This window comes from Cibotium barometz, chromosome 18 (assembly GCF_041138505.1).
Source record: "Cibotium barometz isolate CiBa-2024 chromosome 18, ASM4113850v1, whole genome shotgun sequence".
NCBI lineage: Eukaryota > Viridiplantae > Streptophyta > Polypodiopsida > Cyatheales > Cibotiaceae > Cibotium > Cibotium barometz.
This window is the reverse complement of record NC_141063.1, coordinates 14,349,963-14,422,051: the sequence shown is the minus strand read 5'-3', so window position 1 is coordinate 14,422,051 and position 72,089 is coordinate 14,349,963. Positions and strand designations below refer to the sequence as shown.

Sequence of the window (72,089 nt, the reverse complement as noted above, 5' to 3'; positions counted from 1 at the left end):
TATGGCCTTCACCATACCTTTTTCCATTGCTTTTCCCTTTCCCTTAAACACAAAATCTTCTTTCTTGGGAGTCACCAAGAGATGGATAATCTCTTTCTTACTATCCACATAAACTCATATTAGCTACATGAAAAGGAGGTTTACATGGAATGTAAGTACCTTATTTAAATGGGCATACCTCTCAATCGGCACTATTTGGAGATTATCCTTTGATATAGGTGTTTTAATCTTTGCATTCCAATCAAATGAGTATAGGATCTCAAAGAATCCATTCCCATTTGATGGATTGGCAATGGGTGTCATCTTGTATGCCCAATCCCTAAACTACATCTCCACTTTTCTTAGTGCTTTGGAGCATGCACGCACGTAATCGTCTTATGGCATATGGGATGTCTTACTCTATAGTGCCTCACTGAACTCCTCCTACATGTAACCCACGCACGTAATCGTCTTATGGCATATGGGATGTCTTACTCAGAGTGCCTCACTGAACTCCTCCTACATGTAACCCACAATGTCTAAAATATGTAATACAAAGGAAAATAAACACACGCACCCACAAAAAAGATAAGCATAGACCTTGAGTACCTACCATATTGGTTGTGTTAGAATAATAGTTGCAGTTGTTGCAGTGTACCATGTGTCATTACTTTTATTCTCCAAGGCCATTTCAATCTCCACCCACTTTCTTTCTTATTTGCTCTCTCAATGCCTGGCCAAACTTTTGGAAAAGAAGAACATCATGGGTGGCTGAAGAAGGCCTCAATGTGTGCCCTTGTGAGCCTACAAAGCAAATACAATGTAAATAGCATTAAACGATAAAACATATAAACGGCATTAAACGATAGAACCTATAACATGTATGAAACATAGACCAATTAGTGCCCTTGTGAACCTACAAACCAAATACAATGTAAATGACATTAAATGATAAAAGATATAAATGATAGGTCATTTAAAGAACTTATAACATGTATGAAACATAGACCAATTAGAGCCCTTGTGAACCTACAAACCAAATACAATGTAAACGACATTACATGATGGGTGAAAGCAAGGGATGGTGGTACAAAATTGGTTGTCCTTGACACCACCTAGGCTTGGTAGAACAAGAGTAAAGAAAAAGAGGGCAAAAAGGAAATAAAGGAGAAATATTAAGCTGTGAAAATTCCCTGAGGTGTTATACTTTAGTCTTTTTTTGAAACGTCCCATAACAGATAGACGTGGGTGGAGACGTGGGTGCAGACGCGGGTGGAATGCAAGGAAGCAGATTTCTCTCTCTCTCCCTCTCTCTCTCTCTCTCAGACCTCCCCTCTCTCTCTCTCTCTCTCTCTCTCTCTCTCTCTCTCTCTCTCTCTCTCTCTCTCTCTCCTGCACATCCTCTATTCCCTGCGGAACACCATAGCCCTCTCTCTCTATAAACATGGCAGCTCAGGCCGTCACCATATTTACAGAGACCATGCTGGAGGTTGAGTGTGATCCCTTCACTAACCTTGAGTCAGGGATACCTGCATTTATAGAGGATACTATCAATGAAACCCAAGCTGCTCACGAACCTGTCGGCAACCAAGAATTTCTCCAGGGCTATTGGGCGCAAAAGAAGCGTGAGCAACGATGCAAGGTGCGCAACCCTGCTAGGGAAGGTAGCCTTTCAAGAACCAGGTCAAGGAACAATATATGCAAAGCCATGGCTAGATGTTGGCGTCGATAGACCCAAGGACTAACAACAGTAGAACAACAGGAAATTCTAGAGCAGCTCATGCATCATCAGCCGTTTTCCAAGTTGAGGAGTTCGGATGTGCAATCGAGTCTTCTTTCCAACGTTCGCAACACATTGACTCAATTGAAAGTACCTCACTCTGCAAGTGAGCTGTTTGTAAAGAGAGCCTCTTTGATGATGATACTGGAACAATGGTGATCAGAGAACAATAAAGCATCAAAACTTGCACCTTTAACGGCTAAACACACGAGTTATACCAACACATCAAGGACTGCATAGAACAGGACTCTAAGGATTCGCAAGTTTCCAAACAGACCTCACTTAAAATTGTCAAAGGACCGAGTGTGCCATTGTACAGATTGGGTACTATTGAAAAATCTGAAAGCCAAGAAGAGGATGAAAGTGAATGGGAATATGAAACTGAAATGAGATAGCTAAAACGAAAACTAAAACATCCCTGGTTCCTCTTGAAGATTTTATCATGGTATGGTTAGTATTTCCTATGGGAAATGATGTTAAGCACAAACACACATTGATTAGCCCTCGAGTTAGTGATAACATCATGACAATAGACACTTGGGTGTCATTGTTGTTGGGACAACCAAAAATCATCCCTTAAAATTGTCAAAGGACCGAGTGTGCCATTATACACATTGGGTACTATATTGAAAAAATTGAAAGCTAAAAAGAGGATGAAAGTGAATGGGAATATGAAACCGAAATGGGATCTGAAGAAGCTAAAACAAAAACTACAACATCAATGGATCCTCTTGAAGATTTTATAATGTTATGGTTGGATTTTCCTACGGGCAATGATGTTAAGCACAAACACGCATTGATTAGCCCTCGAGTTAGTCATAACATCATTGCAATAGACACTTAGGTATCATTGGGACAACCAAAAATCATCCCTAAAGACAATGGTCTTGCAAGGGATGCTAATGGACAAAACATTGAAGTTCTAGGTTTCTTTAATTATGCTCCTCAAACAATCGATGGAAGTGTGGAATTTTGATTCCATGTTACCCCAGATTCCCTTGAGTATGATGTCATTTTTGGTGGAACTTGGGTATGTAACGTGTTGTATTCAATTGATGAATCCATGCAAACAGTCAGCTTGAACACTCCTGCAAGCATTGTGCAATTGCTATTACAAGAGGGAGAGACCTTGGAGGAGCTGGAACTTCCAACATATCTTACTGAATATCCCAAGAATTATGGTTGGATTAGAACTTTCCAATAAAATCACTACAATCCAAGCACAACTTTATCCAACAAGAGCACAATCTCATGACCCTCGAGTTATGGGATTTGTTAGGTCAACCCCAACACTCATAACTCATCCTGATAGAATTCCATTCACACAAGACTTGTGCATGCCAACTTTGGGGTACTTTGAACATACAATGTATATTGAAACTAACCCCCTTTATTACAAGTATTTTGTGGTTGAGTATGTGTTGGTGGAAGAAGATTTGATCTTGGGGAATAAATGGACTATTGCTGCCCAAGCACCAATATGCTTTGCTAGTGATAGGATCATCATGATGGTCACAACACAAAGTTGACAATACCATACTACACAGACGAGGACCAACCCTAATGGATTTCTATGATGTTGAACGCAAAAAGCTACAAGCCTCTTCCTCGAACGCCCCTCTACATGAAGATCTCCCACATGCGTCACTGACCAACTTGAACAATGCATCTACCCCTTTACCTCCATACTCACCAACGAAGTCAAATGCCACAACCTCGCAATCAATAGCTATTCTTAAAGAAGTCCCCCAAGTGCAACCACCTATCTCTAAAAAGGACCTCAAGGGAAAAGCTCCAGAGCCAACACCTCTTCATCGACCGACCTCACCAAAGGAGACAGATGCATGCTCAAAAGCCTCATCATCAATAACCATTCCACAAGAGACTCATGCCTCATCGTCAACAACACCCATGAGTCTCAAACCCGTAACCTCAGCACCAAACCAATGTGAAGGAGTGCCTAAACCTTCCACTTCATCCAAAAAGAATAACTCCACCATGACAACCAAAATCCAGGTATCTTAATGGTATCAGAATGTGGGTGGAGAAGCAACTACTTGTAGCTCAAGGCTACTATGAAGGTGCTAATCCAACTTGGGTGCCTCAACAATCAAAGCCTCTTTCTCAACGCAAAACTCAAATGCCAAGGAAGAATAACAGTACTCCACAACATCGTCCACAAAAACCTATGCGAGTTCCTCAAAGAACTCCGGAAACTCAAAAAGTGTGGTTACCAAAAGGATTACTGCAAGCACAAGGGTACTACTAAGGTAATACCAAAGCTTGGATTCCCAAGTGCATCAAAAAGTCCCCTAAGCCTGCACAAAGAAAGACACCTCAGCACCAAAAGGATCAACCATGCCAATTCATAATCTTAATCAAAGATGGGTGCATGTGCATGTGCTTCAGGAACAAGGGTATTATGATGGTAATCCCATCATATGGTTGCCAAGATCAAACAAAGGGAGGAATGCTTCACCAACACCTTCAACCCCTACAGTTTCACTTGAAGTTCAACAAGCATGGAGGCCCATGCAAAACCAAGCAAGCCACTCAATCCCTCGCTGTGCATATAACATATACACAAGAGCTTGCTTATTCTCCCCAATGGTGGTAACCAACCAGAAGGTAACCAACCAGAAGCTGTACCTACTGCCTTGATAACACTTGAACCACAAATTCAAGAATCAATTCCCACGTCTACAAATGGAGATTTATGAGCACATCAAGGATAAACTCGCTTTAAGCTTTCATGCATTAAGCCTTCACGAATTAACACTCCACACCTTAAGCCTTCACGCCTTAACCCTTCACGCTTTAAGCTTTCACGCCCTAACACTTTATGCTTTAAGATTTCATGCTTTAAGCCTTCACACCCTAACACTTTAAGCTTTAAGCTTTCACGCTTTAAGCCTTCACGCCCTAACACTTCACACTCTAAGCTTTCACGCTTTAAGCCTTCACGCCCTAACACTTCACGCTTTGAGCTTTCACGCTTTATGCCTTCACACCTTAACCCTTCATGCTTTAAGCTTTCACACTTTATGCCTTCACGTCTTAACCCTTAACACTTTAAGCTTTCACACTTTAAGCCTTCACGTCTTAACCCTTCACACTTTAAGCTTTCACACTTTAAGCCTTCACGTCTTAACACTTCATGCCTTAACACTTAACGCTTTAAGCTTTCACGTGTTAAGCTTTCATGTCGTGACCTATAGTCTGCTGCTTCATGACACAACTATTACTCTACTAATTCCCCACATCACTCTAGTGTTGTTATTGCTCACTTTACAAACACTCTTTCCATCACCAAAGAAAAAAAAACAAAAACAAAAACACAAGGAAGTTACACAAATGGCCTACCTAAAAAAGGTAGAATATCACAAGAAACTCCCCACGATCTTCAATATAGCCAATACATTTTTGTAAAGCTTATAGCTTACTATTCTTTTGGCTAAGCTAATGTAGCTACTCCAAGAGTACATATCCATACTCATGCAATGGAGAACATTTGCACCAAAGCCTCACCATCGACAATATTCTAGGTACATCTCTAGATGGGGAGGCCATGGTCACCTGGAGTCTTCCTTCAAATTGCAAACCTCTTCAAAAGAAAACATAAATCTTCACAACACATTGATATCTAATCCTTGGTAAAGATATCTATATTAGCCTCGCAAGTTAAAGTAATTATTTCATGCCTCACCAACAAGTGGCTACTTCAACAAGTAGCAGCTCAATAAGAGTCTATTTGACTCAATTCTTGTCCTTCATGTATATCTGCTTTCATAGAGCACTTAAATATACATAAAAGCATAAAAAGCACATGGGAAGAAGCATGCAGGAACAAGTCCTACTCAAAAACATTTGACACAAATCCTACCACATATAGGACATCGTCGAAGGTCAAATTCTTCAAGTGATGAATGTCGCTTCAATGAATCACATGAGGAAATGAGAATCACAACCTCATTCTAATGATTTTGTTTACGTTCCTCCATATTCTTCCTTCTCTTCTCCCTCATAATTAACATCTCTTAGTTTCCCAACTAACACAAATCAAATGTAACTTATGATTGCCAAAAACAAGGTGAGCAAAAAATATAACCCTCTTTTAAAAAAACATACTCACAAAAATATAAAATTGCAATCACTCGAAAAAACCCCCACCCCGTTAGGAATTCTCACTAATCACTTACTAACCTTTTCATTTATTAACTAATCACTTACTAACCTTTTCATTTATTAACTAGCCTTTGTTATTTCTTCCAGTGGAACAAAGACCATTGAATGTCACTCAATATCAAAAGCCATCAACAAAGCTTGCCAATTCTCCCCACCACAAAAAGGTCTTCAATGCAATCTCACGAAGATGCAATCGGCATCAAGAAGGGGGGAATGCTAACCCATTCCTAGGGTTAACAAGAGCTACTACCATTATCTTATATCAAGGTGTCAAGGTAGATACAATAAAAGGTCATACATTCAAGATATAAAGCAATGGTGTCCAAATCTACAACTTGGATGGGCACCTGTAATGGTCCTATAGAATACTTATGATAATTTTTGTTTTAAGAACATGTGGTAGTAAGTTAGGATGAAGTCCCAAGTGATTTACTTCATGGATATATTATGAGAGTAGTCATAATATGTTATGAGAGTAGTCATTGTAATAGCATTAGGTCTCTTATGAGCCTAAAGTGCCCGTTCGGCCACAGTTTAAGTGAGTGTGAACATTTATGGCCATGTATATAAGTGAATTTCTCTCATAATACAAAAAACTCTCCCATTGTGCAATAGAGTCTTGCTCTTGCTAATATCTCTCTAATCCATGCTAGTGAGTGTGTGTGAGTGAAGTCAGATGAGAGGAGCGAAAAGTACACGTACTGCGATGCGGCGGTGTGACAACGCTTTTATGCTTGGTGCGGATGAATTGCTTCTCAAGGACTTGTAAAGCTTAGGGACCTCAAGGGTTACAAGCTCGGCCATTGGAAAGATCCTCACAACATTTGCGGTTCACTAGGTAATCTCTTGTTGGATGTGTTTCAAGGAGGGTTTGGTGAGCCATAACATGCTTAGATGTACTTTGCTTTCATAAGATAAAGATTGGGGGATCAAAGAATCCATAGGAATTAAGAAACCATTAGCAAAATTTGGAAAGGATGGAGAACAGAAAATAGGTGGTACAACTATGGCCATCTCTAATCAAGGGAGTATCAATGAATATCATTGATAGTCTTGTTGTAGATTCGAGGAGATGGATTTGGATCTGCATAGCCAATGATGGAGTGAATTGGTAAAATGCTAATGTTTATATTCCAGTTAGGAGGAAGATAGGAGACCTTTGTGGATGGAGATAACTAATATGGGGACAAGGGCAATCATATGTGGTGATTTCAACATGTGTAGTAATAAAACAAATAGATGTGGATGGAGCAATCATATCATCAAAGGCATATAGAGACTTGCTTGGAATTAGCTCCTTTTCTATATGTAGTTCCCTAAGTTAAATAATCATAATCCATGCTACTAGTGAATAAAATGGGAATGGACATCTCATGTAAGAGAGATACCATAATGGGGGGTTATTTGCCCCTGGAGATCAAATTTCTAAACAAAAATGCTAGGAATGGAGGATTTAATTTCATGTTAAACTCCTCATTACTAAAAAGCAAAATTCTAAATGAAGAATCCACTTGTATGTATCTCCAACTTACAATTTTCACCATTGATCGATGAAAATAGATCTAAGAACTTTTTTCTATTCTTCGAGGAAGTAGCTAGTCTTTAACAAAAAGAAGATGAGGGCTAGATTAATAAAACTAATTGGAAAAGATTCATCAAAAGCTCCAAAAAAGCCAAGATGCAACCGTCCAAATGGTGGAGAGAGAATGGAAACTTTAAAAGAAAAGGTTTTTTCAAATGCCTTAAAGCCAAACACACTAGAAAGGATATCTCTTCTATCATAAAGGTTGAGATTTTAGATCAAAAGTGTATCTTGGAGTCTTTCTATATGTTATATTCTTCTTTATTTCAAGAGACAAGAATACAAATAGAAAAATTAAGGAAAATTTTTTGGGAGAGATGATAGGAACATTATCATGGATGGAATAACTATGTGACTCGATAACCTAGTACTACAACATATTAGACCCTATGGATAAAAAGTGGAGATGAGGTAAGGGATGGCTAATTGACATGCCAAACACTCCTAACCTTGTTTTTCATGCGTGGATTAAAGAGAGAATAAACAAAAAATGGGGCCTATATTGGGGCACGAATAATGGATAGGTGTGTTTGAGATCAATTGGAGCTCTCCACTTCATCAAGCTCTTATGGGTAAGAGCAAGGGCAAGGGAATAGTAGGTGCCCTTCTAGAAATGTACAAAGAATACATATATCCTAGAGCTCACCACTAAGAGTTTATGATATGGGTGATTAGTAGCATTAAGATAGTCTATAAAATTGAATACAAACAGAGGGAGATTTTCAAAGACAATCCATGAGAGAGAGAGAGAGAGAGAGAGAGAGAGAGCTTAAGTTCCTTGCAAGCAAAACACACACCCAAAAGAGAGAGAGCTTAAGTTCCTTGCAAGCAAAACACACACCCAAAAGAGAGACAAATGGCTGAATTTTCTTCTATCTTCTTCTTTTCTCTACAGCCATAAACCAAAGACTCGATAAGAATACACACTATACAAGAAAGTACTCGCCTACTATAATTAACAGTCCATAGTGTGAACCTGACTACATGAATTGGCGATATAACTATGCCATAACTCTAATAAACCAAAGTGGTTGACACATAACTTGCAAACCACTAATGGCAATCACCTATGATCTCACCAATCATGTCAATGGCATAAGTGTGGAAGCTATCACACCCAGGCATGTCATCAAATGTCCATAGCACTGGTTGAGTCCCGATATCTCAACACTACCCTCGAGCTCAAATCCCTAGATTGTACTTCAAGAAAACTCCTAAACTTGTGGAGCTTTTTTTTACCCAATGCCTTTGTGAAGATGCCACTTGATCCTCTATGATGCTAACATATTCCAAATCCACATCACCTGCTAGAGCCTTCTCCCTCATAAAGTAATAATGCACCTTAATGTGCTTCATCCTAGCACGATTGATTGGGTTATTGGCTACTCATATCATCATAATAAATGACAATGACCCTATCGAGATGGGCTCACCCATATCATTGGGTAGCTTTCAAAATGAAGCTATCATAGCAACACCCCTGTACTTTACCTTTGAACTTGACAAGGTAACTATCGGTAGTTTCTTGATGCTCCAACTCACAACAACACGCCTAAAAGAAAATATAAAGCCACTACTAGTAGATCTCATGTTTACAACACTACTAGCCCAATCAATATCTGTGTACCCATATAGGTGTCTCTTTGTGCCAATCTCATAAAAAAGTCCACAATAAAATGTGGACTTTATGTACCTAAGAATTTGTCTAGCCACATCCAAGGTGGCTTCCTGGGGGCCTACATAAAGTGACTCACAATTCCAACAACATATCTAAAATATGGCCTAGCAATGGTTATATAATCAACAACCCTTATGTGCCTATGCATAGTGGGGTCCTCTAAATGCTCAGTTATATCTGTAGAAAGCTTAATGCTCTACTCTAATGACACTAAAATAGGCTTATAACTTGTCATACTACCTCTATAACCAAGAAATACCTTAGCTCACCCAAATCCTTCATCTCAAAATTTTGCTTCAAAAGCATCCTGACATCATGCATACCAGCATCACTATAATCAGTGGATACTCAAGTCATCCACATAAAAGACTAACAACATAAATGACATCATGCATGCCAGCATCACTATAACTAGTGATAATCAAGTCATCCACATAAATGACTAACAACAAGATCCCTCTATTTGTCTTTTTCACATAAAGTAAAAAATCTACGATGGATATATAAAATCCAATGGTAATAACAAGATACTCCCCGATCTTTTTCACATAAAGTAAAAAATCTACGATGATATATAAAATCCAATGGTAATAACAAGATACTCCCCGATCTTATTTGACCATGCTCTAGGTGCCTACTTCAAGCCATACAAGGCATTGTGTAACCGGCACATAAAATTTAGGATCACTCTCATAACTCGATGGCTACATCATGTATGCTTCTTCTTGTAAGTCATCATGCTAGAAAGCTTTCTTTACATCCATTTGATGTAAATACTAATCCTTCGATGTAGCCATAGCAATGACAGCTCTCATGGTTGCCATTCTTGCAATCGGGCGAAATGTCTCCTCATAGTCAATGCCATAGGTATGTGCATAACCCTTGGCAAACCAATCTTGCCTTATATCTGCTCACTAATCCATCCGAGTTATGCTTGACTTTATACACACACTTACATCCAATTGCCTTATATCTGTTCACTGATCCATCCGAGTTATACTTGACTTTATATACCCACTTACATCTAATTTCCTTATATCTGCTCACTCTTCCATGCTCATTTATCCATCCAAGTTATGCTTGACTTTATACACCCACTTATATCCAATTACCTTAGGCAAAGGCACTAACTCCCATGTTGTATCTGCATCCAATGCTGCCACCTCCTCATCCATGGTATCTTCACATTTTGTATTTTCAATTGTCTCCTTAAAACAAGTGGACCAACTCCTATATATGCTTTAACCATGTAAGCATAATGAAGAGCTATATATCCATTATATCTCAACTTGTCAACATGGTATCTAAACCCCTCATAGACATGCATACACCTGGATCACTACTAGGGGTCCTCAAAACAGCCTTGGTTCTCCTTGTACAAGGGGTAACCAACTAAAGAAATTCCATGCTCCTCATTAAGGCTGTGCTTGAAGCCACTAGATTAACTATCCACATATGAGTGACCTGCTAATAGATCACGTACAAAAGGTTAATCTACCTTTTTCTTCCCTTTTGTGTGATACATGTGTATCTACATCTGTCTTAACATACCTAGTCATGGACTAACACTAGATCCACTGTTAGAGGACTCTCTAGGTCCACTAAGCACCTACGATTACTACTTATTAGTTCTTACTTTTGCATCTTTCATTGCCTTCATTAGTGCATACTAGCTACTCATCTTATCAAAGACAACATCCCTACTTACTTACATCTCACGAGTGGTAGGGTTATAACATCTATAACCTTTTCGCTCCAAAGCATAACCAATAGATCCAACTTTGTTCTCACTTAATTAGGAACATGCACATTTGAATGCATCCAAACACTTTCAAGTGAGACACATTTGCATGTAAACTTATGTGCATGCATCATGCCACAAACAGTTACAGTGGTGGGGGTCTTGTTCATAATGTACACAGTAGCTGCTATGTTGCCTTAGTCCAAAAATAATCCGACATACTCTTTTCAGACATCAAGGCATGAGAAACTTCTATGATGTGCTTCTTTTTCCTTTCTACAATACCATTATGTTGGTGGAGTGTATCTGTATATGAATTGCCTCTTGATTCCCCGTTTCTCAAAAAATCACTAAACTCAGTAGAGAAATATTATCCCATACCATCCAATATTAGGCATTTGATCTACATACCTTTTTCCTTCTTGACTAAGTCTATAAATCTTTGAAGTGAGAAAACACCTCACTTTTCTCCTTCATAAATTAAACCCATACTTTCCTAGTGTTATTATCAATGAATATAACATAGTACCTGTAGCCTTTAACTGTTATAGTCTTGGTCAGTCCATACATTAGAATGTATAACATCCAATGGCCATGCACTGACTTGCTTTTCATATGGGAAAGCATGTTTGGCTTACTTACCAAGCTGGTATGCTTCACATACTTTGTGCATACCATCAACCTTAAACTTTGGCAAACCTGTAAAACAATATTTTGGGCCTACATAGACTTTAGCCTGCTATATATTCATATGACCAATGCATTTGTACCATATGTCAATATCTACAATGACACATATCCCCGTGCATAAACATGGATGCTTTTACCTCGGACATGTTAACATCTAAAGTAAACATCCTACCATTTCTACTATCCTTTGCAACCAAGTAGCACTGTTTTTTGAAGTCTTCCACGCAAAGCACCCTTAAGGATTTAACCTCACTTGGAGACCTTGCTCAACCATCTATCTAACAACAACTAGGTTCTTTGTAATATTTAGAGCATGAAGTACATCTATCAAGTACTTCATTTTTCCATCCTGCATAGACAATGGCACCTTACAAACATGTGTAATGGGGTGCACAATGTCATTACCTATTTCTATATAACCTGGTTTTCCATTTTCTACATATCTCTAAACCACTCACCATCATGTGGTTAGAAGTGCTAGAACCCACATACCAAATATCTCCCGATCCTAACACATCTCCTATCATGGAACTGAGCATGTGCTACATCACAAACAATTGCTTACTTCTGTCATCACCGTGTTTACTTAATGATGCATAGTTGCCTTGCTGCAGCTTACCATTTTTGATATCATTCTGCTTTTTATAATAGTCCTTTACAATGTGCCATGGTTTGCCATAGTAATAGCACTCCATTCTATTTACACTCTTATTTCTTTACCAACCACCTCGACCTCTCTAGCTCCCCCTATCTCTAGAGTGGCCTCTTCCACTTCTATGACATTGATTTTCTTGTTGTTGTTGTTGTTTTTTGCTATTGGTTTTTATTTCTAAATCGACACCACCTCATCCTCTAAAATGACGACCTGCTGATACCTCTACTTGTATCTGAGTAGAAGGCATGTTATGTGCATTTCGAGAAGATGAACCTTCCCCAATATTCATCTTCTCATGGATGAGGAGAGAAATCAATTCCTCAAAAGTAGGAAAGTTCTTTCGAAATCCAATGGAGATCTTAAACTGGCTATATTCTTTACCAAGGCCATTCAAGGTCACGGACACCACATTTGGTGTGATCCAATAGAAGTAAGGGCATTAGCAAGCTCTTTAACCTTCAACGAGCAATCATTTATACTCAGCTTCCCTTTGGTCACATTATGCAACTCCTGCTTTAGCTGCATCTTTTGAGCTTAGGTGTTTGTGTTATACCAAGATGTCCTAGGTCTCCTTACGCATTTGTGCATCCTATATATACACAATCATAGAGTCTGTCACATTGACAAATAGCTAATACATCACCTTTATGGCTCTTTCATGCTATACTTAATATGCTTGCACTTGTTGTGGGGTCGAAATTCTTTATCAATCTATGGCTCCTTTTCATCACCTATGATAAACTCCCAATGTCCTTTTTCCATAAAGAGATTGACCATCCTAAATTTCCATGCCTGTAAATTATTCTTGTCCAACTTCTCGGTCACAATTTGTAACAAGCTATCAAACATCTTTACTTGTAGAGCAACTAAGCACTTTTAATGACTTCTTCACTTATAGTAATCTACAAACTCTAACAATTCACTACCTGTGGTATTGTAAAACTTTTCTAAATCCACTGAATATGAACAAAGTCACGTGTACATACATTTGCCAACACCTGCTAATCTTATAACTTCTACATAGATTGTCATGTAACCAGATTTCTGATGTAATTTTGCACAAAACCATAAATTAGGCATATAGTCAAAATCAACACTTTCTCAGAGTGTCCATGTACTGCTTTACCTTGTTCTTGCCTCCTTAGCTCTCACATGAACCGGAGCTTAGATACCATAAAGAGAATGAAGGAGAGAGGGAGAGCTTGAGTTCCCTGTAAGCAAAACTATTAGATTACCGTAACACCACTACGGGCGTTACCACAGGAGGGGACGGGCCGCCCATGACTCCGCATGGGCGTCCTCTCCCACTGAACCCCGGATGGCCACGTCCTCGACATTCTCCGACCGAGGCGTTGACGCTAAAGCCCCATCTGGCCATCCAGTCTGCCCGTCGGTCACTACAGGCGTTACAGCCTACATGACATTACCCCCCCCTTAAGAAGAGTTTTTGTCCTCGAAAACAAACTGGGAAAACCTCTTGGAAATTGCACTACGGCGTTCCCAAGTAGCTGCCTCCTCATCCCTGTCTGTCCATTTAACAAGTACCTCCTAGTACACTTTATGTCGGGTTTGTCTGTCACGATACTCTAGAATCTTTTCAGGTTCATGTGGTATCTTTGGTGGCTCTATCAAGTCCACCAAAATCTCTGGAGAAACTGTGTTCTCTAACCCGTGAACTGATTTCTTCAGTTTACTGACATGGAAGACAGGATGGACTTGAGAACTCTTCGGTAACTCAAGTTTATATGCTACATCCCCAATCTTCTTAAGGATTTTAAAAGGACCACAATATCTTGGAGAAAGTTTATCACACTTTCCCATTTTCATGGTTTCTGACTGCGTAGGAACCTTAAGGAATACAAAGTCACCTTCTGCAAAGGTCACCTTTCTACGTCCTTTATCCGCATAAGTTTTAGCGCGATCTTGAGTGCTACGAATGCTCTCACGTGCGGCTCTGAGCATATCATTCATATCTTCAAGGAAATCCTTGACAGATTGAATCTTCTCCTTTTCAGGCCTACAGCCATCGGAGATCTCGGCTGGAATCCATACATTAACATGAATGGTGTAAATCCACGCTGAGTGTTTGGAGCTGTTATAGGCAAACTCCAATAAGGGCAAGTACTCTTCCCAATTAGATTGCTTCTTACTAACATAAGAACGCAACATATCCTCTAGAATTTGGTTAACTCTTTCAGTTTGACCATCAGACTCCGGATGATCTGCCGTACTCATACTCAGAGCAGTATCCAACTTTTTAAAGACTTCCCTCCAAAAATGACTATTGAACTTTCTATCTCTATCCGACACTATATCTGCGGGCAGGCCATATAGCTTGTAGAGATGTTCAATAAAGAGTTTTGCCAACTCTGGCATTTTAACAGTTTTCTTTGCGGCGATAAACTTTGCCATTTTAGTTAACCTGTCTACTACCACCCACACAGAGTCATTCTCTCGACTCGTCTTGGGTAAACCGGTAATAAAATCCATGGAAATGCTTTCCCATTTTCCTTGAGGAATCTCCAGTGGATGGAGTAGTCCTCCAACCTTAAGATGTTCGTGTTTATTGAACTGGCACTTATTGCATTTCAGCACATAAGTCTGGACGTCCTTAAACAAACTAGGCCAACTATCTTTTTACTAGTGCATAGGTCTTTTGAATCCTGGGATGACCCGCACTTGGACTATCATGACTTTCTTTAAGAATTTGGGCCCGAAAGTCACCAATAGTTGGTACACATACTCTACCCTTGTAGAGTAAGTACCCGTCGTCAATGGAGTAATTAGCATATTTCTCCCCCCGTCGAAGTTTATCACCCCCCTTTGAAGCCGTGGCAGTGAAAGGTGATGAAGGGCTTACGTCAGAGCTCTTCGGCTCCAAACTATACCCAGAAGACACGGCTAGTCTCTCCGGACTAACTCTCGCTTCCCTTCCCGTTGCACCTTCGGCCAGTCTCTCCGGACTAGCAATCCGTGCCAACGAGGGAGGTGGTCATGTCTGTGAAGAAGTGCATATGCGTACAGCGCGCCAGACCTCTGTAAAAGATGGATCGTTTCATTAAAGTATCTACGTACTTTTTCTTTAATGTCTCTTTCACCTTGGATTTTTTCTTGTTTGAATCGCATGCATGCCAAACAGGGTTTTCAAATAGTGGGTCTCGTCCAAGGCTATTTTGTTTTCCTTGTTTGTCTACGCAAACATCATTTACAGTTTCATCCACGAAAACAGAATTTAAAAGAGGGTAACAAGCATATACCTCTGCTATCTGGTCTCTGCGGACCGTTGTGCACAGCTCCATGGAGGAAATAAGTGGTGTGGTGGGGACAGTACGGTCGCCCTGTAGGGTAATGACTCTACCTCCATGCTCAAAACGTAGCATATTATGTAGGTAATTCCGAGCTAGACTAGGGCCCAGGGCCCAAGCCATACAGCCACTCCCTGCCTAGATATACGTTTACTCTGGCTAAGTGCATGACCTAAAAGTCAAGCGGAGCCTCGTAGTCCTGCATAGATCATGGGACCCCCAATACTACGGTATTCCATACCGTTTTGCCATACCCATTGGCTAGGCCAACAGTATACTCATGATCACTCCGGGTCTCAATCAACCCCAACTTCTTGACTAACGAGTAGTTCAAGAAGTTGTGGCTAGCTCCATCATCAATAAAAACTGTGACTCTACAACCACCTATGGTGCCATACATGCACACCATGTCATGTGGACCTACAGTAGGCTGCCACATCGTTGGTGTCACCGATCACTGTCACCTCTCTGAACTCTGCGGAACTGAGAGGGAGTCTCTGCACTGTATGCAACTGCCTAGAGGATTTACCATCTTTTTTGGGCTCGTTGCCACTCGTGCTGGCTTTAGGCTTTGGACACTCAGCCTTCGCGTGCCCTACATCGTTGCAATTAAAGCAGCGATTTTCCTTTCGCGCTTTAATATACTGCTCTTTCTTTTGGATTTCGCTGTCTCTTTTCTTCCTGGATGGTCGCGATTTTTTAGACTAATGACCACCCTGTCCTTCCTGGTCCATCCTATTCCCCCGCTTATCACTGCGGAACCCTTTTCTTTTAAGGCCTGACCTCCTCTTCTCACTACCCTCGGCCCTGCTCGAACCACCACGTGCACTACGGCGCTTGATGTCATCAAATATCTGCGCATACTTAATTGCCTCTGCTAAGTCTTTAGGCTGTAAGGGCTCTATGTACTCAAGGTAATCATCTTTGAGGCCTCTTTTAAAGCCTCGCAATGTCTGGAATGCATCGATCTCCTTTAGCTTGAGTACTATCTCCCTATAGTCTGAGATGTACTGAGTCAGGGATTTGTTCTCCATCGAGCACTTGTCCCATAACTCCCAGCTTCTCTCCGCCTCATTAGCAGGCAAAAACTCTTTTCGAAACATCATTTCAAACTTCGTCCAAGTGGCAGGACGAGTTGTCAAACTCATCCACCACTTGTACGCTTTGCCGGTTAATGAGAGGCTAGCCTCTACAGGCTGTATCCGACTAGGCTACTATCGCTCGCAGCGCGTGCAAGTCTGACCACTTTGCTAGAAACATGTTGACTGAGTCCTTGTTTCTCTCCTTCTCCTCGCCACCAAAACTAGGCGGCTTCAAGTCTTTCAATAACGACGAAGCTGTCTCTACGGACGGCCTCGCAGGCGCATCGACTTGCGTATCGGCCTGTACTCCTGCAACCACTAGTGAGGCTACTCTCACCCGTGCCACAGGAGCTCGTCTATCACGAGGAGTTAGAGTACTAGCCGAGGCGGCTGTTAGTGCGTCTAACCGTGTGGAGATGCTCTGTAGCATCGTGACTAAGTCAGTTTTACCCATATTGTTCAGTTTTGCATTAAGATATTTAAAAAGTCCACTAGAGAGCTCTGTCTCTGTTAGGACGTCGACAGGGTCCAATAGGTCATAATCGTTGTCGTCATTTTCCAAGAGGTCCTTCTCGGTTCCCTCGGTGACGTCGGTGTTCATGTCATTTGGCTCATCGGCCAGAAATTGGTCATCTGCTAATTGCGGCCGCTGCGGGCTCGTTGGGTCCTAAGGCGGGGTCAACAGACGAGGAGGCGCTGTGGGCTGATCACGCGTGATCGACAAGCGCACTCCGGACCGGACAACGGCCGGGCGTATACGACCTGATAATTCGATCGGGGTCAAACCCACGACCGAGGACAAGAGACCTGAAAACCCTAGAGAAGTAGAAGGCGATGGGGACACACTACGCCTAACAGACATCTTTAATTCTTGCACAAATAAAAATGTGAGAACTCGGAAATTACAAAAAAAACAGTAATAAAATGAGCAGTGGTGGAGAGAGAGTAGTGACCCCCCTTACGGTCGCCTACGACGACGACTGTCGTCAACTGCCGATTTGTGTTGCGCTGCGAGCCTCTACAAGCGTTGCTACTCCGGGATGCTCCGATCCGAGAGAAAGGTGCCTGCAACTCATTAAAAAAAATTATTCCATGCGGGAACTTGTGCCTGAAACACCCTGGATTATCCCTCGCCAACTGCCGGGAGAGAGGTGTTTGTTTGATTTATTTTATTTTATTTTTTAAAAAAAATAAAATAAGATAAATAAATATAAAAATTGGCTGGCCGTCGGGGGCTGCTGGCCTGGGTGGCCGCCTATGGGTTGGCCGCCGGCTGCGCTAGCCTAGCTGGTCGCCGCCGGCACTGCACTGGCTTGGCTGGCCTCTTGTGGGCTGGCCGCCGCCCGCTGCGCTGGCCTCGCTGGCCGCGTCTATGGGCTGGCCGCCCGCCAGTGCTGGCCTGGCTGGCCGCTTGTGGGTTGGCCGCTGGAAGCACCAGGCAGGCTCATTACTAGCGCCGGTTCCCTCCACACACCAGACAGCACCAGACATCCGTTCTCTCTCTTCGCACTCGACCTCTCTTTCTACATTAGACGAAAAGCTCCAGCCGCCCCTCTCTCTTCACAGCCGACTTTTCTCTCTACACCAGACGAAAAACTCTTCTTTCACAGACAAGCTCCAAAGCAAAAAAAACGAAATTGTTTACCTGCAATGGAGCGCTTGGGTGTGTTCAACGGAGAGAGAGAGAGAGAGAGAGAGAGAGAGAGAGAGAGAGAGAGAGAGAGAGAGAGAGAGAGAGAGAGAATCCTTCCTTCCAGCTATGGCCGCCTCCCTCCACACAATCAATTGTGCCCTGTAGAGAGATAAGGATAAGATTTTTTTTTGAATGGTTGAAATGTTGGAATTAGGGTTGCAGAAAAGCACACAAAATCTTGGAGAAGAAGAAGCAAGAATGCACACAACACAAAGTGTATTAGATTGTGTCAATGTACAAAAGATAAGTTAGCCCTAGAATGATGGGCATATATACAAGCCGGGGGAAAAAACCTCCTAAAGAGGGAAAAAGTGCCCCGGCGGTCCTAAGTGTGTTCACACACATCACTGCCTATATATATGGCAAACAAATCCCCCCTGGGAGTGATGGTGTGAACGAGAGCTGGCACTCATGTATAGGGGAGTGCCATGCCCGAAGTAGATCAATCCACAAAGGGGAGCAAGCCCAAAGCTTTGCGGAAAGCTTCGAACTTCTCATGAGGAAGCGCCTTTGTGAAAAGATCGGCGAGGTTGTCCTGTGTTGGCACATAGGCCAAGCTGATCTCTCCTGCTGAGAGTCTCTCCCTGACATAGTGATAATGCACTTCAATGTGCTTTGTGCGAGCATGAAAAACTGGGTTTCTCACAACTGCCAATGCGCTCTGACTGTTAGTGAAGATAGAGGTGGCAAACTCCTGTCCAACACCCAAGTCAGCCATAAGCAATCTGAGCCACACACACTCAACCGTAGCTGTGAAAGCTGCCCTGTACTCAGCTTCACAACTAGAAGTGGCCACAGTAGGTTGCTTCTTGCTCAACCAAGATATGCATGAGCTACCGAGCATGAAACAAAAACCACTTTGTGGACACTCTTGTGTCATAGCAACCAGCCCAATCTGAGTCCGAAAAAGCATGTAAATCTGGCGGCAACGATCTCCCCTTGGGATAAAACAACCCAAGATGTATGGTGCCACTCAAGTAGCGAAAGATGCGTTTAACTGCTTTCCAATGCTGAGACCTTGGGCTATGCATAAACCTGCTCACCTGTGAGACTGCAAACTAAATGTCCGGCCTCGTAATGCATACATAAATGAGGTAACCAACAGCTGTCTGATAGAGTGTGACATCAAAGTGATCTCCAGCATCATGAAGACTCAACTTCAAACCTGTCTCCATTGGAGTAGCAATAGGCTTGCAGTCTTCAAGGCCAAATCTCCGCAACAATGTCTCAATATACTTTGTCTGACACAAAGCAATACCTCCATCACACTGCTTAAATTGTATCCCCAAATAATGATGCAAATGCCCCAAATTTGACATCTCAAAAGAGGCATTCAAATCAGCCTTAAAATCAGCAATATGACTCTCATTTGGTCATGTGAGCAGCATGTCATCGACATAGAGAGCAATGATTAGATGTACATCATCCACACGTTTAACATACAAAGTGCTTTCTGTTGGACTATTCTGAAAACCATGTGCAGTCAAATATGCATGTATCTTTTCATACCAACCTCGTGGAGCTTGCTTTAAACCATATAAAGCCTTTTTCAACCTACACACTTTGTTTTCCTGCCCTCTTTGAACAAAACCACGAGGCTGCGATACATACACCTCCTCATGCAAATCTCCATTCAAGAACGCAGTCTTTATATCCAACTAATGTACATTCCAACCATTATGTGCTGCCAATGCACAAATGCTACGAATGGTAGTCATACGACAAGTGGGAGTAAAGGTCTCATCAAAATCAATGCCCTTTTCTTGAGCATAACCCTTTGCAACAAGCCTAGCCTTATAGCGATCAACACTGCCATCTGGCTTTCGTTTCAACTTAAAAACCCACTTACATCCAATGGCCTTTTTACCAATAGGCAAATCACACAAAGACCATGTACCATTCTTCATTATAGCATCATATTCACTTTGCATTGCAGCCAACCAATTTTCTGATTTTTGTGCCTCATCAAATGAAAGAGGTTGTTCCTCTTCACACATACTAGACACAGCCAAAGCATAACAATCTGATGCATAAGAGGCATGCTGAAAACCTGAACGAGTACGACTAGATATAGGTGCATCAATTTTACTATCACGCAAGGTTTGCACTAGCCATTTAGGCATACCTCTAGCCTGCTCATTTTCAGCCCTATCCTCATGAATTATATCCTATAAATCTGCATCAGAAATAGGCTGATCTATGATGTCGTTTGAAATCTGCATAGGCTGAATATTTGCCTCATTAGGACTTACATTTGAATTCCCACCTGTAAATAGAGGCAACAACGTATCAAATACATCCCGTGAGCTCACACCTGTCTCTTTCGTACATGATAACAAAGGCTGCACAGCATCTTCCACAAAAACAACATCTCGACTAATCAAGATACGCTTTGATTGCGGATGATACAATCTGTAACCTTTGCTCTCAGCACTGTAACCAACAAAAATGCATTTGACAGCCTTATCATCCAATTTTTTGCGTTGTTGCACAGGCACTAAAGCATAGGCCAAGCAACCAAAGACGCACAAGTGTGACCAATAGAAGGCTTCCTACCATGCCAAGCTTTGTATGGAGTAATAGACTGCAAGGCCTTAGTAGAACACCTGTTGAGTACATATGCAGCACACATGACAGCCTCAAGCCAAAACGCATGTGGCAAAGCTTGGCTCTTGACCATACATCGTGCCATCTCCATAAGTGACCTGTTTTTCCTCTCAGCAACACCATTTTGCTGAGGGGTATACGGCACTGTACATTGGTGTTTTATCCCACGACTAGCCAAAAATGCATCAAACTCTTTAGACATGTACTCTCCCCCTCGATCAGAACGAAGGGTGCCCACATTATAATTGGATACATTTTCATGGATACATTTTCAACCGTAAGCAGAAACTGTTTGAAGCACAAAAACACTTCGGACTTTGCCTTCAGTGGATATACCCATGCATGCCTTGAGTAATCATCAATGAAAGTCACGAAGTACAAGTGTTTACCAAATGACGGAGTTTGCATAGGCCCACATACATCACTATGTACAAGTTGCAATTTGCGAGTGGCCCGCACAGAACCATCCTTTGGAAATGCAGAACGCTGCATTTTGCGCAAAATACAACCTTCACAAACATGTTTCAATGGTGCCTCAAGAGGGAGCAATGAAGCAACCATATCAAATTTCTGCAAACACAGCAAACTAGCAAAGTTTAGATGACCAAAAAGAGCATGCCATAGTTTTGCATCTGAAAATGCCTTTTCATCAGAAACTGCATTTGCTGAATCTTCCACACACTTGTCATAAGAATTGAGTCTATACAGCCCACGAAACAAGGTGCCAGATACAATAATCGTATCACCAGAAGTCAAATCATGAACAGTACATCTGTCATCCACAAATTTGACTACAAGTCCAAGTCTAGCAAGCGCAGAGACAGACAATAGATTCTTCTTTATCCCTGGCACATACAAAGCATCTGAAAGTGTGAAAGCGCAGAGACAGACAATAGATTCTTCTTTATCCCTGGCACATACAAAGCATCTGAAAGTGTGAAAGCGCTGCCATTTACAGCAGTAAGCATAATTTTACCAATGCCCTTCACTGGGTAAGAAGCATTATTGACACATGTGACAGTATTCCCATTAGGGACAGCCTCAAGAGAAGTGAACATATCACGATGCGAGGTAATGTGCTTTGTAGCACCACTGTCAAAATACCAAACATGAGAGTCAACAGAAACTGCCAAACATGCATCATGTACAGATGGGTCATACTGGCAATACACGCTAAACGCCCATTCTGGATCCTGCACAACATTTGCAGAATCTGCATTTGTAGAAGCATCCGCTATTGTGGCTGCATTTGACTCTTTCTTCTTTGCCTCTTTAGCCTTTAGCTTAGGGCAATTCTTAATGACATGATCATTTGCCTTACAATAGTTGCACCTGGTCTTTTTCTTGCCTTTATCAAGGGCCTTCTCAGACTTATTGTTGCTACCTGTGGAAGGTGAAGAAGTTGCAGACCTACTAATAGGAGAAGAAACAGTGGAAGGGACTGCCTTACCACTTCTTCTCTGCTTCTGCTGGGCAGCCATAAATGCTTGAACTGCATGCTGCCTGGCCCTGTTTTGCCTGGACTGCGCTTCTTGCAAGAGCTTGTTGACTAAAGTATCATACTTGACAGCATCAGGTCTGTCCTCAGTAAGAAGTCTCCACGTGGAAGCAAAAGTGTGATATGTCTCAGGTAAAGCATCAAGAACAGTCTGCACAAGAGAATGATCAAGAATAATCTCACCTGCAGAAATCAACTGTTCTTTGGGATCTTTAATCTCAGCAAGAAAAACATTCATGTCATCATCTTCCTGCATAATCTTCAATTCTAGCTCTTTACGCAGGTAAGCGATTTTTGCCTCGTTACGACCTGCATACAAACCAGCTAGAATATCCCAAGCCTGTTTTGCTGTTTTAGCTGAACGAATATGTGGGGTGATATTACGTTTGACAGAAAGTGCAATCAAGGCATGAGCCTGCACATCTTTACCATCCCAACGAGCTTGTTCAGCAGTGGGTAAAACAGCAGCAACAGTAGAGCTGCTAGAACCTGCAACATCCTCAACAGATCCTACATCCACAGAACCTGGACGTACATCCATACCCTGCACAATGTTCCACACTCCTTTTGCAACCAAAACATGCTGCATCATGTATGCCCAAAGTGGGTAGTTGCTGTCTCCATCCAATTTGTCATCAGCAGATAACATGCGAAATACATCATTGCTGTTATCAGCCATGGCCACTGACTGAAACTGATGCAAAAGCTACCTGTAATGAAGCAAAGATTGAACAGAAAACAACTCGTGCTATGTAGCACGGTCCACAATAGAGTACGTATGCCTGTTTTGCAGAAAACTGCACTGTCAAAATTTTTGCAGAAAATGATGAAAACACCTGTGCAGAACTTAAAATGCAAAAACGGAGCCCGAAACGACCTCAGATGCGATTTCTGAGAACGCAAAGCCCTATGGGTTTATTTGCAGAGTATAGGGACCTGCAAGTGATCGTGAAAGCTCACCTCAATCGGAGAACGTTAGTCGGAGGGTGCTGGCGGCGTCCCTCGGAGCCGATGCCTACTCTGATACCAATTGTTGGAATTAGGGTTGCAGGAAAGCACACAAAGCTTGGAGAAGAAGAAGCAAGAATGCACACAACACAAAGTGTATTAGATTGTGTCAATGTACAAAAGATAAGTTAGCCCTAGAATGATGGGCGTATATACAAGCCGGGGAAAAAAACCTCCTAAAGAGGGAAAAAGTGCCCCGGCGGTCCTAAGTGTGTTCACACACATCAGTGCCTATATATATGGCAACATGAAAACCATTGAGTGGGCTCCGGTCCTCGGTCACGCACGGACCCTGACCAAATCGAAGCTGACGCTCTGATACCAATGTTAGATTACCGTAACACCACTACGGTCGTTACCATAGGAGGGGACGGCCTCTGGCTCACCACCCAGCCATAGAGAAAGAATGAGGATTGCCCCTCATCCCCCAGGCTATATAGTGTGTGACCTACCGTCCACACTAGCTTGGCCGCCCATGACTCCGCATGGGCGTCCTCTCCCACTGAACCCCGAATGGTCACGTCCTCGGCGCTCCGGCCGAGGCGTTGATACGCTAAAGCCCCATCTGGCCATCCGGTCTGCCGCCCGCCGTCGGTCACAGGCGTTACAGCCTACGTGACAAAAACGCACACACACACAAAAGAGAGATAGATGGTTGAATTTTCTTCTATCTTCTTCTCTTCTCTTCTCTATCTTCTTCTCTTCTCTACATTCTTGCACACAATGTCCTTGGCTATGAACTACAATCAACTCTACACATGGACAAGAGGAATATGCACATCAAGTGCATCAAAAATTAAGAATTTGCAAATTCATGGACAAGCTTCTATATGCTACTATTGCATGGGATTTAGAGGATGGATTAGGCTTACTTAAGACGAGGGCCTTTATCACCAAGTATCTACGTGGATTATAGCTTGTCTAAGAGTACAACGTGGTCTTGGATATGTGCTTCTATATGCTACTATTGCATGGGATTTAGAGGATGGATTAGGCTTACTTAAGACGAGGGCCTTTATCACGAAGTATCTACGTGGATTATAGCTTGTCTAAGCATGGTGGTCTTGGATATGTGCCCTTTTGTTGAAGCTAATCTAGGTTGGTTACACCAATGAAAACCTTTGTTTGTGTAGCGTGGGTGCCCTCCCCTTTACACATGCAAAAAAAAGTATATGGCTGAAGACATAACAATAGAAGAATCACTCTATAAGGGCATGGCTTTGGTGATATGGAGAAGAAGAAGAAAAAAAAAGAAGAAAGAGAAGACTAAGGTTCTCCTCCTATTTTTCAATAAGTGTTAATCTAAAAATACAAAGGCAAGATGGGTGGCTGGAATGGGCGCTCACGAAGTCAGCTAAGAATAGGGGAGGTGAATCGTGATGAAAACATGTGAGGGCCTATTGCATTCATTAATTAAACCATAGCGTCTTCAATGCAACAAAAACCTTAGATTGAGTGCGCCCTCTCGCATCTCTTTGCTACTGCAAACAGCTTCTTGAGCTATGGAGTGCTTGAGTTTCTCTTGTATCCCTGCAGCACTGAAAACCTTCTCTCACCTCTCTTCATTTTCTGCATTGCCCCGGCCGCCATCACCAAATTTCTGTACTCCATTTCATTGCCCACCTTCTGCCTTCTCTCTAATCCTCTCCGTTGACCTGATCAAAGGCACCCGTGACCTTCACTCTAGTGCTATCCCATGGTCCCTCTGGTCGCCCGTCCCCCGCCTTAGAGTCTCTGCATGCAGCGATGCTCAATCCACCATCTCAAATTCTGAAGTCTCTCAGGTTTTCCTTTGATCCCCCATTTGCAAGTTCATTCTTTGTGATTGTACGGATTATATCTGATTGTACGAACTTGGGCTTTGTGCACAATGCAGGATGTTCCCACTGGCACTGTTTCAGTAGTCCTCCTGGCCGGAGGCAGGGGCAAGCGTATGGGGGTGAGTCAACTATCACTTAGCAAAGAACACAGTTGTTTGCAAATAGCTTGGACAATCCGAACTAGCAGGATCATGCTTATGCTTAAGAGCAAATGGGGCCATTTGAGCTACCTTGAGTACCTTATACCAGTAACATCATGTACACATTATGTGCCACACCTTTGCTACATTGAAGTACCAGGCATACTAAGGCATTGCAATTCTGTGCCACTGCATGAATTAGATACACCCCCCATGCCACTGCATGAATTAGATACACCCCCCATGCAAACTTCTTGTTGGTTAGCATGCTTCTGCATGCCATCATATGATTTTACGTAGGCCAACCATCAGGCCTATTGCTTGCTGGTCGGCCTCCACCTGGCCAGAAATTACAAGAGTGCCCCATGTATGTGTGCCATCGCCTTTTGGTGATCACCTATGATGTCGTGTGAGGTCATCCACTTGCAACTTCTATGTATGTGTGCCATCATCTTGTGGTGACCACCTATGATTTTACGTGATGTCATCCACATACAATACTAGGACCATATACTTGCCGCCTCCATGTCAGACATAGATTAGTATCAAGAAAAAACCATCATCAAGAAAGTACCTCTGGATCTGCTTGTACCCTGGTGGTTGCCCAAACATTGGAAAGCTTCCCTTTCATGCATTGGTCACTTTACATGTGCTGTCATGGCCAAAACGTGTGGGGCTTTTCAAGAAAAGGCTCTATTTAGTGTAAAAGAAACAATACATGAGTCTAAGGGTCAACGTAAGACATAGACTGCTATGAGATTAGACCATCATCTGGATCTGCTTGTACCCTGGTGGTTGCCCAAACATTGGAAAGTTTCCCTTTGATGCATAGGGCACTTACGCTGTCATGGCCAAAATGTGTGGGGTCTCTATCTTTTCAAGAAAAGGACTTCTATTCACTGTAAAAGAAACTATTCATGAGTCAAAGTCTCAAGGTATCAATACACCATGCAGAGAATGAATAGTGGCTGGTTTTGCTGCCAAATTTGCTCCAAGATTAGTCAAATCTGTTTGCCTTGCTGCATATATCTCCAGACTTGCCTGATTTTCATGCTTCATTGCTCCATATGCTCCCTGGCCAGCACTTTCATAGGACATTTGCATATGGTCTTACGACACCTTTTACAAGTGTGCACCTAGTTCAATCCTTTCACATTCCCTAGTCTTACTTCTTGAAGTGGCATCTGTCCCTTTTTCTATATGTTATGTACTTGGACACCAATTTACGGATTAGGGATCTAATAAGCGGGGCTGTTACATGCACCCTGCACTGGAGTGCGATGTGACACATTGGCTCTACATCAGTGCAATGATTACCTTTTTAAGGAATATTTGTTGTATGCCATGACCCCATTGTGAGCCCCAATCCAGGACATGTTAGGCATGAGCTACGTAGGTTAGTCTCCACAGCCATAGAGAGTCTACATGTGTGAGATCTCTTACCCACTTGGAGAATTTATCAGATAGGTTCATGTAGAAGTCAACCTTAGCGTTAGGTACTGCATTGCATCGGAAGCATGTTTAGAAGCATGAAACCATGGGCCAGTCAGCCCATAAGGAAGCCCTTCATAGGGCATACCTTGGGGTTGATGCTTAGCATCATTGGCCTCAGTCTGCAGTATGGATGCTCTCTTATGCTGTCAGCTGGTTCTATTTTCTGTCCAGGGCTGTAAACAGCCCCCAAACAGGCTCCAGTCGTCCAGCATAAATGACATTCAGCAGCAGGTCGTGGAGGGATTGCAGTCGGCCAGCGTTGGCAAGGCAATGATGCTTGATGCACAGCATGAAATGCCGTTAATTAGCATTATTTGTCCAAACAAAACAGGATGACAGCTTCTCAGCCCACCGACCAGCAGCAAAACACCTTATAAATACAAGCGCTCAGTTCTGATCTGCTTGTCTTTATACACAACCACTCTTGTTATACACAACCAGTTCAAAGATTTCTCTCCCTCAAGTAGGTGCACCTCAAGTAGGTGCAGGCGACTGAACGTTAGAAGACAGAAAGGCTCTTTTCTTCTCAATATCCATGCTTCTTCCCTTGTTGTCAAATCCCCACGGATCCCCTCGTGATTGATCTTGGTTCGAAACTCGAATCCTGCAAACAAACAAACAACAAACAACAAAGGGGGTGCAGGCCTGACTCACCTCCCAACCATGACAGCCGTGGGCAAGCCCACAGTCTTGGTTGTCCCCACCGAGCCACGAGCTGAGCTAACTAGGTTGACGTACCGACCAATCTCCTCCTCGCGACGTCCCATACCGCCACGAAGCTGCCCTCGCGGGCCTCGAGTTTGCTGCCGGCCTCGGCTGCATAAAGCAGGTGCATGTCTGCACTAGATCCAGGCTCCAAGACCATAGAGCTCTCACAAACTCGCGAGACTCTCTATCCTGCAATAACTAACCTTGGCCACCCTTTTATAGGCTCTTGGCCAGTCATCGGGCGTCCACACTTGGGTGCCCGCCCGTCCATACTTGGGTGCCCGCCCGTTAGTATTTCCCTAACTCAGCTCGTTAATCAGCCTGCCTAGTTCCAAGCTTCCCCAAGCCTCGAAACTAGTCTTGCATGCGTATAGCACACGGTAGATACCCATTGTGCACATGACATACTCCCCTTCCTCTAAGAGCTCACCCCTGAGCTTACTAAAAAGTCAGGGAAATCTCTCTGAAGAGAAGTCAATGCCTCCCATGTAGCGTCCTCCTCAACATGATCCTTCCACTTGATCTTGTATTCCGTGATAAGCGTATGACGCAATCTTCGTTCACGAAAGCCAAGAATCTTTTCAGGTTCGTTCGGAACAAATGTCATGTCCTGGACATCTATGATTTCTTGAGGAGTAACTAACTAATCTGCTCCACCCAGTACTTCCTTAAGTCTACTGACATGAAATACAAGATAAACTTTCACATAAGAAGGCAAATCCAATTCATATGCAACTGAACCAATCCGTCGCGTAACACGAAATGGTCCACAGTATCTAGGGGATAATTTCGGAGATCGATCTGTCCGTAAAGTCTCAGAATCTTTCGGAACTCGCAAATACACCATCGTTCCTTAAGAGAACTCTCTAGGTGAACAATGTCTATTAGAATAAAACTTGTCTCGGTCTTGAGCACTTCTAATAGATTCCTTCGGAACTTGTAACATTTCCTGCATATCTTGCAAAAAATTACGTGCTGCATCATGCTGAAGTCCTGAGAATCCTACTGTAAACAGGTGATCTTGGTTGAAAACCATACATAAGCATGAAAGGACTAAACCCTGTACTCGTATGCTTAGTACTGTTATATGCAAATTCTAACATAGGAAGATAATCCTCCCATGAACTCTATCTTTTGGATACATATGCTCGAAGCATATCCTCCAAAATCTGATTCACTCTTTCAGTCTGGCCATCAGATTGAGGATGATCTGAGAAACTCAAATTCAAAGTTGTTTCCAACTTCTCAAAAACAAGTTTCCAAAAATCACTCGTAAACTTAGAGTCCCTGTCACTGACTATGTCCTGCGGTAACCCGTACAGTCTAAACAATTGCTCGATAAACTGCCGAGCTAATTGCATAGCTGTAATAGTCTTCCGGGTCGGTAAAAATCTAGCCATTTTTGTCAAGCGATCTACCACAACCCAAATAGAATCATGGCCTTGATGTGTTCTTGGCAATCCGGTAATAAAATCCATGGAAATACTTTCCCATTTATTACCTGGGATTTGCAAAGGATGTAACAACCCAGCGTGTCTAAAGCGTTCAGCTTTATTTGCCTGACAAATCTGACACTTGAGAACATAATCTTCTACATACCCTTTCATCTTCGGCCAATAAAAAGTGTGTTTCACTAATGATAGTGTCCTGTGTACCCCAGGGTGTCCAGTAGAAGGGGCGTCTTGACACTCCTTCAGAATCTTGGACCTAATGTCCGAGATCTGTGGTACACAAATTTTGCCATTACGGAACAGTAAACCATTCCGAATCATCCACTGGCCTCCTGCAGCCTGAATAGTAGACTGCTCAGTCATCGAGTCTTGGTCAATCAATGAGCTCCCGTCCTAGATCTTCTACCAAAATGGACCAAAATAACTATCAGTTCTGCAAAGCCCTCTCAATGACTGAAATAAGTCAGTAGAAATCTCGGTGAACGACAAAGTATTCACCTCTCTAATCCGACTAAGCGCATCTGCAATATTATTCATGGACCCTATCCGATAACGGATCTCAAAATCAAAATCTTGCATTAACTCTGCCCAACGAGCTTTCCTGCCTCTCAAATCAACAAAACCGAGAAAAGAACGAAGTTGTTTCACTGTTCGTGGTATAGGCCAGTCCAAAACCTTCTGAACTCGGTCATAGTCAATGCTCAATCCATCTCTAGTGATCTTGTGTCCCAAGTAAATGATGTCGGTCATAAAGAACTCACATTTACTCAACTTAGCATATAGTCGATTCTGTCTCAAAATAGATAAGACAATCGTGAGGTGTCTGACATGATCCTCAAGAGTACGACTATAAATCAAAATATCATCTAGGAACACCACCACAAATTTTTCCAAATATTCACGAAAAAGATCGTTCATCATTTGTTGGAAAGTGGCTAGAGCATTGGTTAACCCAAAAGGTAATACGAGAAACTCGTAATGGCCATACCTAGTCCGAAAGGCGGTTCTTTCGACATGCCTTTCATGAATACGTATCTGGTGATAGCCAGTACGTAAATCTATCTTCGTGAAATATTTCGCTCCTGCTAACCGGTCAATCAGGTCATCTGATCTAGGGAGAGGATAACGGTTCTTACTGGTCAGCTTGTTCAATCTCTTGTAATCTGTACACATTCTCCAAGTATTGTCCTTCTTTCTCCTAAGCAACACAGGTGCACCCCAAGGTGATTTACTTGGACGGATCCGGCCCATTCTCAAATAATCTTTGAGTTGTTTAGCCAACTCATCTTCCTCGGCTTGGCTCATCCTATAAGGTGGAATACTGATAGGATGAGCACCAGGGATCAAGTCAATACGATGATCTACTGCCCGTTCAGGTGGTAAACTCGATGGCAATTCCTTAGGAAATATATCATGAAACAAATCAAGTATCTTCTGTAATTCTTTGCTTTCAAACACACTTAATTCATTCACATCCAAGGAAGGGATGAGAAAAGAAGAAAGTGGAATCAATACACAATGGAAAGTGGTATACAAAGAAGAATTCATTATATTTCCAAAATCAATTGTATTTACAAGAGGTCCCTGAGAGGGATAGATACAATCACCTAAAATACTATACTTGGTGTCCCTATGCTGAAAAGAAAAAATATGACTAGACCAATCTATCTGGACGTCAAGAGTCTTAAACCACTCAATCCCTAATAACAAGTCTACATTTTCCAGATGCATAACATAACATTCCAGAGTATCTTTGTAGTCCTGAATCTGGATTGGAAGCAACTCCACCTTGCGATCCCAAACTTGTCTGCTGCCCGCCGCAGGTAGACGTACTTCATAGGTATGGTCTCTAAGTGTCGTATCAAGACTCAATTTCTGCACAAGTTTATAGTTAACAAAGTTATGCGAACTGCCAGGGTCTAAAAGAATGTGAATCTTATGGCCATTCACTTCTCCATAAACTCGGAGAAGATCATGCATGCCAAATACCTTAGAATTGAACAGACAATCAGAACAAGTACTAGGGCGAGAAAGTAGAGTAATTGACTTACCTGTCAAAGACAACTGGTTAGCTGCCTTTGGCTTGGGTCTTGCGTTTGACTTGGTACCCTTTTGCTTCGGGCACTCGTTACGCATGTGTTCTTTTTCTTCGCAGATAAAACAACGTCCTTCCTTCTTAAGCTTCAAAGCCCGAAGGAGTCGTTTCTTCTTCGCTGGTGTCGAACTGGAATTCTTCGAAGGTTGGTCCGAAGACTTGTCTTCATTCGTGTTAGCCATAGGTGTGGAGAACTTTCTTTTATGCTTGTTCCCCTGCTCGGTAACGGTTTTCGACTTGGAAGAGACCATCATATCATCATAGATACGAGCTGAATGGATGGCCTCGTCCAAAGTTTTACATTTGTTATTTTTAACCTGTAATCGGTACGAGTCTGGTAAACCAGCTACGAAAAACCCCAAAAGAGTAGTGGGATCCATCTTTGTAGCTTTTATCTGCAAGTCACGAAACTTCTGGAGGTAGACCTCATAAGTGAGGTGCTGCGAGGTCATGGTCAAAGCTGAAAACCGGGCAACAATATCATAGTCATCCTCTTTCTTGAGGAATTCTTTCTTGAAGATATCTTCAAATTGTGCCCAAGTCGTTGGCTTAGGGTTGAGTTCCTTCCACCAAAGCAAAGCTTTGCCAGACAGGAAACCTGTTGCTAACTGGATCCTTTTTCCATCATCATATGAATGAAACTGAAAGTAAACTTGCCACTTATGTAGCCACGTGTCCACGATCTACTTGGTTCGCTGCTTTTGCTCGCCCCCGAACGGTTCCGGAGTAATGTTGGGACCTAAAGCTGAAGCCAAGGTATCCATACCCGAGAAAGTAGAGAGGGTAGTGGTCAATAGAGCGATGGAGTTCTTGTCATGTGCACAGTGGGTATCTACCGTGTGCTATACGCATGCAAGACTAGTTTCGAGGCTTGGGGAAGCTTGGAACTAGGCAGGCTGATTGACGAGCTGAGTTAGGGATATACTAACGGGCGGGCACCCAAGTATGGACGGGCGGGCGGCCAAGTGTGGACGCCCGATGACCGGCCAAGAGCCTATAAAAGGGTGGCCAAGGTTAGTTATTGTATTATAGAGAGTCTCGCGAGTTTGTGAGAGCTCTATGGTCTTGGAGCCTGGATCTAGTGCAGACGTGCACCTGCTTTATGCAGCCGAGGCCGGCAGCGATCTCGAGGCCCGCGAGGGTAGCTTCGTGGCGGTATGGGACGTCACGAGGAGGAGATTGGTCGGTACGTCAACCTAGTTAGCTCAGCTCGTGGCTCGGTGGGGACAGCCAAGACTGTGGGCTCGCCCACGGCTGTCATGGTTGGGAGGTGAGTCAGGCCTGCACCCCCTTTGTTGTTTGTTGTTCGTTTGTTTGCAGGATTCGAGTTTCGAACCAAGATCGATCACGAGGGGATCCGTGGGGATTTGACAGTGGTATCAGAGCATACCTCGTGAACGAGCAAGTTGGTAGGTAGAGAAGAAGAGGTCGAAGTACGGTATGTGTTAAAAAAGCTTGCTGTTTTTTCTGTGCTTACTGCAGATTTCAGTTTGGTATGTGCTTTTTCTTCATCAAAGAAACCCATGTTGATGATGGGAGATGGTAGTTTAATAGGGTTGATTGCTTTGCAAAGAAGAGGCCTTGTGTGCAGTCGTTTAACGTGCAGGGAGAGAAACTGAAAAACGAAAAAGCAAGTTTGCTTTTCGTTGTTGAACGAGAGAGAGAGAGCAAGAGATGTGCTGTTCGTTTGGTGGGCTGGATTGCATGCAGGCGGCCAGGTTAGTACGCTGGCGGGAGACACTAGTATGCTGTTGGCGGTCCTGCAGGCGGGCGCATGGGCCTACGTGGCCAGTCAGCCAACCCATGTAAGCGCCTAGGCCAGGCGGGCAGGCACCCAGGCCAGCCCAGGTCTACGCAAGCGCTCCAGCCAGGCAGCGCAGCCAGCCAGGCAGCGCCCAGGCCGGGCCTGCGCATCCAACCCAGGTAGTGCCCAGGCGTACGTGGACGGGTGACCACACCTACGCAGGGTTGTTGCAGGCGATGGTTGGCGAAGGCACGCTGGCGAGAAGCGCAGGGCCGGCAGGAAACCATGCGCCGGCAGTGGGTGACGACAGCATGCGCCGGCGGGCTAATCCAGGCGCCAGCAGATTAGGAGGGAAGCGAAAAAAAAAACGCGTAAGGAAAGCATTCTTTAGTGCTTTCGTTTTGTTTTTTTTAAGGGGGAGTTTAAATATTTTTTTTAAAAAAAGGTTTAACAGTCCTCCCCTCTCCAAGGTTTCCAAAGGTGTTTAATTTTTTTTCAGAAACAGCGAATATATATATCCATATATATATATATATTAAAAAATATATATATATATTTATTTATTTATTCAAGAAAAAAAAAGAAAAAAAAACACAAAAGCTAAAGTAAAAGCTAAGCATAGCTTTTCGAGATTTTTTGGCTTTTGGGAAACCTTTATAAACCCCTCTAGTGGGCTTCTTGCCACACATCTCTCGAGTTCTCGAGTTCTCGAGTTCTCAAGTTCTCAAGTTTTCAAGCTCTCAAGCTCTCGAGTTCGCTCGCACTTTTGTTGTGCAAAGACCAAATTTTCTCTCCGCGTACCCTCTTCGCGATGTCGACCCAAGAATCAGAGTTGGAGCCCCTCGTGGAACGCGAAGGCTTGCCGGCTACGGAAGGCACTGACGCCGATCTTTTTGACGAGTTTGTGTCAAAATCAGATTTCCAAGAGTTCAAAGTAGCTCTCGAAGCTTCTTCGTCGGAACGTCAGGCACAAATCGCAGCCCAGATGCAGGCTTTGCAGAACTCCATCGCTCTATTGACCACTACCCTCTCTACTTTTTCGGGAATGGATACCTTGGCTTCTGCTTTAGGCCCCAATATTACTCCGGAACCGTTTGGGGGCGAGCAAAAGCAGCGAACCAAGGAGATCGTGGACACTTGGCTACACAAGTGGCAAGTTCACTTTCAATTTCATCCATATGATGATGGAAAGAAGATACAGTTAGCAGCAGGTTTCCTGTCCGGCAAAGCTTTGCTTTGGTGGAAGGAACTGAACCCAAAGCCAACGACTTGGGCACAATTCGAAGACAGTTTCAAGAAAGAATTCCTCAAAAAAGAGGATGATTATGATGTTGTTGCCCGGTTTTCAGCTTTGACCATGACCTCGCAGCACCTCACTTATGAGGTCTATCTCCAGAAATTTCGTGACTTGCAGATGAAGGCTACAAAGATGGATCCCACTACTCTGCTGGGGTTTTTCGTAGCTGGTTTACCCGACTCGTACCGATTACAGGTTAAAAATAACAAATGTAAAACTTTGGACGAGGCCATTCATTCAGCTCGTATCTATGATGATACGATGGTCTCTTCCAAGTCAAAACCCGTTACCGAGCAGGGGAACAAGCATAAAAGAAAGTTCTCCGCACCTATGGCTAACATGAATGAAGGCAAGTCTTCGGACCAACCTTCGAAGAATACAAGTTCGACTCCAGCGAAGAAAAAACGACTCCTTAGGGCTTTGAAGCTCAAGAAGGAAGGACGTTGTTTTATCTGTGAAGAAAAAGGACACATGCGTAATGAGTGCCCGAAGAAAAAGGGTACCAAGTCAAACGCAGGACCCAAGCCAAAGGCAGCTAACCAGTTGTCTTTGACAGGTACGTCAATTACTGTAATTTCTCACCCTAGTACTTGTTCTGATTGTCTGTTCAATTCTAAGGTATTTGGCATGCATGATCTTCTCCGAGTTTATGGAGAAGTGAATGGCCATAAAATTCACATTCTTTTAGACCCTGGCAGTTCGCATAACTTTGTTAACTACAAACTTGTGCAGAAATTGAGTCTTGACACGACACTCAGCGACCATACCTATGAAGTACGTCTACCTGCGGGCAGACAAGTTTGGGATCGCAAGGTCGAGATGCTTCCAATCCAGATTCAGGACTACAAAGATACTCTGGAATGCTATGTCATGCATCTGGAAAATGTAGACTTGTTATTAGGGATTGAGTGGTTTAAGACTCTTGATGTCCAGATAGATTGGTCTAGTCATATTTTTTCTTTTCAGCATAGGGACACCAAGTATAGTATTTTAGGTGATTGTATCCATCCCTCTCAGGGACCTCTTGTAAATACAATTGATTTTGGAAATATAATGAATTCTTCTTTGTACACCGCTTTCCATTGTGTATTGATTCCACTTTCTTCTTTTCTCATCCCTTCATTGGATGTGAATGAATTAAGTGTGTTTGAAAGCAAAGAATTACAGAAGATACTTGATTCGTTTCAAGATGTATTTCCTAAGGAACTGCCATCGGGTTTACCACCTGAGCGGGCAGTAGATCATCGTATTGACTTGATCCCTGGTGCTCATCCTGTGAGTATTCCACCTTATAGGATGAGCCAAGCTGAGGACGATGAGTTGGCTAAACAACTCGAAGATTACTTGAGGATGGGCCAGATCCGTCCAAGTAAATCACCTTGGGGTGCACCTGTGTTGCTTAGGAGAAAGAAGGACAATACTTGGAGAATGTGTATAGATTACAAAAGATTGAACAAGTTGACAATTAAGAACCGTTATCCTCTCCCTAGATCAGATGACCTAATTGACCGGTTAGCAGGAGCGAAATATTTCACGAAGATAGATTTACGTACTGGCTATCACCAGATACGTATTCATGAAAGGCATGTCGAAAGAACCGCCTTTCGGACTAGGTATGGCCATTACGAGTTTCTCGTTTTACCTTTTGGGTTAACCAATGCTCCAGCCACTTTCCAACAAATGATGAACGATCTTTTTCGTGAACATTTGGGGAAATTTGTGGTGGTGTTCCTGGATGATATTTTGATTTATAGTCGTACTCTTGAGGATCATGTCAGACACCTCACGATTGTCTTATCTATTTTAAGACAGAATCGACTATATGCTAAATTGAGTAAATGTGAGTTCTTTATGACCGACATCATTTACTTGGGACACAAGATCACTAGAGATGGATTGAGCATTGACTATGACCGAGTTCAGAAGGTTTTGGACTGGCCCATACCACGAACAGTGAAACAACTTCGTTCTTTTCTCGGTTTTGTTGTTTTTCTTAGGAAATCTGTACGGGAGTACTCTCAGCTCACACTACCGATGACCGACTTATTGAAAGGTCGTGGACGTAAGTCCAATCAGCCTATCACTTGGAATAACGATTTGGATATGGCCTTCAGACTTTTGAAAGATAAAGTCAAGGAAGCACCTATCTTAGCATTGCCTGATCCTAGTCGGCCTTATGTTCTTGAAACTGATGCCAGTGACTATGCTATCGGGGCTGCTTTATTTCAAGATGGTAGACCGGTTGCTTTTGAAAGTAAAAAGCTAGACGACACTCAATCTCGTTGGCCAACCCTTGAGAAGGAGCTTTATGCTGTGATTCATGCTCTCAAGGTTTGGAGACATTATTTATATGGCTCCAAGTTTGTGGTATTGACTGATCATCAGTCAATCAAGTATGTGTGTGATGCGGATGATTTGAGAGGCAGGAAAGCTCGTTGGGCAGAATTAATGCAAGATTTTGATTTTGAGATCCGTTATCGGAAAGGGTCCATGAATAATATTGCAGATGCGCTTAGTCGGATTAGAGAGGTGAATTCTTTGTCATTCACCGAGATTTCTACTGACTTATTTCAGTCATTGAGAGGGCTTTGCAGGACTGATAGTTATTTTGGTCCATTTTGGCAGAGGATCCAGGACGGGAGCTCATTGATTGACCAAGACTCGGTGACTGAGCAGTCTACCATTCAGGCTGCAGGAGGTCAGTGGATGATTCGGAATGGTTTACTATTCCGTAATGACAAAATTTGTGTACCACAGATCCCGGACATTAGGTCCAAGATTCTGAGGGAGTGTCACGACGCCCCTTCTGCTGGACACCCTGGGGTACACAGGACACTATCATTAGTGAAACACACTTTTTATTGGCCGAAGATGAAAGGGTATGTAGAAGATTATGTTCTCAAGTGTCAGATTTGTCAGGCAAATAAAGCTGAACGCTTTAGACAGGCTGGGTTGTTGCATCCTTTGCAAATCCCAGGTAATAAATGGGAAAGTATTTCCATGGATTTTATTACCGGATTGCCAAGAACACATCAAGGCCATGATTCTATTTGGGTTGTGGTAGATCGCTTGACAAAAATGGCTAGATTTTTACCGACCCGGAAGAATATTACAGCTACGCAATTAGCTCGGCAGTTTATCGAGCAATTGTTTAGACTGTACGGATTACCGCAGGACATAGTCAGTGATAGGGACTCTAAGTTTACGAGTGACTTTTGGAAACTTGTTTTCGAGAAGTTGGAAACAACTTTGAATTTGAGTTCCTCAGATCATCCTCAATCTGATGGCCAGACTGAAAGAGTGAATCAGATTTTGGAGGATATGCTTCGAGCATATGTATCCAAAAGACAAAGTTCATGGGAGGATTATCTTCCTATGTTAGAATTTGCCTACAACAGTACTAAGCATACGAGTACAGGGTTTAGTCCTTTCATGCTTATGTACGGTTTTCAACCAAGATCACCTGTTACAGTAGGATTCTCAGGACTTCAGCATGATGCAGCACGTAATTTTTTGCAAGATATGCTGGAAATGTTACAAGTTGCGAAGGAATCTATTAGAAGTGCTCAAGACCGAGACAGGTTTTATTCTAATAGACATCGTTCACCTAGAGAGTTCTCTGAAGGAACGATGGTGTATTTGCGAGTTCCGAAAGATTCCGAGACTTTACGGACAGGTAGATCTCCGAAATTATCCCCTAGATACTGTGGACCATTTCGTGTTACACGACGGATTGGTTCAGTTGCATATGAATTGGATTTACCTTCTCATGTGAAAGTTCATCCTGTATTTCATGTCAGTAGACTTAAGGAAGTACTGGGTGGAGCAGATCAGTTAGTTACTCCTCAAGAAAGATTATAGATGTCCAGGACATGACATTTGTTCCTCACGAACCTGAAAAGATTCTTGGATTTCGTGAACGAAGATTGCGTCATACGCTTATCACGGAATACAAGATCAAGTGGAAGGATCGTGTTGAGGAGGACGCTACATGGGAAACATTGGCTTCTCTTCAGAGAGATTACCCTGGCTTTTTAGTGAGCTCAGGAGTGAGCTCTTAGAGGAAGGGGAGTATGTCATGTGCACAGTGGGTATCTACCGTGTGCTATACGCATGCAAGACTAGTTTCGAGGCTTGGGGAAGCTTGGAACTAGGCAGGCTGATTGACGAGCTGAGTTAGGGATATACTAACGGGCGGGCACCCAAGTATGGACGGGCGGGCGGCCAAGTGTGGACGCCCGATGACCGGCCAAGAGCCTATAAAAGGGTGGCCAAGGTTAGTTATTGTATTATAGAGAGTCTCGCGAGTTTGTGAGAGCTCTATGGTCTTGGAGCCTGGATCTAGTGCAGACGTGCACCTGCTTTATGCAGCCGAGGCCGGCAGCGATCTCGAGGCCCGCGAGGGTAGCTTCGTGGCGGTATGGGACGTCACGAGGAGGAGATTGGTCGGTACGTCAACCTAGTTAGCTCAGCTCGTGGCTCGGTGGGGACAGCCAAGACTGTGGGCTCGCCCACGGCTGTCATGGTTGGGAGGTGAGTCAGGCCTGCACCCCCTTTGTTGTTTGTTGTTCGTTTGTTTGCAGGATTCGAGTTTCGAACCAAGATCGATCACGAGGGGATCCGTGGGGATTTGACAGTTCTGCAAAGCTTGCATCTGGGCTGTGATTTGTGCCTGACGTTCCGTCGAAGAAGCTTCGAGAGCTACTTTGATGGAAATCTGATTTTGACACAAAATCGTCAAAAAGATCGTTGGTACCTTCCGTAGCAGGCAAGCCTTCGCGTTCCACGAGGGGTTCCAACTCTGATTCTTGGGTCGACATCGTGAAGAGGGTATGTAGAGAGAAAATTCGATCTTTGCACAACAAAAGTGCGAGCGAACTTGAGAGCTTGAGAGCTTGAAAACTTGAGAACTTGAGAGATGTGTGGCAAGAAGCCCACTTGAGGGGTTTATGAAGGTTTCACAAAAGCCAAAAAATCTTCAAAAGCTAGGCTTAGCTTTTGTGTTTTTTTTTCTTGAATAAATATATATATGTATATATATATATATATATATATATATATATATATATGAATATATATATATATATATATATATATATATATATATATTCATATATATATATATTCATATATATATATATTCATATATATATATATATATATATATATATGAATATATATATGAATATATATATATATATATATATATATATTCATATATATATATATATATATGAATATATATATATATATATATATATATATATATATATTCATATATATATATATATATATTCTAAAGTCTTAAAAAAATTAAACACCTTTAAACTTTGGAGGAGGGTCTTTTTTCACTTAGAAAATTTTAAACTCTAAAAAAAACGAAAGCTAAAAACGTAAGCTTTCCTTTGTTTTTTTTTTTTCTTCTCCTCCTCTTGGATTAACCCGCCGGCGTGCTGTCTGCAAGCGTCACCTTTGCCGTCAGCTTTACTGCCGTCGTCGCCTGTGATTGGAGTCCATGACTGTGTGCGCCAGCTGTTACTTACGCTGGGCCGCCTGCCAACGTAGAGTTGGCCGCCTACATGGGCGTGGCTGGGCGCTGGCCTGCTTGGCTTGGGCCGCTTGCGCTAGGCTGCGTAGGCCTGGCTGGGGCGCCTGCGTAGGCCTGGGCTGGCCTGGGCGCTGCCCGCTTGGCCTAGGCGCCGCCTGGGCTGGCTGCGCTAGCCTGGCCACAATGCCACGTGGCCTGGGCACCCGCCATGCCCGGCCTAGGCACCTTCAGCCCGCCAATAACTACTGCCTGCAATACTCGCCAGCGCCAGCGCACAAACCTGCCAGCGTGAACAACACGTCTCTTGCTCTCTCTCTCTCTCGCTCGTTCATCAAAAGCAAACGTGCTTTTTCTCTCTCTTTTTTTTTCTGTTTTCTCTCCCTGCAGTTCATGTGTATGCACAACAAAACAGGCCTCTTCTTTGCAAAAGCAATCAACCCTACCAAAACTACCATCTCCCATCAACATGGGTTTCTTTGATGAAGAAAAAACACATACCAAATCTGAAAACTACAGTATGCACAGAAAAAACAGCAAGTTTTTTAACACATACCGTTCTTCGACCTCTTCTTCTCTACCTACCGACTTGCTCGTTCACGAGGTATGCTCTGATACCACTGGGAAATCCCCACGGATCCCCTCGTGATCGATCTTGGTTCAAAACTCGAATCCTGCAAACAAACAAACAACAAACAACAAAGGGGGTGCAGGCCTGGCTCACCTCCCAACCATGACAGCCGTGGGCAAGCCCACAGTCTTGGCTGTTCCCACCGAGCCACGAGCTGAGCTAACTAGGTTGACGTACCGACCAATCTCCTCCTCGCGACGTCCCATACCGCCACGAAGCTGCCCTCGCGGGCCTCGAGTTTGCTGCCGGCCTTGGCTGCATAAAGCAGGTGCACGTCTGCACTAGATCCAGGCTCCAAGACCATAGAGCTCTCACAAACTCGCGAGACTCTCTATCCTGCAATAACTAACCTTGGCCACCCTTTTATAGGCTCTTGGCCGGTCATTGGGCGTCCACACTTGGCCGCCCGCCCGTCCATACTTGGGTGCCCGCCCGTTAGTATTTCCCTAACTCAGCTCGTCAATCAGCCTGCCTAGCTCCAAGCTTCCCCAAGCCTCGAAACTAGTCTTGCATGCGTATAGCACACGGTAGATACCCACTGTGCACACGACACTTGTAGTATGCACAGCAACTTCAAAACTCCTCTCATGCACATGAACACACACAGTCAACTTGAAACTTTTTCTCTTGGATATGTGCATAAAAAAAACAATAAAATCTTTCCAAAAACTTATGGAACAAGGCCAAAGCCTTCTCTCTCTTTCTATCTCCCACACCAAAGCCAGCGGCTTTCACGTCCGGCTCACCAAAAATGTGAGGGCTCTTTTGTTTGGGACAAAGCACCAAGGGAGGAAGGAGGGAGTCTCAATTGATAAAAATCTGGAAACCTCAAGACTCCTTGAATTATGAGAGGAGGACAACCCTTATTTATACAAAACCTTGGCTCTAAACAAGGCAAAAAGAAAACTCTTGAAATGTGACCATCTATTAATGTGCACACCTCTAAATATGCCATAATCATGAGGTGGTCTTCACCGGTCTACAGTGTTTCTTGATCTCTCCCCTTTTAGGCCAATGTGGCATGGTGGGTTATTATCCAGCCCCGACAGCGTGGTGGATTGGGCATCATTGATCCAGCTATTGAGAAGAGAACCTTTCTGGGCAAGCTGGTTGTTTTTGCATGCAACACTTGTCAGCATCAAAGTGTCCGTAAATAGAGCAATTAGGATCTTTCTAATTCATCACTTATTGAGTAATATCATGAAATCATCCAACCAAAATGTCACATGCATGCCTGTGCCATGGCTAATCCTGAGCATGAACATCATAATCCCTGATTAGGACATCAAATAGGACAGCATTTAGGTCTTCATCAGTATCATCAGTACTATCAATAGCAGTAGCATCATTACCATTAGCATCAGTACTAGCATCATCAGCATCAGTATCATCATCATCATCATCAACATCATCACCCATCAGGAGCATCATAAGCATTGAAGAGCATAGCCCTGCCGGCAGCCTGTAGACACCCAGCCGGCAGCTAGTAGGTACCCCGGCAGCACGCGGCAAGGCAACAGGTTGAAGGACAACAAAGTGGGCAAAGCATTGTATGAAGTGTAGCATTTATCAGTATTATTTCATGAATATTTGTCCAAGGGGCTCGCAGACCAGCATCTTCCACATATATATAAGCAAATGCATCATTTGCAGCATTCACCTCAAGTCATTCATCATTAGTAGAAGTAGCATTAAGTAGAAGTCATGTAGAAAGGGGCCAGAGGTCATGTATTTTGCAGTAGAAGTATTCGTAATTTGGGGATCTTGTCACACAAATGCTCACACCGTCTTCTGTATCCTGAGTTTCACGAGTTTAGCAATCCACTTTAAGACTTCAAACTTTAAGAGATTTGAGAGAGAGAGAGAGAGAGAGATGGAAACTGTACATCGTATGGGGTCCTGAATTACCCACTGAAGGGCCCCCTTTCCCGTTACTAGAATAGTATTTGCTTTATTTCTTTGAAAAGACTGACGGTGGACTGATGATAAGCCAAACGCAAGATCTCGGAAGACCAAGAGTCGGGCTGAGCTGTACACGGCTGTAGGAGCACCAATGATGACCAATCTTGAGCCTATGCACTCTTCCCAATGGATGTAGGAAGGCTGCAAATCTGAGGCTGAGAGAAGGGGCTGATTGGGACTGTTCTAGACTATGTATGAATGTTGAAAATGAGTATGAATGCTGAGTTTTACCTTCACCGAGTGGCTGTAGCAAAACGATGCATGTGAGGTGCTGAAAACTGTATATATGCTGAAAGCGCAAAGGGGACTGAATGCTGAATGCTGTAGATGCTGCGTTTTACTGCATAGAGGCTGAATTGCTCAAGCGTTGATGCTCCTATATGTTGCTGAGGAAAACGCTGAGGTATGAGGTGCTGAATTCTGCAATCGCTTTATGCTCCTTGTGCTGAAGGTTCTAGGTGATGAGGTCTTCAATGCTGATTATGATCTGAATGAATAAATGGATGATATGTTGAGCTATTTATATGGACATGGGGTGCTGGTCAGCTGGCTACAGGGCTGGCTGACTGCACTTGTTCAAGAAAAGTATATAAATGATGTGAAAAATGCCCAATAAATGCTGTAAATTATGGGAATAGTACTAGATAAATTTTGATGGCTGCTAGATGATATTTGAAGACTTCTGCAATGGTCTAGATGACCTACATACCTATGGGATGAATGCTATGCATAAATGCACACATGTCTTGATGCAAACTCTAAGGCTTCTACTGACTTTACATGCATGAATGCATCTCTTCAAGTGGGTTAAGGGACTTGGACTGACTGACTGACTGACTGTGTTAAGACTGAGAATGACCTACGTAGCTCGTGCCTGACTTCCTGGATTGAGGATTACAATGGGGTCACGACGTACGACAATTATCATCCTAAAAAGGTACTAATAATGTACAATTTTGCACTGATGATGATGAGCCATCTTGTCACCATGCACTACAGTGCAGAGTGCATGTGACAGGTTAGCCTTTGGGACTGACCAAGGGCCTAAGCCATGTACAAGCATTACAATCACCTTTTCCTACCATATTGATAAAGAAAACTATGACACCAACTATCTCCCTCTTCTTCTATCTTCTCTGTCTTAATCATGCTTAATCAGCATCTTGTTCTTAATCAAGCTTAGGGCTGTGGATCAGGATAGCAAGGCTTATGCGCATATAACATTGGTATCAAAGCATTGAGGTTAACCACTAACCATAGTCCCAAGGAGGTGCACAGATCTATATGAAGAATGCAGCAAGGTAGTAGATGGAGTGGTCTGCAACATGCGAAGCTAGAGAAAAGCATTCCTTGAGGGTATGTACTTAGAACTAGTACATCATTAAGCTCTCAGATTAGTTCCAAAGGCCTCACAATAGGGATGTTCAGTTTCGGCAAGTGACCCCCCGCTGTGTGAAGGGAAAGGGATAGCAAGCAGGGTACAATAGTGGAACAGATGCTTAGTTCTTCAGCAAGACTTGGAAGTGGAGTTCAGAAGTGGAAGGTGCTCAACAAAAAGAGTCAAAGTTAAGAGTAGAAGTGTCGAAGATAGTAGTCTAGGGAGGACAGTCGACACAGTGTCCACCCCATCATCAAGTTTAGTAGGAGGGGATGTCAGATGCACGCTCGTGCCATGGCTAATCCTTAGCATGAACATCATAATCCTTGATTAGGACATAAGATAGGACAACACTTAGGTCTTCATCACATTGTGATGGTCCCCATGGATGTTGACACAATGTGAGTTCTGCCCAACGCTCTAAATGTCAAAGATCAGTACCATAAGTAGTAGCATCATTAGCATTAGCACTAGCATTAGCATTAGCATTAGCATCAGTATCAGCATCAGTACCACCATCATCATCATCATCACCATCAGCAACATCAGAAGCATTGGAGGGCATGGGAGTCCTGATGGCAACTTGTAGACACCCAGTTGGCAGCTAGCAAGCGGCCAGGCAAAAGGTTGAAGGACAACAAAGTGGGCAAAGCATTGTATGAGGCGTAGCATTTATCAGTATTATTTCATGAATATTTATCCAAGGGGCTGGCCGGCACATATATGTATAAGCAAAGGCATCATTTGCAGCATTCACATCAAGTCATTCATCATTAGTAGAGGTAGCATTAAGTAGAAGTCATCTAGAAAGGGGCTAGAGGTCACTCTTTGGGCGTGACCAAGGGCCTAAGCCATATACAAGCATTACAGTCACCTTTTTGTACTATATTAATACAAAAAACCGTGACACCAACTCTCTCTCTCCTCTGTCTTAATCATGTTTAATCAACATCTTGTTCTTAATCAAGCTTAGGGCTGTGGATCCGTACAGCAAGGCTTCCCCGCATGCAACATCAAAATTTGCACTCTCTTTCAAGTTTGGTATATGAGAGAGAGGTCACATTGTACGACTCCTACTCAAGTAGCACATTTTCTTACAATGATCTTCTTTGCTACAAGGTTGTGGTAATATTTGGACCTAGATCATAAAATATTTGCAGTCAAGCTTTGCTAGTTGAGTGTCTATAGCAGTCACATGTATCAGCTCCAACACTCCGATGCTAGGGCTGCAAGTTAGAGCTAGGATTTTGTAGAGAAATCAACCCATTTCATGAGCCCTAATCTATAAAGGGACATAAGATGTTATGAGTTTGAGGCGGGCACCTAGATGGGGCAATAGTAGGATGTGTACCCAACTGGCACAGGTATGAATTTGATGTAAAACACAAATCAACTCAACTAACACAAAGTAATGCAACAAAGGAAAAATAATGCAAGTTAGCGTATTTCTTAGAGATCTGTAAAAGAACCCCTCCTTTCTTGTTGCATGTGCGGAAGCCTTGCTTTACTAATCCACAACCCTAAGCTTGATTAAGAACAAGATGTTGATTAAACATGATAAAGATAGAGGAGAGAAGAGAGCGAGAGAGAGTTGGTGTCAAGGTTTTCTTGTATTATATGGTACAAAAAGGTGACTGAATGATTGTACATCTTCAAAGGCCCATTGGTCTACCCCAAAGGGTGACCTCTGGCCTTGTACATGCTTTCTTCTACTTGCTACTTCTTCAAATGATGAATGATGGAAATGATGACTTGATGCTTATATATATACTAAGGTTGTTGGTTGGTCCACATCCCTGATGTTGGCTAGTTCTTGGACAAAGATATTCATAAAATGCTGCACTGACTTTAATGCTTGCCCATGTGTTGGCCGACTGCTGTAGACTAGCTGCCTGCTGTGCTGCCGACTACTATTGTGGCTGTTGTCGACTGGGTACTCATACCCCTCCATGATGATGCTGATGCTGATGATAATGATGATGATGATGATGATGATGATGATGATGATGATATCCTAAATGTTTTCCTAACTGCTGTCCTAATCAGGGATTATGCTGTCCATGCTGAGGATTATGGCATGGCATAGGTGTGCACATGACATCCCCTCATGCTAAATATTGCATGCATGGAAGCCTTGTTGCACTGATCCACAACCCTAAGCTTTAGGAACAAGATGCTAAATAAACATGATTAAGACAGAGGAGAGAGAAGAAAAGAGAGATTGGTGTCAGGGTTTTCTGTATTTAATATTTGTAAAGAAAGGTGGCATAAATGCTTGTACATGCATAGGCCTTGGTCAGCCCCAAAGGGGTGAGCTTCTGGCCCCTTTCTACATGATGGATGATGACTTCTACTACAAAATGCTGAATGGACTTGATAAATGAATGATATATGACTCTTATGCTTATATATGTGCTTGGGATGCAGGTCGGCCAGCTACAAGAGCTGCCGGCCTGTTTGTGGGACAAATATTCATGATGATTTTCTGTAAATACGGCACTTTGCTTACTGCCTTGCCCACGCCTGCTGCCATGCACTTTGGTACCTAGCCGCTTATTGCTTGAGCCTCCTGTTGGCTGCCGACTGCACACAACAAGCTACTGATAGGGTACTAAGCCCCTTATTATACTGGTTATGATGCTAATGATGTGATTCTGATGATGATGTGGTTGCTGATGATGAGGATGATGCTAGTGTTGATGATGCTCTAAATGCTGACTTAATTGATGATTAAATCATGGATTAATGATGTTTATACTAAATATTAGCCATGGCACGGGCATGCATGTGACACTAAACTTGATGATGGGGTGGACACTTTGTCATCCTTCCTCCCTGGACTATGAACTTTGACCTTCTACTTTGACTTTGACACTTTCTCTGAACACCTTCCACTTCTGATCTCCACTTCCAAGTCTTGCCGAAGAACTGAGCATTTGCTCCACTGTTGTCCCCATGCTTGCTATCCCTTTCCCTTAACGCAGCGGCGGGTTTCTTGCTGGAATTGATCATGCTTGTTGCTAGGCCTTTGGAATTGATCTGAGAGCTTAACGATGTACTGGTTCTGAGTACATACTCCCGGAGAATGCTTTCCTCTAGCTTCGCAAACCACTCCATCTGCCACCCTGGCTGCATTCTTCTGATGGATTTGTGCACCCCCTTCGGACTATGATTAGTGGCTGAGCTTGAATGCTTTGATAACAACGTTGCATGCATGGAAGCCTTGCTTTACGAATCCACAGCCCTAAGGCTGATTAAGAACAAGATGTTGATTAAACATGATTAAGACAAAGGAGAGAAGAGACAGAGAGAGTTGGTGTTAGGGTTTTCTTGTATTATATGGTACAAAAAGGTGACTGAATGATTGTACATCTTCAAAGGCCCTTTGTCTACCCCAAAGGGTGACCTCTGGCCTTCTACATGCTTTCTTCTAACTTCTACTTCTTGAAATGATGAATGATGATTGAATGAATGATGCAAATGATGCCTTGCTGCTTATATATATGCTGAGGTTGCTGGTCAGTCCACATCCCTGCTGTCGGCTAGTTCTTGGACAAAGATATTCATAAAATGCTATATAAAATGTTGCGCTGACTTTAATGCTTGCCCATGTGTTGGCTGATTGCTGTAGACTAGTCGCCTGCTTGCCTAGGTGCCCTGTTGGCTGCCAACTGCTGTTGTGGCTGCCGACTGGGAACTCATGCCCCTCTATGATGATGATGATGATGATGATGATGATGATGATGATGATGATGATGATGATGATGATGATGCTGCTGCTGCTGATGATGATGATACTGATGATGTCCTAATCAGGGATTATGCTGATGATGCTAAGGATTATGCCATGGCATGGTTGTGCACGTGACATTTCCCCATTATATACATCTTCCACAAGTCTTTTAGAGCAGGCAGTCAAGGAGTCTTAAATAGCATCATGTTTAGGCTGAACTCCAGCAATTAACATAGGTCAGTCTAGGCTTCCTAGTCAAGAGATTTCAGCAGGTGAGAGAGGTTGTTTGTGATTTTGTAGCGGGATCCAATGGATATTACCTAGTTATTACTTTTAAGGATCTTTCTTGTTTGTTTTTACATTGAAAAACCATTTGGTATCTATGGTTTCATAAATGGCCACTTTTTTCTAGTTTTGTAATTGTGTCTTGTGATAGTAATAATTAACTATACTTTTCTCTTTGTTCTTTGCTGTATTGAAGGCAAATATGCCAAAGCAATATCTACCTCTACTTGGGCAACCTATTGCACTTCACAGGCAAGTGCTTACTAAAGCAAGACTACATGGTTTTTGTATACTCGTTCAGCCATGAGAAAGTTAAACTTGTATTTTGCAAGACACTTATGAAGGCATCCGGTTTCACCCTCTTGCTTTGGCAGCTTTCATACCTTTGCTGATATGGAAGAGGTAAAGGAGATTGTTGTTGTCTGTGATCCATCATATAGAGATATTTTTGAAGGTTTGGTTTCTGTACTTCAAATTTTCAAAGGCCATACTTTAATGATATTCTGGAACAAAAAGTTGTGACTTTGAACATAATTCTGTTTAAAAAAACATGTCAATTATGCTTTGGAGACTTTGTTGAGTTATTGCTTTTGTATCGTTGGGACTTTCATTTGAAAATTTCGCTTTGTGATGGCTTTTTGCTGTGAAGAGCCTTTTTAGTACCTGTCAATTGAACTATTACAAGCATCTTCAACTTAAATAGCCACAAGATAATTCCAAAGTGGATATTTATGGCTACTAATGGGGGGGATCCATGAGCAAGCCAAGCCATAGGCAAGACAAAAATATGTAAAAGATCAAATACATAGTTAGGGGATTCAAATTGTGTGAGAGTTGAAAAGCAAAGGATTCATAAACAAGAAATGAAAGAACCAGAGGTTTTTTCACTTTCAACATCTGCTTTATATTTTGAGAAGAAAGAAAGAGAAAGCTATATTATATAATGAAGATTACAACGCATTATCCAGAGGGTAAGGAAGAACAATAAAGCGAGTTGCTAGAGCACCAAAACCGCACGTATTGAAAAACCGAGTAATCACCCAACATGGCTGGGTCAGCATTTTCTTTTTGGAAGGACCCCTCTTGGAATCTGTAGCCAAATTTGGCGACCAAGTAATCACCTAACATGGCAGAGTCAGCATTTTCTTTTCTTTTTTTCGGGAAAAACATCCTTCTACTAGTTAACAAAAAAACCAGCCTCTAAGGGCTAAATACAACCATGAAGGGCTAGATACAAACTCGCCTCCTTGTACATGGCGGAAACCAAAGAATTGAAAGGTGGAGAAAGATGCACTTCTCCTTTGGCTGGCCGCTCTATGAGGAGAAGGCTATCTCATACAGGGGGAGGGGGAGGGAATAACCACAAAGGTGGTCTATAATGCCAAGTGGGATCACCACCTCTATCTGTGAGAAAAGGGCCAGGCCGTCGGAGCCTTGAGAAAGCTTCCCGCCGCTTCCGCATGCGGTCAGAGCCACCCTACAACTTCTCCCAGTGACCACAGAGGGTATGCATGATGTCGAGCCAAATGTCCTGATGGACTCCGCAGGCGGAGTGTGGGTTCCCTTGATAGCCTCATTACATCGAGCTCTCCAAGTGTGTCAGGCTCCAATGCTGTACAAATCTCGCATCTTTGGCACGAACCCGGAGTCCAATGATCAGTATATGGGGCTGGGATTGGTACAGCCGAAATGCAAAGGTGAGAGATCTGAAGGGCTAGCCCCCCACCTTCCTCCTCATAAGCCATGACAACCTTAGCCTGTGTGGCTCAAGTGTCATGTGCACAGTGTGTATCTACCGTGTGCTATACGCATGCAAGACTAGTTTCGAGGCTTGGGGAAGCTTGGAACTAGGCAGGCTGATTGACGAGCTGAGTTAGGGAAATACTAACAGGCGGGCACCCAAGTATGGACGGGCAGACGACCAAGTGTGGACGTCCGATGACCGGCCAAGAGCCTATAAAAGGGTGGCCAAGGTTAGTTATTGTATTATAGAGAGTCTTGCGAATTTGTGAGAGCTCTATGGTCTTGGAGCTTGGATCTAGTGCAGACGTGCACTTGCTTTGTGCAGCCGTGGCCGGCAGTAATCTCGAGGCCCGCGAGGGCAGCTTCGTGGCAGTATGGGACGTCGCGAGGAGGAGATTGGTCGGTACGTCAACCTAGTTAGCTCAGCTCGTGGCTCGGTGGGGACAGCCAAGACTGTGGGCTTGCCCACGGCTGTCATGGTTGGGAGGTGAGTCAGGCCTGCACCCCCTTGCTTGTTTGTTTGTTCGTTTGTTTGCAGGATTCGAGTTTCGAACCAAGATCGATCACGAGGGGATCCGTGGGGATTTGACAGTGGTATCAGAGCATACCTCGTGAACGAGCAAGTCGGTAGGTAGAGAAGAAGAGGTCGAAGAACGGTATGTGTTAAAAAAAAAAAACTTGCTGTTTTTTCTGTGCATACTGCAGTTTTCAGATGTGGTATGTGTTTTTCCTTCATCAAAGACACCCATGTTGATGGGAGATGGTAGTGTAGTAGGGTTGCTTGCTTTGCAAGGAAGAGAGGGAGTTTTGTGCAGTCGCATGAGAGAACAGAAAAAAAAGGAAGAAAAAGCACGTTTGCTTTTCTGGTTCGAACGAGAGAGAGAGCGAGAGAAGTGCTGGATGGCTGGTGAGTGGGTTTGCTGGCCGAGAGTTGTTGACGTGGCAGGCGGGCAAGTGCGTATGCAGGTGGGCAGACGCGTTGCAAGTGGGCAGGCACGTAGCCAGGCGGCCAAGCCTACCAAGCCGGGCAGCTTGCGCAGCCAGCCTAGGCAGCGCTGACGCCAGGCAGCCAGGCTAGCGTACCAGCCCAGGCGGCGCCCAGGCCACGCACAGCAAGCCGGCAGCCTGAGGCCCATGCAGGCTGGCGAGGCACACGCCGCGGCGAGTTGGCACGGGTACAGCTGCACGCAGGTCACGCAGGCGATGTCAGCAGCAGCTGGCGACGGAAACTCCAACCGGCAAATAACCAAGCGCCGGCAGCTCACCGACGGGTGAATCCAGGAGGGAAGCGAAAAAAAAAAACACAAGGAAAGCATTCGTTTTTTGTTTTTTTTGGGAGTTTAAAATTTTTAAATTTTAAAAGAACCCTCCAAGGTTTCAAAGGTTTCAAGATGTTTATTTTTTTTAAAGACAATAGAATATATATATCCATATATATATATATATATTTATTCAAGAAAAAAAAAACACACAAAAGCTAAAGCAAAAGCTAAGCTTAGCTTTTGGGGATTTTTTGGCTTTTGGGAAACCTTTATAAACCCCCTCAAGTGGGCTTCTTGCCACACATCTCTCAAGTTCTCAAGTTTTCAAGCTCTCAAGCTCTCAAGTTCCCGTGCACTTTTGTTGTGCAAAGATCGAATTTTCTCTCCGCGTACCCTCTTCACGATGTCGACCCAAGAATCAGAGTTGGAGCCCCTCGTGGAACGCGAAGGCTTGCCGGCTACGGAAGGTACCGATGCCGATCTTTTTGACGATTTTGTGTCAAAATCAGATTTCCAAGAGTTCAAAAGTAGCTCTCGAAGCTTCTTCGACGGAACGTCAGGCACAAATCGCAGCCCAGATGCAGGCTTTGTAGAACTCCATCGCTCTATTGACCACTACCCTCTCTACTTTCTCGGGTATGGATACCTTGGCTTCAGCTTTAGGCCCCAACATTACTCCGGAACCGTTCGGGGGCGAGCAAAAGCAGCGAACCAAGGAGATCGTGGACACGTGGCTATACAAGTGGCAAGTTCACTTTCAGTTTCATCCATATGATGATGGAAAGAAGATCCAGTTAGCAGCAGGTTTCCTGTCCGGCAAAGCTTTGCTTTGGTGGAAGGAACTCAATCCTAAGCCAACGACTTGGACACAATTCGAAGACGTTTTCAAGAAAGAATTCCTCAAGAAAGAGAATGATTACGATGTTGTTGCCCGGTTTTCAGCTTTGACCATGACCTCGCAGCACCTCACTTATGAGGTCTACCTTCAGAAGTTTCGTGACTTGCAGATGAAAGCTACAAAGATGGATCCCACTACTCTTTTGGGATTTTTCGTTGTTGGTTTACCAGACTCGTACCGATTACAGGTTAAAAATAACAAATGTAAAACATTGGACGAGGCCATTCATTCAACTCGTATCTATGATGATACGATGGTCTCTTCCAAGTCGAAACCCGTTACCGAGCAGGGGAACAAGCATAAAAGAAAATTCTCTGCACCTATGGCTAACACGAATGAAGACAAGTCTTCGGACCAACCTTCGAAGAATTCCAGTTCGACACCAGCGAAGAAGAAACGACTCCTTCGGGCTTTGAAGCTCAAGAAGGAAGGACGTTGTTTTATCTGCGAAGAAAAAGGACACATGCGTAATGAGTGCCGAAGCAAAAGGGTACCAAGTCAAACGCAGGACCCAAGCCAAAGGCAGCTAACCAGTTGTCTTTGACAGGTAAGTCAATTACTGTACTTTCTCGCCCTAGTACTTGTTCTGATTGTCTGTTCAATTCTAAGGTATTTGGCATGCATGATCTTCTCCGCGTTTATGGAGAAGTGAAGGGCCATAAGATTCACATTCTTTTAGATCCTGATAGTTCGCATAATTTTGTTAATTACAAACTTGTGCAGAAATTGAGTCTTGATACGACACTCAACGACCATACCTATGAGGTACGTCTACCTGCGGGAAGACAAGTTTGGGATCGCAAGGTGGAGATGCTTCCAATCTAGATTCAGGACTACAAAGACACTCTGGAATGCTATGTTATGCATCTGGAAAATGTAGACTTGTTATTAGGAATTGAGTGGTTTAAGACTCTTGACGTCCAGATAGATTGGTCTAGTCATATTTTTTCTTTTCAGCATAGGGACAGCAAGTATAGTATTTTAGGTGATTGTATCCATCCCTCTCAGGGACCTCTTGTAAATACAATTGATTTTGGAAATATAATGAATTCTTCTTTGTATACCGCTTTCCATTGTGTATTGATTCCACTTTCTTCTTTTCTCATCCCTTCCATGGATGTGAATGAATTAAGTGTGTTTGAAAGCAAAGAATTACAGAAGATACTTGATTCGTTTCAAGACGTATTTCCTAAGGAACTGCCATCGGGTTTACCACCTGAACGGGCAGTAGATCATCGTATTGACTTGATCCCTAGTGCTCATCCTATCAGTATTCCACCTTATCGGATGAGCCAAGCTGAGGAAGATGAGTTGGCTAAACAACTCGAAGATTATTTGAGGATGGGCCAGATCCGTCCAAGTAAATCACCTTGGGGTGCACCTGTGTTGCTTAGGAGAAAGAAGGACAATACCTGGAGAATGTGTATAGATTACAAAAGATTGAACAAGCTGACTATTAAGAACTGTTATCCTCTCCCTAGGTCAGATGACTTGATTGACCGGTCAGCAGGAGCGAAATATTTCACGAAGATAGATTTATGCACTGGCTATCACCAGATACGTATTCATGAAAGGCATGTCGAAAGAACCGTCTTTCGGACTAGGTATGGCCATTACGAGTTTCTCGTATTACCTTTTGGGTTAACCAATGCTCCAGCCACTTTCCAACAAATGATGAACGATCTTTTTCGTGAACATTTGGGGAAATTTGTGGTGGTGTTCCTGGATGATATTTTGATTTGTAGTCGTACTCTCGAGGATCATGTCAGACACCTCACGATTGTCTTATCTATTTTAAGACAGAATCGACTATATGCTAAGTTAAGTAAATGTGAGTTCTTTATGACCGACATCATTTACTTGGGACACAAGATCACTAGAGATGGATTGAGCATTGACTATGACCGAGTTCAGAAGGTTTTGGACTGGCCTATACCACGAACAGTGAAACAACTTCGTTCTTTTCTCGGTTCTGTTGTTTTTTTTCGGAAATCTGTACGAGAGTACTCTCAGCTCACACTACCGATGACTGTATGTGTGTGATGCGGATGATTTGAGAGGAAGGAAAGCTCGTTGGGCAGAGTTAATGCAAGATTTTGATTTTGAGATCCGTTATCGGAAAGGGTCCATGAATAGTATTGCAGATGCGCTTAGTCGGATTAGAGAGGTGAATACTTTGTCGTTCACCGAGATTTCTACTGACTTATTTCAGTCATTGAGAGGGCTTTGCAGGACTGATAGTTATTTTGGTCCATTTTGGCAGAAGATCCAGGACGGGAGCTCATTGATTGACCAAGACTCGATGACTGAGCAGTCTACTATTCAGGCTGCAGGAGGTCAGTGGATGATTCGGAATGGTTTGCTATTCCGTAATGACAAAATTTGTGTACCACAGATCCCGGACATTAGGTCCAAGATTCTTAAGGAGTGTCACGACGCAACTTCTGCTAGACACCTTGGGGTACACAGGACACTATCGTTAGTGAAACACACTTTTTATTGGCCGAAGATGAAAGGGTATGTAGAAGATTATGTTCTCAAGTGTCAGATTTGTCAGGCAAATAAAGCTGAACGCTTTAGCCAGGTTGGGTTGTTGCATCCTTTGCAAATCCCAGGTAATAAATGGGAAAGTATTTCCATGGATTTTATTACCGGATTGCCAAGAACACATCAAGGCCACGATTCTATTTGGGTTGTGGTAGATCGCTTGACAAAAATGGCTAGATTTTTACCGACCCGGAAGACTATTACAGCTACACAATTAGCTCGGCAGTTTATCGAGCAATTGTTTAGACTGTACGGGTTACCGCAGCACATAGTCAGTGATAGGGACTCTAAGTTTACGAGTGATTTTTGGAAACTTGTTTTTGAGAAGTTGGAAACAACTTTGAATTTGAGTTCCTCAGATCATCCTCAATCTGATGGCCAGGCTGAAAGAGTGAATCAGATTTTGGAGGATATGCTTCGAGCATATGTATCCAAAAGACAGAGTTCATGGGAGGATTATCTTCCTATGTTAGAATTTGCATATAACAGTACTAAGCATACGAGTACAGGGTTTAGTCCTTTCATGCTTATGTATGGTTTTCAACCTAGATCACCTGTTACAGTAGGATTCTCAGGACTTCAGCATGATGCAGCACGTAATTTTTTGCAAGATATGCAAGAAATGTTACAAGTTTTGAAGGAATTTATTAGAAGTGCTCAAGACCGAGACAGGTTTTATTCTAATAGACATCGTTCACCTAGAGAGTTCTCTGAAGGAACGATGGTGTATTTGCGAGTTCCGAAAGATTCCGAGACTTTACGAACACGTCGATCTCCGAAATTATCCCCTAGATACTGTGGACCATTTCGTGTTACACTACGGATTGGTTCAATTGCATATGAATTGGATTTGCCTTCTCATGTGAAAGTTCATCCTGTATTTCATGTCAGTAGACTTAAGGAAGTACCGGGTGGAGTAGATCAGTTAGTTACTCCTCAAGAAATCATAGATGTCCAGGACATGACATTTGTTTCGCACGAACCTGAAAAGATTCTTGGATTTCGTGAACGAAGATTGCGTCATACGCTTATCACGGAATACAAGATCAAGTGGAAGGATCGTGTTGAGGAGGACGCTACATGGGAGACATTGACTTCTCTTCAAAGAGATTACCCTGGCTTTTTAGTGAGCTCAGGAGTGAGCTCTTAGAGGAAGGGGAGTATGTCATGTGCACATTGTGTATCTACCGTGTGCTAGACGCATGCAAGACTAGTTTCGAGGCTTGGGGAAGCTTGGAACTAGGCAGGCTGATTGACGAGCTGAGTTAGGGAAATACTAACGGGCGGGCATCCAAGTATGGACGGGCGGACGGCCAAGTGTGGACGCCCGATGACCGGCCAAGAGCCTATAAAAGGGTGGCCAAGGTTAGTTATTGTATTATAGAGAGTCTCGCGAGTTTGTGAGAGCTCTATGGTCTTGGAGCCTGGATCTAGTGCAGACGTGCACCTGCTTTGTGCAGCCGTGGTCGGCAGTAATCTCGAGGCCCGCGAGGGCAGCTTCGTGACGGTATGGGACGTCGCGAGGAGGAGATGGGTCAGTACGTCAACCTAGTTAGCTCAGCTCGTGGCTCGGTGGGGACAGCCAAGACTGTGGGCTTGCCCACGGCTGTCATGGTTGGGAGGTGAGTCAGGCCTGCACCCCCTTGCTTGTTTGTTTGTTCGTTTGTTTGTAGGATTCGAGTTTCGATCCAAGATCGATCACGAGTGGATCCGTGGGGATTTGACATCAAGTGACAGTGCTCCATGAAATGATACGGGTCGAGGTCCTATCCATCATGAAAATACGGAGAATCCGCTGCCAAACCTATCGAGTCTTTAAGTAATCCCAAAGATAGTGTCGCTGAGACTCTTGGGGGTGGCTGCACCTAGGACAAGTTGCTGGTTGACCGCCAATGGCCAACCACGTGCCAACCGCCAAACTCCTGTTTACCAGCAGCCAAAGAAAGAGGGTGATCTTTCGAGGCAAAAAATTGTCCCAAAGCCTCTTTCAAAAATCTGAGAGAAATGTTGTGAGGGGCCCTGTGACTGCCAGTGTACTTTTGCTGCAAGGTGCTCTCAACCTCGGGCATATGAATTCTACGGCCTAGCCGCATAGCCTTTGGAAATACAAACTGCCCCACCAAGGTACATGCGTTGAACCTTGTCTTAGTAGGAAAGGCTAGTCGATGTGTTCATCACATTGATGCTTGTGGTTAAGGCGAATTTCAAGACCTTGAAAACAGCCTTATTCATGGCTTTTCAAGACAAGGTGATCGGTGGAGTGCAGCAAGAGAACTCTATTCGATTGAGCGAAAACAAAATGAAACCATTAGAGATTTTATCCTTCGGATAAAAATATTGGACTCACGATGTAAGCCATGGGAGAAACTAAACAGTGCTCAATTGAAGAGATGTTTCATGATGGGAATAAAGAATGATAGCTTACAGAACTTGATCATTGTATCCAATCCAGAAACATTCAATCAATGTTGTAAAGAAATAATACGTTTAGATGACAACATGATAGAGGATGGTCATGATATGAGATGTTCCTCATCTAAACCAAGTGAAGCAACGACTAAAGAAAAATTGATCTCGGAATTGTCATTCCTTGAATTCTATACAGTCTTACTTAAAAGCTTTGAACCGGAATCTCTCCAAGAGGATGAGCTCTCTCAAAACCAAACATCCTTAATGCCTTTCAAAGTGATGGGCGAAATGCCTTGTATTCGTTGCCATCACTACATCCATCCCAATCCCCAATGTGTGCGTATCCTAGGCCTATCTTTTTGTACTGCATACATTGCAAAACCTTGGGTCACGACATAGCTCAATGTCCTAATTTACCAACAAAACTTTCTAAACCCAAGAAGAACAAGGGTCAATAAACTATCGAAACCAAAGTTGAAATAAAGAACACGGAAAAGGAACCTGTGGAGGACCTAACTCCAAAAGAGCCAAAAGATACACATGATGCAAATGCATCCACCTCAAAGGCTACCCCTAAAAATACAAAATCCACATGTGCGAAACATGAAACAAAAGCCCAAAGTAAAGTTTCTTCTTGTCGCATGGACAAACATAATGAAAACTTGACGATCCAAGGAAAGTCAGAAGATGAAACAAGTTCTAGTACGTCACTTAGGAGGACGAAACACGTTCTGTACCTCACAGTCCAATCAAGAAACTAGAACTTGCCCGACCATCCCAAATTGAAAATCATGATCACATGACATATGAGGAACGCAAAAAGCAAGCTCAAGAGAGCATGCTTAGCATTGTTGAGTGTCATAGAGGATCACCGGTTGTGATTGAACCTCATAATGTCAAACCTAAAAAAGCAACCAAAATACAAAAACCGGAGGAGTATCGCTTCCCCTTCCAAGACGAAGACGTACTCTGTATCGAAATAAACTCATTAAGCCAAGAAGAGTCATCAGGGGAAGATTGCACGAACGATGTAGTTGAAAAAGCACGTGAGGAATTCAATGAATCCCTTCAGAAATCTAAGCAGTCTTTCAAATCCTCATTTGGAGGAGTGCTCTTCTCTCGTGGTGAAGCTAGCATAGCTTTAGTCCTTGCACCATTAATGGCTAACCACGAGTTATACCAAGATATCAAAAGCTACATAGAACAGCCCTGTAAGGATTCACGAGTTTCCAAAAAAACCTCACTTGAAGTGGTTAGGGGACCCAGGGTACTGTTGTATACATAGGGAACTCTTGAAAAAGTTGAGAGCCAAGAAGAGGATGAACGTGAATGGAAATATGAAACCTAAATGGAAACTGAAGCTGAAACAAAAACTAAAACATCCATGGTTCCGCTTGAGGATTCTATCATGGTATGGTTAGATTTCACTATGGGAAATAAGGTTAAGCGTAAGCGCGCGTTGATTAGCCCTCGAGCAAGTAATAACCTTATAACAATAGACACTTGGGTATCATTGGGCCAACTTGCAATCATCCCTTAAGAAAATTCTCTTGCGAAAGGTGCTAATGGAGAAACCATTGAAGTTTCAGGTTGCTTTAGCTATGCTACTCAAGTCAGTAGAAGCCTTAAGGTTTGCATTAGCTCATGGTTGCATTTTGAATATCATTCATCCCATAGGCACATAAGACCACATAGACCATGGCAGAAGCGTCAGAGTATTACTCAAAATATTACCCATACGGTGTACATTGATTGATCGTGCGATTGAGCTGGGTGGTCCAGACGCCCACGACTACGGAGGAGGGCATCCCAGCATAGATGGAGGTTGCAGCGGCAGATTCGGATTATTCTTGCGAGACATGCGGGACACCCAGTCAGGGTGCTGACCATAGAGGATATTGAGGAGATCCGCTAGCGTCTGATGCAGCACATATTATGAGATGGAGGCACCTCCATAGTGTACCCCCCGTCCCACATGATAATTGTATCCCCTCACTGTACTCCACTCACCTCCATAGCGTACCTCCCCCCTCACTATAGTCACACCCTATAAGCGTTTCTGTTTACCTTCCAGTTTCAGTTTCAGTTTCTAGGTGCCAGTAGTATCATCTTTATTTTTCATTTTCTGGTTTTTTTTTAAAATCTAGACATTGTATCAGATCCACCATGATGTAACTTTTTGGTCTCATCGGTCATTATGGCCTTTTGAAGACGTTAATATAACATTTCATTTCATTTCATTTCATTTCTCTCTCAAATCTCTTAAGTTTGAAGTCATAAAGTGGATTGCTAAACTCGCGAAACTCAGGGTACAGAAGACGGTGTAAGCATTTGTGTGACAGGATCCTCAATTATGAATACTTCTGCTGCACGTTACAGTGTTGGAAGCAGATTTGATCTTGGGGCATAAATAGACTATTGCTGCCTAAGCTCACCACCGTGCTTTGGTAGCGATAGGGTCATCATGATTGTCAACGACACAAAGTTGACAATACCATACTGCAAGGAAGAGGATCCAACCCTAAGGGATTTCTATGATATTGATCGCAAAAAGCTACAAGCCTCTTTCTCAGAAGCCCCTCTACATGAAAACATACCTTTTGTGTCAATGAGCAACTCCGACAAAGCATTTAGCCCTTCCAACTCCATCCTTACCAACAAAGTCCAATGCCAAAACCTCTCCATCACTGGCTATTCCTGAAGAAGTCCCCCAAGCGCAACCATCTATCGCTAAAATGGAACTCAAAGGAAAAGTCTTGACCTCGATAACTCCTCATCGACCAACCTCACCATTGCGTCCCAGAGGGGCCGAAAGATGGAGACTAGAAAGTGTGTCTCCTGTGTGGAAGAATCTTCCCGCATCTACGGGTGCGCCCCACTGAGAGGTGGTGCTCCTGGAGGAATAAAGGCATAGACAGGGTACTCCGTGTGACAAGCAATGCATAGCCATCATGGGTCAAGTTGGCCTCTTCCTTAGTGTCATCTATGGTAGCAGCCAAGTCTTGTTGCTGTTTTTTTTGCTCGCTCGCAATACGCCTTTTGCATTCTTCAATGACATGGCCAGGTTTTCTGCAATAGTTACAATGTTCTTTTTGTCCCCACCCACTTTTGACGCAGGAGGATCTGAACGGGCAGGTGCCTTGCCTCGCTCGCAATACGCCTTTTGCATTCTTCAATGACATGGCCAGGTTTTCTGCAATAGTTACAATGTTCTTTTTGTCCCCACCCACTTTTGATGCAGGAGGATCTAAACGGGCAGGTGCCTTGCCCTTAGGCATAACACTAGAAGATGTCCTTGATTTCTCTTTGCCACGAAAAGAGGCAGCAAATGCCTGATCTGCAACAATCATGGTGTTCTGGTTTGACCGGGATTTCTCTTCCTGTAACAAGAGAGCTACCAAATCATCAAATGTGTACAAATCTGAATTTATCTTCTTTAAGAGCCGAAGGGTGGTAGCAAATCCTTGATAGCATTTAGGCAAACCATTAAGCACAGTAGAAACAAGGGAACCGTCAAGTATCACCTCATCAATATTGATTAACTGCTCTTGCAAATCCTTAGCATGGGTGAGCAATACATCCATAGAATCACCCTCAGTCATATGCTCAATGTGAAGCTACACGAGCTTCATTCGGATCTGATACAACAAGGCCATGCACCCTTAGCAGAAGTACATGAACGGATATGAGGAATGACTTACCGTTGACATGAGAGAGAGCGATCAATGCATGAGCTTGTACATCTTTAGCATCCCATCTGAGTTGTTCTTGTGTAGAAGGGATAGGTGCAGGCGGTGCACTCCCACTAGAACCAGAATCACTAGTCCCAACAGTGGACACCCTTGACGTGGTGCACTCCTACTGGAACCAGAATCACTAGTCCCAATAGTGGATGCCCGTGGCGTGCTAGCTGTAGGTGTAGGACCAGCAAGTCTTAACTCGACACCAGATACACATATCCATAAATTCTTTGCAACCAATACATGCTTCATCATATATGCCCACATGGGATAGTTGGTACCATCCAACTTGTCCTCAACTGACAACATGCCAAACAAGTCACTGGTGTTTCTAGACATATTCCAAGAACATGTATTCACTCAATTGAATCAAACTGCCTGAACCAAATGAGTTGCAGCCAAATGAACCAAAGTGCACAAAAATTGAGCAAAATGTTCATGTAAATCAAAAATGCGCAAATGTCAGCCAAAAACCTGTAAATCCTGTAACAGAGCTGTAAGTGGCAGATGCAGGGTAGTGCAGGGCAGCAGCTCTGCAGGGTGGTGCAGGGCAGCACGGGCAGCTGTACATGGATACGGCTGCGTAGATATGTACAGCAGGTAGGTCGGTGAAGATCTGAAAGGACAGCACCTGCAGGGCAATTGCGAGGAGCACGCCGGCTATGATACCAATGTTGGGTATGGGGGAAGCTCTACAACCACACTGACACATACACACTCACACGACTCAAACAGAAAAAACGTGAGTGAGAGAGTGCTGGAAATGTACTTTGATAATAATGAAGAATGAGAAAGTACAAAGTACTATATTGTCTAGGTCTAAAAGTGCAACACACAATAAGTGTGTTCACACGGGAAAAAAACCCATGTCCAGCCATTTTAAAAATTGCCCGTGAGTAGACCAGTTCACACCTGAACTTCTATGAGGAGAAATGGCTAACATTGGCTGCATTCATTGCAATTTTGTATTCTCTACAGGAAGAAGGTGTGCGTTGGTGTTTAAATTTCTAGTAGCAAGCTACAGGGACTAGATAGCAGGGGATGGCTTGCAAGGGGAAGCTTGAGTTGATGCTTATGAGTTCTTGACATTCAGATTGTTGTATGAAGAGAAAAAGAAAGGTGTAAACCTGCTTTGTTTGCTGGTCTATGTGCAGAGGCTGGGAAGACTAAGCCTACAGTAGGGCTAAAGTTTGCTCTTCCTGGGAAAGAGCGACAATTTTCCGTGCTTAATGGACTAAAGGTACGAACAAGTCAAATCATAAGCTCCATTCTGTAGTCCCTTGTTTCTTTGGATAGCTGAAATCACAAAGTTGTGATTCAAAGGTATCTGTTTTTGTATCCTTATTACGAATAGCAAAAAAATCTGCAGCATTGCTAAATAGTATGGGCTGGCTTTATTACAGGAGATATATGAAGGTGCAAAGCTAGTATGTGTACACGATTCAGCAAGACCTTTAGTTTTGTTAAAAGATATCCGCAAAGTAGGTGCAGTCTTTCTCTAACTTTACCCCTTCCTGTTGTTGGATTTTCTTTATTATATATATTGTTAGGTATGGATTTTTGCTAGTGGGAAAGTGCTGCAGTGGTTTAGCCAGCATGGTGTGCTAATTCGTTTCGATGTTTGTAGAACATTTTGGTTATCTAAGCTTCCCGTTTGTTAACAGGTCATTTCAGATGCTTACATTCATGGTGCAGCAGTGCTTGGAGTGCCCGTGAAAGGCACGATCAAGGAGGTTTTTTTCTGGCTCTGAAGTTCAAATATTATCAAATTATGCATGTTTTCAAAACCAGCTGCCTGATGAAATTTAAGTTTCCTTAAAAGATACGTTTCTGTAAAGCCAGTTCCTGACTGCCAAGATGTAGTCTTGCTTTATCACTATCCATGTAGTGAAGCCACAATGCTGTTCTTGAGGCCTTGCAAGTGGTTAGAATGGCCGCCCCATCTTCTGCCAGTCAAGTAGCTCTAGAAGTTGTTGCTCCTGTCACATGCTGATCTTGTCTATGCTGTGGGGTTTGTCAATACCAAATTATCTAGTTGATCCTTGTGAGTTATTTATAAGCTAAAGGGGTAGGCTGTAAGCCGACGCTATGCAAGAAAAAGGTTTACAATGCCTGTGAAGAATCTCTTGAGGACTTAGATGTGCATAGAACATATTGATAATCCGTATTCGCCCTGGTTGGCTACAGACTTTCTGTGATCACCTATGGGTATGGACATTGTTCCACAAATCTTGGGTCTGTGTGATGCTGCAAGTCTCCAAGGTGGCTGGTGTCATTTATCTGCTGCACTCCGTGTAGGGTAGTTCCATATATCTAAGCTGACAATTGTCCAGCCATGATAGTCTATGGGTGCATTAGGTGTTGTTTTTTATGGATAGGGATTGTGTTGGTGGTCCATGTTTGGGAAATCCATGGAAAACAACCTCATGAAAGAGCTTTGCTAAGACAGGATCCAAGACTAATTTGGAAGGGATTAGATGTAAGAGAATAGAGGGGAGAGGGTCAGCCATGGAAAAGAACACTGGAATAAAGCTCTCTTGTGGTCCTTAGCTCTTCCATCTTTCAAATTATGGATGGCTTTGGTGACAGATTTTGTGGAGAAAACAGATGTAGTAGGGTGTGGCATAGATCTGATCTTTGACTGACCTCAGTATGAGCTTCCCAAATCGACGGATCTAAAATGCATGCACACTCAACTTCCCCACCCCCCCCCCCCCCCCCAATTTGCAGGCAAAAACTGATGGTTTTGTCATGAGGACACTGGACAGACGTTTGCTTTGGGAGATGCAAACTCCTCAGGTCATTTCTCACCCTGGGTAAATCTTTCACATTGTGTTCTTCCACTTAGGCTATCAAAAAGGAGGCAAACATTTCATATGATTCAACAGGTTATTGAACCAAGCTTGTTACGAAAGGGGTTTGAACTGGTTGAACAGTAAGGTTTCATTTCTGCATTACCCATCTTTTTTCATCAAAAACGATTGGAGCGTTTGAGATAAGTTGAGAAGTAGTCATCTGAATTTTGGAGTTAATGCCTTACACTAAAACTGTGGCATATGGTCCAAACTACTACAGGCAAAATCTGGAGGTTACTGATGATGTTTCCATTGTCGAACATCTCAAACATCCAGTTTTCATCACTGAGGGTTCATACACGAATATCAAGGTAAATGGTCTCTCTCACGCGCACGCGCACGTGCACGCTTCTGGTGGACCTTTGAGTGCAGGGGAATACAGGTGCACCGTAGAATGCACTAGCACCTAAACTAGGTAAGTCTCACCTCTAGGGCACTACCATGTCACCCAGAGTATGGCTCAAATAATCTTCTCGGAGGATGGTGATGTGACCAGAGTGATTTACATGGCTGGTCTTCTTCATATTCAGCAGATTTATGTTGGCCTTTTGATCTGGAAGTCCTATGTTTATTACATTGTAGGCAAGTAATATATCATAGTATTATCATCATATTTCTTTGAGGGGAAATTCCAGAACATGATGTTTCATCAGGAGAGAAATGAGTGTGAGTTGCAGAAACCTGTAATTTAAATGGATACTTGAAATGTCGGCAGGTTACCACCCCAGATGATATGATAGTTGCTGAAAGGATTCTGCACCAAGGTGGAGAGCAGAGCTGAGGGTAGGGGTATGATTACCTTTTAAAGGAGAACAACACCATAATCAAGGTGGGCGAAGCATTTTTGAAGTGCTATTCTCAAGCATTAGAAAAGGCCCCCCCACCATTTACTTGCCAAGAAATTATGAGTGGCTTAAAGATGTGGTTTTGGTATCTTATTTGGATTTCTAACCAGTCCTGAGAGGTGGAGAGGGAGGTTTAAAGAGGTGGCCCAGGAGGTCTGGCTGGAAGGGATGGCTAGCCACCTCTAAATGAAACTCTTTGAGCAGCTTTATTCAAAATACATTCAAACAAAAAACTTCCACCTCCAATGACCATAAAATCTCGGCCTGGTGGTTGGTGTTACCATTTGAATCTAAGGTGGACATTTTTAAAAAGTATATTAAGGAGTTGTCTGTGTTGTGCATGCAGCGTGCTGTATCTTAGGTTAAGATTGAACGTTTGGCTTTGCTTAGAAAGGTTTTTCAATGGCCTAAAGCTAGAACTTGGCTTATAAAGGTGCTTCAATGGCCTCAAGCATGAATTTGGCTTTAAATCACATTTACCTCTCTCTCTCTCTCTCTCTTTCTCTCTCTCTCTCTCTCTGTCTGTGTGTGTGTGGCTTTAAATCACATTTACCTCTCTCTCTCTCTCTCTCTCTCTCTCTCTCTCTCTCTCTGTGTGTGTGTGTGTTCCTCTCACACATCACCAACACACACACACACACACACACACATCCACCCAAAACGTTTTACTCATCTAAGAAACCTCATGCATTCTCTCTCTCTCTCTCTCTCTCTCTCTCTCTCTCTCTCACACACACACACACACACACACACACACACCATACACACACGCGCGCGCGTTTGGATTTTACATTTCCCCATCCCAATCGAATGGTGCACCGTGTGTATATATGCTCCCACTAAGCTAGGGTAGAGGAGCAGAAGTATAGGAGTGTTTTCAAGTGGGAGGCAACACGTGCAACAAGAATTGGTCAGAGTTGCAGCCTGGTGGTTGGTGTTACCATTTGAATCTAAGGTGGACATTTTTTTAGAGGAGTTCTGTGTTGTGCATGCAGAGTGCTTCTGGCGAGGAGAAAACTGCTGCTTATGGAAGCTATATTAAAACTCCATTTTTTGCCATATCAGTGTAAACAACAGGCTAGCTAACTTGGGGTCCAAACAGAGTAAAATATGCCATGCATTTCCAGAAGTGATGTGTTATAACCATGGTCATGCCCAGTTTAGTAAAAATCAAATTTTCTTCTGCTGCACTGGGGACATTGGGACACTGGGGACCTATACTCCCAAGTGATGTCACTTGCCCCTCAAGGACCCAAGCTCCAATTGTAGTACTCCAAATCACTCATCAGATGCCCCCCCCCTAAAGGCTGTGGATGAGGTCTACTCAAATAAAGTGGATATTCTTAAGTTGAGCATTATAAGGGGACATGATAATAAATTCTTGATTTTGTCACTCAGAGATAGATAATAATAGATATTTTTGCATTTTTAAGGCAATGATATAATAAATATTAGGCATGAAAACTTTTACTGGATAATGAGCTAGAAAAATTATAAAGTAGAGCGTTATAGAGAGCCATGGTGATAAACCTTGATTTCAAGCAAAGTAAAATGAACTAGGAATTTATAAAAAAATAACAATAAAATTTTTAAAAAACTCGTGGGGATTTCAGTGGAGTGAAAGTTTCGGCCAGTGTAGGTGGTCATTCGGTCACCTAGGTGTGTACACAGATTGTAACCTTCACCATTAGACCTTATTAAGAGGCATGTTTACCCATTCTCAGCCATGTATCTTCCATGTATCATTTTAGAATGGGAGGGATGCTTCTCATCTCACCTTTTGTCCTCCTTATTCCATTGGAAGCCACCACCCTCATCTCCCTCGCTTGTTTAGGCTTATCTGGATGTTTCTCTTTCTTTATTCATGGATTGAAAAATGTGCCTACTTTCCTCTCCCCACGTGTGAGCTTTTGATCATTACCAATTCTCTCTCTTGGTGCTTATTATTTCCTAGTGCTACCTTCTCCACTCTAAGGTACTTTTGGAGCTGTTGTTGGAGTAAGAACACTTTCTTCTTTCTCAAAGTGAAGCTTTGTATGTTGTAAGTGAAAATTTTGGTGTTTAGTTAAGTTTCAGCTATTATTTGCTAATCATGCTTTTCTTGGAGTTTAATTATGCCTCCAATGTGCTATGGAGTGTTGCAAAGCTCCCAAGGAAGCTAGTTATTAGATTTTCTCTCTATCTTGCTCTATTATAGAGCTTCTCTTTCCTAAAATGAGTCAAGGGAAGTTAATTTATTAGACTATAATTATGTATAATGATTTATGAGAAATGGGATTGGTGGAAAACCTATGCCATTATCAATTTCTTGGTAATGTAAGGTTGCTTGTTGTGAGAATTCTTCCCATGGAAATTTTTCCTTTTTTCTTATGATTTCTTATTTTTAAGTATCTTAAGCATCTCTTTAAATCTCTTATCCTAGGTTAATCCAATTCTCTCCTTTCCCGAAAGAGTGGAGTATTTAATGCTTTATGATATTGAATTTGTGAGATAGTATCGTCATGTAGGGTTAGGTTTTATATCCTTCTTTAACTAAGAAAATGAATAATTAAAAGGGGGTTGAGCGAGGTCAATTTATCCTTATATCAGGCATAGCGCAAGCTACTATGATGATTTGTGAGAGTGAAGAAGTTCAAAAGCGAGATCATTCTTTAAATAGAGAAAGAATGTTTTGTAATTAAATTGAGGTATCACTCTTTGGGACAATCATTGAAGGCATGTTCAAATCCACATACATAGCATGTGCCTCCTATGGAATGACATGAAGGTTTTGACACTAGGGATGGAGTTCGGGTACTTAGTATGATGGATGTATGAGGACATTAAGGTTTTAGCATCAGGGATGGAGTTGAGGTACTTAGCGAGGCCAATTTATCCTTGTATCGGGCATAGCACAAGCTATGGTTTTCCTACTATTCTTGTAATATGAGAGAAACATGGGATCTATGAAAAAAGATCTTTTAATGAGGAAAAAGGATTTGTCTTCTCTTGAACTAAGGTTGTGTTATTTTTTGTTAGAGATAAACTTATAAGTTATGATATTGAGAAAGTCTATTTAAACATAGAGGCTTTTCTTTTCGAAGAGGATTAGTTGAGGGAGTGAGTTAAAGACAAAAAAATAAATATGTTAAAACACTATGGGAATTTCTTTTTCATTGATTGAAATAAAATTTAAGGTTATTATGGTTTTGAAATATTGTAATAATGTCTTCGCACAATTGTTATCTCAAAGAAACAATATTAAGTCTAACAATAACGAATGGAATCGACGAGATTCACGAGGGTAGCAAGGAAGTTTATGCTCGTTCGTGGAAAGAAGTGAGTCTAGCGTCTAACTACATGGGTCCTCCAGTTTGGCTTGAGTGAGGTCAGGGAAAGAGTGAGGTCAGGGAAAGTGCCTGGGGTGCATTGGGCTTGTTAGTGAGTGGCCCTCAGCAGAAGGCAATGCGATCCCCACAGAGTGGGGCTCCCTAGTTGGGTTGACTCCATAGTCCAAGCGTCATGGAGTAAAACAAGATTAAGGGGAGCGTGGTGGTTGACACACTAGCCTACAGGTGGGTGGATCAAATGAGTTCGGTGCTTTTCTTTTTCAGTTGAAATTTCATGTTAGAACCTTAAATGAGCATAATGCACAAAATATAGCATCCTTGCATTGTTGGTTTAATTTCCTAATTGATTGTAATCTCCTGTGATAAGAAATGAATCAAATCAAGGCCCTTTTTTTGGAAAATTATGTCCATGCGGATTCTTACGATATGAGCTATCCCTCTTGGGCTCAGTAACAAAATTTTGAGACCTAAGTGAAGGCAAGGCACGCATCGAGGAACTGAGGGCAGGTGGTTTGGGACCTCATTGGTGGTATCAGAGCAAACCCATGGTCATAATGTTGTGCCTTGAAAAATGATGAAGAGGCTGAGAACCTTGGTTGTTTATCTTTCAAGAAGCATAGACAATCAAGTGATATCTTTTTAGAAGCTCTCTATAACGAGTCTCTACAATGAGTGGGTGACCGACCTACCGACCGTTTGTCACATTCTGAAGCATAAAGCTGAGCTATTTGGGGATAATGGGTGGGCTTATTAGACCCGATTATGGGACGATCAGTACCATCATTGTGTTGTTAAGATCCTTGTAGGGGATATAGAAATGCTTGTCTAGAATACAACTGTTTTTTTATCATGAGTTAGAAGAGGCTGTTTTTTAGACTATTATTGGGTTACAGACATTGACGATGCTTTGAAAAACTATATCTTTTGTAGTGAAATCATTGAGCTTAGATAAATCCTCCTTGTCCATCATTTTCGACAAAGATTAGAATTATGCGAGATCTCAGGCATGTTTAGAAAAACCTAAGAAGGGAATTATAACAAAAAAAAGCTTTCTAAGGTTTTTCGAGTAATGTAATTACTTTACATATATAGAGTTCTTATTTAAGAGTAGTTTTTCCCTAAAAAGCTATCAAATTACATAAAGACCTATATACTTTCTTTTTCTACAACCATGTCTTGGCAAGCTAGTAGAGTTTTTCCAAGGTGTCATGCATAACGACCTTCATGATCTCTTGTGTGATCCTACCCAACTAGGGACATTCTCGGGTGAAGGCCCCACCCTAGGAGAGACCTTGGGCGAATGGGCTGGCTCCATTTTGCCATGGCCAGCTACAATGAAAACAGTAAATCAATCATGGCTTTCTTTAAGTTATGTGGACTAGCCAAGACATGGTGGAAATCATTTTGTCAAACCCAACTCATCAGCGAGAATGATCTTACCTCAGAACAATTAAAGGCCATTCTTAAGGAAAGGTATCGCCCTAATCGACTTTGAATTAAAGAAAATGGATGCCTTTCTTGAATGTCAAATAAGAGGAATATTTGTGGATGTGTATGAACAATCAATCAGAGTTTATTCAACTCTCAAACTATGCACCGCCCATGTTAGAGGAGGCACAACGTTTTTATCACCGGTTGGGGCCTCCTCTCAACACAGCCGGTTTACCAACGGATTGGGAGCTCCTCTCAAATCTAGTTTTATCACCGGATTGGGGCGGCCTCCTCTCAACTTTGAAATAGAGGCCCTGCAGCCGTAAACTGACCTCCATCTTAGATGCAGTATTCCAAACCAAGGATAAGGAAGAAGCCATGCAGAGTTAAAGTTTATGGCATGTCAAGCTGCAAATTAGTCGTACTCCCTGCCTCCCCAACCCTAGAAATAGTCAAGCTAGTGGTATTGTAGCTCATGTAGTCACTTTGGAAGATCAAGAAGAAGAAGATGCCCATGTCCATGCAGTTGTGGAATCTCAAGGGCCCAATAGACAATCTTTCATCCATTTGTTGATTGATTCAAGCTCAGATACATTTCTCTCTCTTTAATGTCTGAAAATGCTTAGTATTAAAGCTGAAGAAATTAAGAAATCATTAATGGTAGAAATGGACAGTGGAAGTTTGAAGTTCTTCAAGTGAGAGACAAGATGAGATTCCATTTCTACTTAATGGCCACTCCACCTGCTTTCAAGCTTATTCTTTTGGGAATCTTCTAGGAATCTAAGGTATGCATTGGCTTGGTAAGAATGATATTGACATTCATTTTCAATCAAGTCATGTGTCCTTCTTGGATGCATCGTCCAGTGTATGGTGCAAGGAATTGGGGCTCTTGGTAAAAGCCATTTTGCATGTGGTTAAAGCATCCCATCTAGGTAAAGGTCTTCAAAAAGCATTAAGCTTGTATGATGTGAAATTAAATACAATTGAACAAAGCTGATGAAAAATCTCCAAAATGGGAACCTCAATGGCTGAGCAAGTATGTGATCCTATTCCCATAGGAGCTTGCTAAATTGTCACTTCATAGGAAAGTTGATCATGAGATAGAGTTAGAGCTTGGATCTCATCTAGTGACCAAGAGAGCTTACAAGATATCGGTTCCAGGGAAAATTGAGCTGAAGGAGAAACTCTAGGTGGTGTACCATTAATTGGTATGCATATTCCACTTATCCATTCCCTAGTGATTATCACCAATTGGTATGTCACATACCACTAGGAACTTACTACAAATCTCTACTTGCATCCTATATTTCTAGCATGTTGTTCTTAGTTGCAAAACAAAACAATTGGAATTTTCTTTTAGATGATAGGTAACATGGCGTGCTAACATACTAGTGCACTCTAGGTGATTTACCATTATACATACACCACATACTGCTTCCCTAGTTTTTATCCCCTCAATTGGTATGCCACTTACCAATAAGATCTTACAATTATAAATTTCTACTTGCATCCTATATTTCTAGGCATTGTTCTTTTAGATGATAGGTAACCATTCCTTAGGCTCTCCTAGAATCTTAAATCTCCTTGAAATAGAGAGCCTTTAGAGACTCGAAAAGTCTTAGAAGATAGTGGGTATGGATAAATCTTTGGGCCAATACTTGCATTTGCTCAATGCTAGGCTAAGACTTACAATATTATATAGAATTCTTCTTGGTTCCTTTAGTAGGAGTGGGCTATTTGATATGGAAGTTGAAAATGTCATCACCTATCCACATGAGAAAATAGAGTGGCTTTACCCCATGGGAAGCCGGTAGTCGAAATAGAGAGAGCAACCAAAACCAAGTGGAATGGAAAACCTAATAGCTCCCATGTAAATTAATGTTTTGTACTGACTAAGGATACATTCTACCTATTCTAGCAAAGTGTTCATAAAAAATACACTTGGTTGGTCTAAAATAAGAAACTTCGTCATGTCAATCCATGTAAATGTGTGTGAATATGTGTATGCATACATTTGCAACCATAATCTCACCAACCATGCCAGTGGCATAAGTGCAGAAGCTATCACCTAGGCGGGTCATCTATCTACCACCACTAGCTAAGCTTGATATCTCAACACTCCCCCTCAAGCTCAACTCCACACACACACTGCGCTCCAAATAAACTCCTAAACCTGTGGAGCTTCTATGTTCCCAATGCCTTCGTGAAGATAGTAGCCACTTGATCCTCTATGCTGACATATACCAAATCTACATCATTTGCTACAACCTTCTCCCTCACAAAGTGATAATGCACCTCAAGCATGGTATATTGGGTTACTGGCCAACTGTATGCTACTCATGCTGTCACTCACAAATGCTCTATCCATAGGCTCACCCATATCACGAAGTAGCTTTTGAAACCAAGCTACCTCACAAGCTGCCATAGCAGAAACCCTGTACTCTACCTCTGTACTCAACAAAGCAAACTATTGGCTATTGTTCTTATTGCTCCAACTCATAGGAGCAGCACTCCCAAACAAAAATATAAAGCCACTAGTAGATCTCTTGTCCACGACACTACTAGCAAGTAATTCACAGAGGATGTGAAAATATCTCTTTCTCACTCAAATCTTTGCACACGAGAGAGAGAGAGAGAGAGAGAGAGAGAGAGAGAGAGAGAATTCTTACAACTTTATAGAAAGAGAGAGTCTTTAATAGAAAGAGAGAGTCTTTAATAGAAAATCTCCAACCAACATATTGTTCCAAAAGAGACATTGAACTAAATAAATCAAGAATTCATAATAATCTACTAGTAACTCTTCATTTTCCTTTAATTATCTCTTAGAAAATGTTTCTATTTATATTTTAATTGATGTACTACTACCATCTCAAATCAAGGTGGTAATTTTGACTCCAAGCTGAAATACAAATTTGTTTTCTCATGATGATGATTGCAATTATTGTTCATATATAGCTTGCTACTTTTCCATTTAATACATCTCCTTCTATCATATTTATTTCATTCACATTTTAATCATGAATTATACCTTATGCTCTCATTCTTGGAGAAAAAGAGAACACAAATTTTTCCATTCTTGAAAATTATACTTTCCTTGAGCAACAAATTAAACCATAACCACTTCTTAATGGATCAACTCTTTGAAGAGTGATTTGTTTACACTTTGATCTCTCTATTTATATTGAAATACTATGTATAAGTATTTATACCTCTCACATAAAGAAGAAACAATTACATGTATTGTACATTAAGATAGAAACAAAA

The 72,089-nt window shown here is 42.7% G+C and overlaps 1 protein-coding gene across 2 annotated transcripts; it reads left to right on the top strand.

The window, feature by feature from the left end:
• Positions 1–24,845: 24,845 nt before the first annotated feature.
• LOC147628976 (2-C-methyl-D-erythritol 4-phosphate cytidylyltransferase, chloroplastic-like) lies at positions 24,846–64,377 on the top strand. 2 transcript variants are annotated; one of them, XR_015267867.1, is made up of 11 exons: positions 24,846–25,267; positions 25,360–25,422; positions 47,963–48,018; positions 48,141–48,220; positions 61,520–61,605; positions 61,769–61,846; positions 62,030–62,098; positions 63,096–63,164; positions 63,254–63,305; positions 63,441–63,531; positions 63,936–64,377. XR_015267867.1 is itself a non-coding variant. In XM_086812167.1 (11 exons), the coding sequence occupies exons 1-11, from the start codon at positions 24,986–24,988 to the stop codon at positions 63,999–64,001; spliced, it is 987 nt and encodes a 328-aa protein (XP_086668293.1). In that variant the 5' UTR covers positions 24,846–24,985; the 3' UTR covers positions 64,002–64,377. The 2 variants fall into 2 exon arrangements, 1 of the variants encoding a protein (XP_086668293.1); XM_086812167.1 differs by having other exon boundaries at positions 63,254–63,300.
• Positions 64,378–72,089: the final 7,712 nt, after the last annotated feature.

Bases quoted from the DNA above. Each gene is read 5' to 3' on its own strand.
- LOC147628976 (XM_086812167.1), top strand. From the start codon at position 24,986: ATGGAGTGCTTGAGTTTCTCTTGTATCCCTGCAGCACTGAAAACCTTC. The intron at 63,165-63,253 runs GTCATTTCTCAC...ATGATTCAACAG, and splicing joins GGGAGATGCAAACTCCTCAG to GTTATTGAACCAAGCTTGTT. The intron at 63,532-63,935 runs GTAAATGGTCTC...AAATGTCGGCAG, and splicing joins GTTCATACACGAATATCAAG to GTTACCACCCCAGATGATAT.